General features: G+C 38.5%; 2 pseudogenes; both read left to right on the top strand.

Annotated features, from left to right (window-relative positions):
• Positions 1–25572: 25572 nt before the first annotated feature.
• Positions 25573–26871, top strand: LOC137763436 (eukaryotic peptide chain release factor subunit 1 pseudogene; annotated as a pseudogene).
• Positions 26872–65396: 38525 nt separating this feature from the next.
• LOC137763619 (3-oxo-5-alpha-steroid 4-dehydrogenase 1-like) lies at positions 65397–65972 on the top strand (annotated as a pseudogene).
• The last annotated feature ends 4467 nt before the right edge of the window (positions 65973–70439 follow it).

The following is a 70439-nucleotide window of genomic DNA, read 5'->3' as shown; positions in this document are numbered from 1 at the left end:
TCCTAGAGCCCGTGCTCCACAACAAGAGAAGCCACCACAATGAGAAGCCCTTGCACCGCAATGAAGTGTAGCCCCCTCTCGCCACAACTAGAGAAATCCCACATGCAGCAACACAGCCGAAAATAAATAAATAAATAAATAATATATTAGAAAAAAGGAACTCAACCCACTAAAATTTAATAAATAAATAAAAATAAACAATTTTTAAAAATAAAAGAAGAATTAAAACACAGGTCTTGGGACTTCCCTGGTGGTCCAGTGGTTAAGACTCCATGCTCCCAATGCAGGGGGCCAGGGTTCAATCCCTGGTCAGGGAACTAGATCCCGCATGTCGCAAATAAAAGATCCCACAACTAAGACCCGGCGCAGCCAAATAAATAAATATTAAAAAAAAAAAAGAATTAAAAGACAGGTCTTAACGCATGTTCTATCATAACCAACTTCTATTTGAGAAATAAAACATGCCCAGTATAGTTAAGTACCCAACTCACAGCAGGCTCTCAACAGACTTACTAAGGATTCCTTATCCTTCTCCTCCTACAGCTTTGGTGCCTCCATTGTAAAGGCAGTGATTTTCTCCTATGCATCACAATCACTAGAAGCTTTTGAGGACAGATGTCTGAACTCCTCTCCATGAAATCTGGACTCAATATATTTAGAAACATGTATTTTTAAAAGCTCCAGATGAAGTTCTGGAATATGGGTACAGGGTCGTCATCAGTGCATGTGTCATAGAGCATAGCCAGGGTTGAATGAGACTTGCTGCTCCAACCTGCCTAATCAGTTCTGGTTTCAAGGAGTTAAAGGAAACAGACACTGTTTAAAGCCAACCTGCTCACCTCAGACTTTCTTAAGAAATCAGCTCTTGAAAATACTCAGAAATTTAAATATGCTTGTCAGGAATATCTGGGCCTTCTTGAATTTTCACATAAAATTTAAATATCCAGGTATAATTTTGAGATTTCATCTTTTCTCTACATGTAAGAAAATTTTAAATGTGACTTTATTCGTAGGATTTTATTCAGTGTGATGGATTAGCAGGATTTGGGTTAATAGATTTTATGCAAAGAATGGTTTATTTCCCAAAAGCTGCTCTAGCATCAAAATAGTTGTGTTTCTTAAGTTGTAAAATAACTTGTAGTGGGATAAAATTATGTGGCGTTTAGAGAAAAGGGAGAATATTGCAGAATTAAATAAAATTCAAGGATTTGTAAACTATGATTTTTAAGGCAGAAGAGAAAATATGAGTATGGTGTCATGACTAATTAAAAGATGATTTATTAAAAGCTCAAGTTTAGCTGTACCTCAGCTAAGGTTCAACGTGGAATCAAGTTTCAGGATACAACTCCAGAGCTTGGATTAGGTGTGAACACTAGAGATAAATGATCTGGTTTTTGAAATATTTGCTTTTCCAGGTCAGGAGGTTTTTTCCCCTGAGAAGATAACCCAGTGTTGGTTCAGCTTTAGAATTCAGAAAGGCTTCGAATCTAGGAATTTGTTTCTGATTTCTATTGTTATTGTTCTATTTCTATTGTTTCAGATTGCCTATTTATGAAACAAATTCCTAATACTAGGGATATAGCAGGCTAAAGAAACCATACTGATTCTAAGCTATCAAAATTTCAGTGTAGATTTGGATAGTAGCTAATTAAAATGATTTTTAAAAGGAGAATCCTGCTGTGAAATTGCTGAAAGAGTACTAAGGTTCCAAGTTTAGATATGCTAATCTTACAAAGTTTCTGTTATGATCTTCAAGGAAGCTTATATAGTCAGTGAGAAAAGCATTAGTCAGGTTCCCCAACCTTTGAAAAACGGCATCCCAGGAATTCACACTGCACACCCAAATGGCTATAAAACCCAGTATATGCTTTATGCAATGTATAGGAGGGACAGGGGAGATAGAGTGTTGACTGAATAGAAAAGTAAAACATTTTTTGACTAAAGAGTATTCTAAGTTAAATTCCACAGTAGAAAAAAGGTAGGTTATTGTGGTTTATAGCCAGGTGTAATAATGAAAATATCTAATGACTGCTATGGCACAAAAACCAATTAGAACTGAAACCAGAGGTTAGTCTGTATCAGTACACAGGAAGTGAATCTTACAATTCCATGTCAACTGGCTAAAACGTCAAAATGATCGAAAAGATAGGCTGAAAGAAATTGCAGGCCAAAGAGAAGATTTTAGAGTATGGTAAATAAATTTCAGCATGTGAAATATAAAAGGAGATATTTCTGATTAAACATGGAAGGCCTATACTAACTGTAATGACAATGTATTAGTTTTCCATTGCTCTTGGAATAAATTACCACAAATTTAGTGGCTTAAAAAACACTAATTGATTTCTTTCTGAAGGCTCTAGGGGATAATCTATTTTCTTACCCCTTCCAGCTTCTAGGGGATCTAGAGGACACCCACATTCCTTGACTCATGGCCCCCTTCCTGTACCTTCCAAGCCAGGATGATTGCATCTCTCTGACCATTCCTGCATAGTTCCCTCTGACTCTTTTCTTCTGCCCGCCTCTCCCACTTTTAAGGACCATTGTGATTACATTTGGCCCACCCTAATAATCCAGGATACCCAGCTGATTTGCAACCTTAATTCCTTTTGTCATATTATGGAACATATTCAGAGATTCTGAGGATTAGGCTATAGAATTCTTTGGAGAACGCTGATTCTGCCTACCTCAGACAATAAAAAGGGTGGAGGGGATCAATTAAAAAATCCAAAGCAAAAGGGTGGAGAGATAATAGCAGCACAAATGAGTAAACTGAGAATTGTGGTAACTGACTCAGCAGACCAGAGAATGCTAGAATCTTCATCAGCCTGTGGGAAACTGCAGAAGCAAGCTTACTCCCATCCCGTAACCATAACATGTGGGAGAGTAAGCGGGGGGGAAATGTACTTATAACATAAAACTTGTAAACATCCAGATTCTCTCCTCAACTTTCAGCTTCCTGGCAACTGCCTCTTCATAATGCCTCAGAAACTAGATTTATCTCTTGAGAGGATGAATCAGAAAGCCTTAGGACTCAGGGACTTTGAGTACAGCTGGACGGTGAAATACAAGTCTAAGTGTTAAATACTGAAGACGCCAGTCTCCCTTCCCTACTAAGTCCTGAGAATTCTGGCAGATTATAAATCCATTTCTAGGGAAATAAGCTAACCCCCAAATAAAGAACCACAGTATTGGTCAGAAGCCAGACTAAAACTGCCCATCCTCTTCGCCTCATCATTCTACAGTGCAGTCCAATAGTTACTACCAAAGTTTTGCACATACTCACAGAACTTCCAATTAACTGTTGTCACTGCAGTATTATTCATCCTTTACAATGTACAATTCAGTAGTTTTTAGTATATTCACAATGTTGTACTACCATCACCATCTAATTTCAAGTATTTTCATCAGCCCAAAAGGAAGCCCCATACTCATTAGCCAATACTCCCCATTCTTCCATAACCCCAAACCCTGGAAAACGTTAATCTAGGGGAGACCTTCAAGATGGTGGAGGAGTAAGACTTGGAGATCACCTTCTTCCCCACAAATACATAAAAAAAAATATACATGTGGAACAACTCCTACAGAACACTTATTGGCAGAAGACCTCAGACTTCCCAAAAGGCAAGAAAATCCCCATGTACCCGGGTAGGGCAAAAGAAAAAAGAAAAAACAGAGACAAAAGAATAGGGACAGGACCTGCGCCAGTGGGAGGGAGCCGTGAAGGAGGAAAGGTTTCCACACACTAGGAAGGCCCTTCGTGGGCGGAGACTGCGGGTGGCAGAGGGGGAAGCTTCGGGGCCGCGGAGGAGAGCGCAGCCACAGGGGTGCGGAGGGCAAAGCGGAGAGATTCCCGCACGGAGGCTCGGCGCCGAGCAGCACTCACCAGCCCGAGAGGCTTGTCTGCTCCCCCGCTGGGGCGGGCGGGGCTGGGAGCTGAGGCTCGGGCTTCGGTCTGATCCCAGGGAGAGGACTGGGGTTGGCGGCGTGAACACAGCCTGAAGGGGCTAGTGCGCCACAGCTAGCCGGGAGGGGGTCCGGGAAAAAGTCTGCAGCTGCCGAAGAGGCAAGAGACCATTATTTCGGGGTGCGCGAGGAGAGGGGCTTCCTGCTCCGCGTGCCCGCAGACAGCAGAGCACTGCCTAAGCGAGCTCCAGAGATGGGCGTGAGCCGCAGCAATCATCTCAGACCCCAGAGACAGGCACAGACCACTACCGCTGCTGCCGCTGCCACCAAGAATCCTGTGCGTAAGCACAGGTCACTACCCACACACCCCCGGGAGCCTGTGCAGCCCGCCACTGCAGGGTGCTGTGATCCAGGGCCAAATTCCCCGGGAGAACACATGGCATGCCTCAGGCTGTTGCAATGTCACGCTGGCCTCTGCCGCTGCAGGCTCGCCCTGCATTCCAGTTATGACTACCATACCCCTCACTCTCCCCGACCTGAGTGAACAAGAGAACCCCAGTCAGCCGCTGCTTTAACCCCCTCCAGTCTGGGTGGGGAACAGACACTGGAGGGCGGCCTACACACAGTGTCGGGGCCAAATCCAAAGCTGAACCCAAGGACCTGTGTGAACAAAGAAGAGAAAGGGAAATTTCTCCATGCAGCCTCAGGAGCTGTGGATTAAATCCCTGCAACTGGCTTGATGAACCCTGCATCTGTGGAATACCTGAATAGACAGAGAGTAAAGCTCCAGAAACAGCAATAGAGAATAAAGAAGGTGAGTATCTTGCCTCCAAACCCATGTTCACAAGGCATGAGAAAAACCCAGCTTCCTCCTGAAAAGCCTTCAGGGTAAGCCCTCAGAGTATAGTCAGGTTACAGGTACGACCAGGATAACAGATGAAGATAGGTAAAAGGGGTGTCCAAGTGTTTCATTTTCTTTTGGTTTAAAAAAATTATTTTTAATAAACTTCATTTTTTTTAGAGCTTTGGGTTCACAGTAAACTTGAGCAGAAAGTATAGAGAGTTCAAAAATACTTCCTGTCCCCACGTGTGCACAGCCTTCCTCACTATCAACATCTCCCACCAGAGGTACATTCATTGCGATCTGTAAACTACCTCGACACATCATTATCACCCAAAGTCCACGGTGTGCATTAGGGTTCACTCTCGGTGTTGTACATTCTATGGGTTTTGGATAAATGTACAATGATATTTATCCACCATTATAGTATCATAGAGAAAAATTTCACTGTCCTAAAAATCCTCTGTGCTCTGCCCATTCATCCATAGTAACTCCTAACCCCTGGCAACCACTGATCTTTTTACCATCTCCATAATTTTGAGGCTGACCTCAATGTTGTGGTGAAATACAACGGTCCCCTAGGAAGAGAAGTGACAATTTTTGAGCAACAGTACAATCTAACACAGATGTCAGCTTACAAATACATGGATACATGGATTTGCAAAATTATTTCAGTTTCTATAAGAGCAAAATATTTGAAGACTTTTTAGTTATAGCAAGTAACACTGTCCCATCACGATATGCACTTAGTCAACACAAGTTCCCTCTGCCTTGGTGGCTGGTTGACGCTGTTGACAAAGAGATCTTTAAAAAAATCCCTGGTTTGCAGCATTTGCTGATTTTATGATTGTTACTGTTTTCATGGTTGATGTATATCTACAGGAAAGTCATAGAATTCTGAGTTGGGAAGCCATGCACACCATCGGCTCCAGCTCACCGCTGTCCCTGTGTATTTTTCCTAGTTCTACAAAACTTTACAGACTGAGGAAGGTGATCAAAGAACTTATAGAGGGAATAATTATCACTAACCATGTACTTTTGAATGAGGATTTTGGCAACAGTTAAAAAGATGGAGTGCAGAGGAATTGCATGTAGGGAAATATGAAAGTAATTTGGGTGCTAGATAAAAAATGATGATCTGATCTAGGACTGGAAGAGTGGAAGCAGCAAAGAAGGAAACATCTGAGGAACATTGTAAAGGTAAATTCTCGAGACTTTGTGACAGATTAGACTGGGCGGGAGAAGGGAGAAAGAGTAGGAGTAAAACTCAATCTGAGGTCTCCTGGTTGAAGAGTGGGTGGAGACCCTTATTGGTCATATTATTTGCAAATATTTTCTCCCATTCAGTAAGTTGTCTTTTTGCTTTGTCAATAGTTTACTTTGTTGTACAAAAGCTTTTAAGTTTAATTAGGTCCCATTTGTTTATTTTTTGCTTTTATTTCCTTTGCTTTAGGAGACAGATCCAAAATAATATTGCTACAATGTATGTCAAAGAGTGTTCTGCTTATGTTTTCCTCTAGGAGTTTTATGGTTTCCAGTCTTACATTTAGGTCTCTAATCCAATTTCAGCTTATTTTTGTCTATGGTGTTAGAGAATGTTCTCATTTCATTCTTTTACATGTAGTTATACAGTTTTCCCAGCACCACATATTGAAGAGACTGTCTTTTCTCCATTCTATATTCTTGCCTCCTTTGTCATAGATTAATTGACCATAAGTGTGTGGGTTTATTTCTGGGCTCTCTATTCTGTTCCATTGATCTGTGTCTGTTTTTTGTGCCAGTACTGTTTTGATGACTGTAGCTTTGTAGTATCATCTGAAGTCACGGAGCATTTCTCCAGCTATATTCTTTCTCAAGATTGTTTTGGTTATTCAGGGTCTTTTGTGTTTCCATACAAATTTTAAAATTCTTTGTTCTAGTTCTGTGAAAAAATGCCATTTCTATTTTGATAGGGATTGCATTGAATCTGTAGATTGCCTTGGGAAGTATGGTCATTTTAACAATATCCAACATATATAAACAGCTCATACAACTCAACATCAAAAAAACAAAAAAACAAAACAAAAACAAATAACCTGATTAAAAAATGAAGAACTGAATAGACATTTTGCCAAAAAGGAAATGCAGATGTGCCAACAGGCACATGAAAATATGCTCAACATTGCTAATCATTAGGGAAATGCAAATCAAAACCACAATGAGATATCACCTCACACCTGTCAGAATAGCTATCATCAAAAGTAACACAAATAACGAATGCTGACAAGGGAAAGGGAACCCTCGTACACTGTTGGTAGGAATGTAAATTGGTGCAGCTGCTGTGGAAAACAGCATGGAGGTTCCTCAAAAACTAAAAATAGAACTACCATATGACCCAGCAATTTCCCTCCTGGGTATATATTTGATAAAAACAAAAATGCTAAATTGAAAAGATACATGCACCCCAATATTCATAGCAGCATTATTTACAATTGTCAAGATATGGAAGCAACCTAAGAGTCCATCAATGGATGAATGGTTAAAGAAGATGTGGTGTGTATATATATATATATATATATATATATATATATATATATATATATATATATATATATATGCACTGGAATACTACTCAGCCATAAAAAGAATGAAATTTTGCCATTTGCAGCAACATGGATAGACTTGGAGGGTAATATGCTAAGTGAAATAAGTCAGAGAGAGAAAGACAACTACTGTATGATATCACTCATATGTGAATCTAAAAAATACAACAAACTAGTGAACATAACAAAAAAGAAGCCGACTCATAGATACAGAGAACAAACTAGTGGTTACCAGTGGGGAGAGGGAAGCAAGGAGGAGCAATATAGGGGTAGAGGATTAAGTGGTACAAACTATTATGTGTAAAATAAGCTACAAGGTTATATTGTACAACACAGAAAATATAGCCAATATTTTATAATAACTATAAATGGAGTATAATCTTTAAAAATTGTGAATCACTATATTGTATACCTGTAACTTATATAATATTGTACATCAAATGTACTTCGATTTTAAAATTTTATAAAAATAGAGTGGGTGGAGGCCATGAATAAAACTGGTAATATCTAGTGCAGAAAAGCAGGTTTGTAAGAGAAGAGGATATTCATTTACTTTGGGGCATATTTGTCTTGAGAGATCTACAGACTATCTAAGTGGACACATTCAGAATACTTTAGAAATAGGAATCTGTATTTTGGTACAGCACTGAGATGTACTTGCCTTCATCACTGAGAAGGCGATCACTGATAAAGACTCTCTCTGTTTAAACATTAGTCATGCTCCTCTAAGCCCTCTAGACTTCAACCTGGGGCTTCAGCAGCCGCCCTTGTTGGGACTGCATTGCCCAGTTTTGGCAGTAATTCTAAGTCAGTTTAGAGAGAATCCACCACCCTTGATATCTCTGATCATCCTTGATATCTGGTCAATTTCTTTATCGCCCATTTTGATATCTGATCACCCTGGTTGGCCTTCAGTAAAAATCCTGTTAAGTCTGTTTACCCAAAAATCCCCCCTTATTCCCGATGTTTCCTCTTAGTAATTTTTCAGTCACTGACCCCTACTCTGCTCCTTGGCTATAAATCCCCACTTGTCCATGCAGTACTCAGAATTGAGCCCGGTTCTACACTGAAGTTTCTTTTCCCAAATTACAATAGTTACTTAATAAACTCTGGCTATACTGCTTTAACTACTGTTCAACTCGGTTTTTTCTTTAACATCACTCAAAGAAATAAGGCATAGAAGGAAAAAGGCCAAGAATGAAATCCACAGAAATGCCAACACTTAAAGATCAGAAGTTCTAGTAAAGTGAAATGAGAAAGACTGATCAGGAGAAGAACCATAAAAGATACATAGATTTATAAAAGAAGAGAGAGTTTCAAGAAATAGAAAGTGGCTAATTGTTCCAAGCGCTGCAGAGAGGCCAAGGAGAATAGAGCTAAGAAGGGAGTTTGGGATTTAGGACCTCATCTGTGACCCTTGAGGGAAGAATTTCATTTGAACTAAGTTAAAGTAGGATCAGAGGCAGAGATTATGTAGAGAGTGGATAGATTAATGGAAATATTATTAACAGAAGATCACAAGCAATGTGTGATAAGATGGCAAAACACAGTCAAAGGCAACGTTTGGTTGAATGGATACTAATCATGTCATACAGTCTCAAGTACAAAAAAACGAATAAATATGAACCCCTAAACTTTGAAAATTTAGAACATGCTACTACCACTTTCATGAATGAAATTTACTAGAAAGTCCTCCCCAAGATATTGTATATTACATAGGGCATGGGTTCAGGAATTTAGGTCAAGTGAGAATTACTATTAAAATGAGAATCAGACAGATATCCTTGCGCACTTAACGTGCCAGAGAGGATCCAAATTTCATAGTCATTCAATTCTAAGACAGATGCCTTAAATTTTCTAGGCTTTCACACATTAATTTAATAGTACTCTGGGGAGAGGTAGATAGTAAAACTTTGCAGATTTTATTATTCTGCTGGTTTAAAATAATTGAAAATGTTCTCCCAAAAGATTGAAAGGGAATGAAAACTCACCAGAACAAATTCTGCTTTTATCAACGTCAAGGTACTGTAAGTCTTTTTTTTTTTTTTTTTTTTTTCCCGGTATCTGATGCTGGAGGTTAGTGCTTGCAAACAAGATATGGTCTATCCAGTTAATTTCACTTTGCTTTCAATCTAAGTGTAATTTTTCTGTTGTAATTCATTGAAGCTGATGTATGAAGCAGGTTGACAGATGGTTTTGGAAATTAGAGCAAAAAAAAAAGTCTGCTTAGAGAGTCTGGGATTTACCTTTATTCTGAACTCTAAAATGTGACCTCCCTCTAAAATGTGGAGCTATATAATTACTGTTTTCAGTTTTATTTTGGCGTGAATTTTACTAAGTGATCTAAATATCAGGTCCTCTTTAATTTTATACGTTTTCCGTACTTTAAAATGTGCCTATATTTTTTCGTCATTGAGGGAGAAAGGGGTTTTAATGGGAATCGTGAGAATTTGTTCAATTTTGCAAGCCTATGTTTTCAGTATATGTTCACATATTGGGGATATAAATGGAAATGTTTCATTTCCATTTTATATTTCCCTTCCACTTAAAGGAATACTTTCTTATTATTTCTGAGAATCATTTGACATTTTGCCTTGCTTTGACTCATTTATTGCTGGGGTTTAAGTGACTAATTCAAAATTTGAAATGTAAGTAAGTAATCAAGAAGTCAAGTACTTGTTGGGTCATAGGCAGAAAGCTGGGCCATTTTTTTTTTTTTTTTTTTTCTAAAAAAGAAACCAGAAGGAACTCACTGCTTGTGAGTATTTCCTTCTTTGCCCCATCCCTTATCTCTTAAAAGCACCAGATGCAATTAAGCATAAAAGGAGAGAATCATCAGAGAAATGAGAATCAACTTCTTTTAATCCCCAAGATACGTAACATAGTATCAGTCAGCAGCTACTCCATCAAATGCATTCTAAGGCATTCTAAAATTAATGTCATCTGGATCCTGCTTTCATGGAGCTTATGGTTTTGTAAAGAAGTTAAGACAGATATGAAAATAATTACAATTCAGGCCAGAAAGTATCATAGGCAGGGGTTTGGAAGAAGAATTTTGTATGGAAAGATTCATAACAAATTTGACATTTGATTGAGCCCTAAAAGTTATCTAAGGTTTGAACATGCAAAGACTTGGTGGGAAAAAATTAGAATGTGAACATATAAAGATGAGAAAGAAATTGTTGGCAGAGAGAACAGCGTGGACAAAGGCACAGAACGGGGTGTTAAGGGAATGATGAAGTTTGTCTGGAGCATAAGGTAACATAACAACTATGCCCCGAGACTATGTTTTTTAGGCAAATGGAAAATCATTAAGATTTTTGAGCAAAGGAATGGTGTGATCAAAGCAGGATTTTGGAAAAAGGGTAATTTTTCAGCACTGTGTAGGATTGCCTGGAATGAATTTATACTACATTATCTACCTTTAACCATCTTCACTATAGAATCAAGACAGTTAAGAATATTTCTGCAGGATTGAAATGTGTAATCACCAATTAATCCTGTAAACCTTTAAAGGGGAATAAAAATAACTTTGATGGGCTCTAATTTCACATGAAGTACTTAATGTTGATTAAAGTCTTTAATGACATTTTACATGTTATCCACAAATTGTGGTTTTTCTTTTGTATTCTTTACTATGAGTATTCATGTTTACTTTCAAGGCAAAATACAAGACAATGTGATTTATATTCACCAACTCCTTGGTTTATGAGCTTCCATCAGTAGAATGATCTATGGTACATTATATCTTGATGGCATATGTTATAGTATGTTGATGGAATGATTTATTGAGCTTGATTAAAGAACTGAAGGAACACATCATTCACATAAAGAATAAAATATTTAAAAATTCTTCTAACGGAGAAATTGTGATTAGGTGAATTAACTCTGTAAACATGTTTCCTATTCAGTTTAACTCAATATCAAAGGGTCACATTATTTCACCTACACACTTCTTTTTCCACTGTGAAAAAAATGTATCAGTTTTAGTATATTGTTTGAGATTCTGTGTTTACTATTCCCTGAATACTTTGTATGACTTTCTACGACCTCATTTTTGTCTGTGGGAATAATTTTACTTTTTCTTAATTTTCCTTGGATGTGCTTTTCATGCTTGTTGATAGAAATGGTGACAATCTCAGCATGTTATTGAATAGTTCAGAATTTTAAAATTTATCATAGGTTATAAGCTACATTTCAATTTCCCCAAAGGGGAGGAAAACTCAAAACTTTGAGAATACAGTGCATCCTTTGATATCTTTCTTTCAGGAAGGAAATGCTCCTCTTTCAAATGGCAAGTTAACTCTGGAGAAGCACATTGTTATTGCCCGTAAAACAGTGGAACACTTAATACTCTTAGAGTGTTGCAGGCTGGAGCATGTGTGCAAGGTTGTCACATTAAGGGCATCCTGGCACCCACACTTCTATCTAAAGGGGGCTTGCAGTTTGTTTCAGCTTAAATCTCAGTTGGGAAGCCCCTCTTTCCAGCAAAGGACCGGGCCATTGCCTTCCTGACCAGCCCAGCACACACCAAGCCCACTGTGCTCAGGTCGGTGAGAAGCGCGGCAGCCTGGAGCAGACCCAGGGACCCAGTTTACTGCATAAACTGCATCCACACACTTGGTTAGCAATAAATGCATACATAAAGAACTTTTTGAGAAATTACATACATATGACCTAAGGATTTTCCACAAATGGAAATAACCCCGATATGAGGAAGTAGTGGTCCAGAATGTACCACTACAGGATATGGTCAGTGGAGGGCCAACATAAGAAAAGTAGAAAAACTTAGACAAGGCAAGAAATACCCACACTGCACCAGCTTTTTCTATACCATTTCATTCATTTTTTATTTGTATATTGGTACCTAATAGCTATTTATAATTTATGCTTAAGTTACCATATATTACATAATCAGAGCTCTATCAGTTGTAATCAATGTTTCTTGAGTAAAGATCCTCTCCTAGGATTGTTTAGAGAGATATCTGGGTCAGGCAATCTCTCCCTAACTATTGTCGTCATTGTAAAATGTATATGCACAGCCTATATGAATCATGAAACCCATCTCCTTTTCAGAATATTGGTTTGCCAATACTTATTTTGGCTTGATCAATTAAACATTAAAATGGGTTACAAGAACTTAACTATAAATTTCTACTGACCAGTTTTCTTTGGTAGGGGCAGGAGGGAAGCAATTTGTAAAAGGACTGATAGTCACGAAATGATTTCATAAAATTCTTTATAACAATAAACTTCAAATTTATACCTTTATGTAAATGTATACATAGTATCTATGAACTCACTTAATCCTTTACATATAACATCTGTTAAATCATGGTTTACATCCATAGTTATGACCCTAGGACACATGTTTATAATAACTGCAAACACATACAGTGCTTATTAAGTGCCAGGCACTTAATTCTAAGCACATATAAGTCTCTTCCTCCTGACAATGACCTAACCCGATAATGCAGACAGACATTGATACTAAAACCATTTTATAGACATGCAGGAAAGTAAGTAACTTGCCCAAGGTCACATGTATGAGATGTGTCAGGCCTAGAATTTCAAGCTGGACAGCTTGGTTTCAGGGTCCACACTCTCAACAGCTCTCTGCACGAACCCTCTTTAAGAGATGGATTTGCCGGAGTGAGCTTACAAAGGTTAGAGCATGTTAGCAGGCCCTCCTTTATCTGCCAGGAACTGTTTTAGGCATGCAGGATACGAAGAAAAATCAACCCTGGCCTTTGACAACAAAGAATATTCAATACTCCAAAATACAAATTCTTTTTAGCACTCTGAAACAATAAAGTTCAATGTTATATTTCAGTTATTTCTATGAGAGTTAATCATCAAGTCTGTGTCTCAGAATGGCGTTGCATGGAGTTTGTATTTCAACTCCCCTGCCCTTTTACAGATAATTTGAGAGCTCAAGGGGCAAGAAGATATCTAATAGCAGGAAAGCCCCGAGGAAACTCAGAATCCTGAGGTGATTGCCATTCTTCAGTCTCAGTTAAGTTTCATATGTTTATTGAAATCCATATGAAGTGACTGAGAGTAATGTATTTCACTCTGGAAGAATCTTGCTGAGGGTGGAAAGACCCAGGGCTTGACACCTGAAAGCTGGTCCTTCCCCTCACTGACTTGTAGACCTTGGGTTAATTCCTCTTGATAAGCCTCAATTTCCTCTTCTGTAAGATGAACACATATGGGCAAAAAGTATCCTAAAAGACTGTATCACTAAGTAGGGTGTGTGTATGTCTGCCTGTGGCAATTTTGATGAGTGAATTCTTATTTAAAAAATAATAAAGTGTTTCCGGAGGAAATTCCTGTAATTGTATCTTTCCATAGGGAACATCTGAAGGTTTTCCAGGGACAATTAAACTCAATAAACAGTGATATTCAGTCTTGCTTTCATCAGTCCTGGTTGAATGACATTCTGGCTGCTACCACCAAGCCTCCAGAGAGTCTCTAGCTGTAGCTATCAATCATAGATGTCCAGAGAAAACAAATTGATGTATTTCTTTGGAAGGGGATAGAGACGGGTGGAATACGGATGGGAAGATGATATATAGATATAATACTGCAAACATCCTTTTCAAAGTTAGCCAGAAGGCATCTTTAAACCTTAAAAGCACTTCCACATTCAGAGAGGTGAATTGCTTTAAGAAAGTGCTGCATCTTTAAAGAAAAAGGACCAGGGGCAGCCAGCGGCACACCATGTGGCTATTTCTAAATGAATACAAAGTGTATTAAATTAATCCTTATTAGGCCACCATTTTGTCAGGCACTAGAGAGACAGTTGTTATTAATATATGTCAATTTTCTGGGCTCAAAGTTTACAGTGTGCTAGGTACATAAACAAGAAAATGAATAATGGAGCAGGATAAATGATATGAAATGGGAGATAGAGTATTATAAGGGAAATAGGAAGGACAACTAAATCAGGGAGGGCTTCCCAGGGGGAGTGATATTTAAATTGAAAGTGGGAAGATGAATATAAAATTCTCTAAGTGTAAATATTAGTGTCCTCATTTTATAGGTAAGGAAATTAAGGCACCAAGGGGTTAAAAGTTTTGGTGGTAAAAGAGTGATACCTTGGAGTCAAGGCAGCTGCTTGTGTGTGTGTGTGTGTGTGTGTGTATGTGTGTGTGTATGCACCAGAGAGAGGTGAAGATAGGGATGGGGAGTATTTTTTATTTTAAAGAAGGGATAGATTTAAATACATGTAAAGCTAACGGGGGAGAATCAGTTCTTGTTTGGCTGCAAGGGAAGGGTACTAGAGCTCCGAGAGGGATTGGGCTGGGTGTTATACTGTCAGAGCAATGTAATTGGTTGAACGTGTGTGTATACAAGTGAATTTTAACCTATACTCTAGGGCTGGTTGGTTAGCTTTCAAAGTGCCCTAATCAGAAATCCACACTCCAGATGTTGTTGCTTTAAAAATATTGTTCTCAAAATCTATACCAGAGGGTTTTTAAATTAGCCTAAAATATGTGATGTGATTTAACCCAAAATAATTTTCATCAGTGTAATGAATAGTGTTTAAGATAAGTAGGCGGCTAGAAAGACTGTCCAGGCTCCACCATACTTGTCTGATTCAGTTGGAAGACTCTGGCAAGCCCAAGTGTATTGTATCTTTGTAAACTTGTTTCTATTTTCTTGCACTTCTTGAAGGATTCTGTCAGCTAATTCAATTATATTTAAGTTGGTCCACTCATATAACAATTTTTAATACGTGACTAAAACTTTCATTGCAGGGCTGGTTAACATAATTTTCAAGATCCAGTGCAAAATAAAAATGCAGGGCCACTTGATAAAAAGTAGGATAATGTGCCTTTGTAGATACTAAAGTAGAAAATTTTTTTTTTCTTTTCTTCTAAGGTCTCCCTCGATTTGTTATAGTGGGTTTTTGCCAATTTTTAAAAATTGTGGTAAAACATATATGACAAAAAATTTACCATCTAAACAATTTTAAGTATACAGTTCAATGGTATTAAATACATTCATCATGTTGTGCAACCATCACCATTATCCACCTCTATAACTCTTTTCATCTTATAAAACTGAAACTGCACCCATTAAGCAATAACTCCCCATATTGCCTTTCATGAGGCCATGGCAACCACCATTTTACTTTCTGTCTCTATAATTTTGACTACTCTAAATACCATATTAATAGAGTCACATAGTGTTTGTCTTTTTTATGACTGGTTTACTTCACTTAACAAAATATCCTCAAAGTCCATCCATTTTATAGCATATGTCAGAATGTCCTTCCCTTTTAAGGCTGAATAATATTTTATTGTAGGTATATACCACATTTTGCTTATTCATTCATCTGTTGATGGACACTTGGGTTACTTCCAGGTTTTAGTTATTGTGAATAATTCTGCCATATGTACAATGTACAATTCTGTACATATTCACATCTTTTCAAGACCCTGCTTTCAATTATTTTGGGTATATATCCAGAAGTGGAATTGCTGGGTCATATGGCAATCCTATTTTTAATTTTTTGAGGAACTGCCATACTGTTTTCCATTGTGGCTGTACCATTTTACATTCCTACTAAGAGTACACAAGGGTCCCAGTTTCTTCACATCTTTGCCAACACCTGTTATTTTCTGTTTGGTTTTGGTTTGGTTTTGGTTTTTCTTTTGATAGTAGCTATCCTAACAGGGGTGAGAGATGGTATCTCATTGTGGCTTTGATTTGCATTTCTCTAATGATTAGTGATATTGAGCATCTTATCATGTGCTTATTGGCCATTTACATATCTTCTTTGAAGAAATGTCTATTCAAGTCCTTTGTTCATTTTTGAATCAGGTTGTTTCTTTTTTCTGTTGTTGAATTTTAGGAGTTCTCTATATATTCTGGATATCAATCTCTTATCAGATATATGATTTTCACATTTTCTCCCATTCTCTGGTTTGCCTTTTTATTCTGTTTATATTGTCTTTTGATGCACAATTTTAAAAATATTTTCATGAAGTCCAATTGATCTCCTTTTTATTTTCTTACCTGTGTCTTTGGTATCATATCCAAGAAATTCTTGTCAAATCCAATGTCATGATGTTTTCTTCTAAGAGTTTTATACTTTACATTTAGAGCTTTGATCCATTTAGAGTTAATTTTTGGTGTATATGATGTTAAGTAAGGGTCCAACTTCATTCTTTTACATGTGGATATCCAATTTTCCCAGCACTCTTTGTTGAAAAGACTGTCCTTTCCCCATTGAATGGTCTTGGCATCCTTGTCAAAAATTATTTTATAATATATGTGAGTGTTTCTTTCTGGAATTTCTGTTCTATTCTATTGGGCTACATATCTGTTTTTATGCCAGTACCACACTGTTCTGATTACTGTAGCTTCATAGTAAGTTTTGAAATCAGGAACTGTGAGTTTTTCAGCTCTTTTTTCTTTTTCAGATGACTTTGGCTATTCAGGGTCCCTTGAGATTCCATGTGAATTTTAGGTTTTTCTATTGCTCTCTCTCTCTCTCCTCCTTCTGGAACTCTCATGATACATATGTTGGTCTTCTTGATGGTGTCCCACAGGTCCCTTAGGCTCTGTTTATCTTTCTTTAATTTTTTTCTCTTTCTCCTCATCAGACTCAATAATTTCCATTGTCCTGCCTTCAAGGTCACTGATTCCTTCTTCCACCTGCTCAAATTTGCCTTTGTATCCTTCTAATAATTTTTTAATTTCAGTTATTATACTTTTTCAGATCCAGGAATTCTTTTTAATTTCTTTTAAATTTTCTTTCCCTTTATTGATATTTATATTTTTTCATCCATCATTTTCTTGACATCTTCCTTTAGTTCTCTGAGTGTCTTTAAGACACTTGTCTTAAAGTCTTTGTCTAGTAGCTCTGTCATCAGGTCTTTTTCAAGTACAGTTGCTGTTGATGTAGCTTTTCCTTTAAATGGATCATACTTTATTGCTCTCTGTAGGCTTTGTAATTTTTTTGTTGTTGTTGAGAACAAGACATTTGAATCTAATAATGTGGTAACTCTGGAAATCAGATTCTTCCCGTTCCCCAGTGTGTGCTGTATTCTTGTTATTATTTTTCTTTCTTTCTTTATTTTTTGCTGTTACAGGCTACATACATACAGAGGATCAGCCTGAGTTGTAAACCTAAGACTTCTTAGATATTTTCTGAGCCTTTCCTTGGGCATACACACTAACTTACAAATTTTCCCCATTCATGCAGTTGTTTTGGAATGTTCTAGTCTTAACATACGGCTATCAAAAAAGAAAAAAATAGGAAAATGAAAAGGAGACCCATTAAATTTCCTGGAATTGACTTCAGCCAGAGGGGGATGGGCATGCAACAATTGGGGGAGGTGTAACCAACAATGACCTCCTGCTTCTTTGTCTGCACCTCTGGGATCAGAAGCAGCAATAAGTGATCAGATCCTCAATATTTGGAGAACAAGGTCCTTATAGCCCACCCTGGCACCTGCAAGCTGTGGCTGAGGTGTGGGGGATGGGTAGCTAAGAGTTGAAATTGTTGTAAGAGTTGAAATTGACTGAAATTAATCACAATTTACTGTCCAAGGTTTCCCCTGAAAGTTACAAACCTTCAATGGACTCCAGAGTTACAAACTATTTAGATCAGACAGATTCTGGCAGTGTAATTGTTATCTAGATGGGAGGACAGGTTTCTGGTGATTCCTACTCTGCCATCTTCCCAGAATCCTCCATAATGTATTTTTTGTTTGCTTTTTACTGTCTTTTTAAGTAAATAAAAATTAAGTTTAAATAATTAGCCTCTTTATATTGTGCAAGGCTAGTTTTAAACAGAAATATAAAAGTATATAACTAGTATGCAGCATCACTGAAATTACACAATTTGTATTTTGTAGATCATTATTGCATATGTACTTCATTATTAACATAATAATGGAATGCTGCACAAAAGTAATTCAACTGTTTTTATTTTAATTCTTGACACACACCCATTCTATCAACACTGTCTACCTTCAGCTTACTGATGAGTAAGATAGAACTAAAGAGCAAAGAAATATGAATTGCCCTATCTTTCCTTTCCTTTCTGTGTCATCATTTTCAGCATAAGTGGTTGGCTAATACAGGGAAGTAACATTAGTAAGAAAGGAAATGACAGGGTTTATTGGCTGTTTGTATATACTTCACAGAATGCTATTGCCTTCTTTCAAGCAAGTTTTGGCTCTAAGAGAAAGCATGGCTTCTTGAGGGTGTCAGAGCCCAACTTACCCAGACATAGATGGAATATGCTTACCTTGTACTCACTAAATCTCACTGAACTCCCAAGCACAGTGGTTCCAACAGAACTCTGTGCTCATTGGGCACCACAGACATTATTTGTGAATAGGGCATCAAGGAACAATGGGGGACACACACACACACTGCATGTGTCTCCTCTACTCACACAGCCTCCATTAGCCCATTAGATTTTATTTTCTTCCCAACACCTTGTAACTCAGCAATCTCTTTCTTCTCTCCTCATTATAGACTGGCTTGTATAAAATTCCCAAGAGTCTCAAAAGGAGAAGTCCTAGATTTAAATCTTCTTCCCAAATTTATGGTGGATTAGTATGGACCACAGTGACACTCACTGGGTTTGCCTCCAGATATCCTGAACGATTCACCAGGTCAGACACCGGAATAGTGGTGAGGAAAATCTCAGAAGAGAGATTATGTATTTACTGCTAATAAAGTTTGGTGGGGACTAAAACAATTAGTTGGAAAAATTAAAGAGGTCAGTTATATTGTTGGCATCAAATAATACTAGTTTTATAATCCAAAACCCACTCTGCTCAACCACCAGCAGGTGTCTTGGGTTTGAATTGATAATAAAATTGACAAGATACAATAGGTTTTCCATAGTACCAAGTTCACTTAGCTAGAAGAAAGGATATGGGATAGAAAACCTACAGCCTGACTGGCCATAGCATAGGGGAGGTCTCATTGCTCCAACTAGATATAGTTTCCAAATATCCCTCAAACTCTCCTCATTTGCAGGGGTGGGGCTGTGGTCAGAAGACAATAGACTGATTAGACATGGACCACTTCAGCCTAGAGAAGCCTTCAGTTCTGGGATGTCTTGAGCTTTTATATCTGGCTCCAGTGCAATTGATCCTGTTAGTAGCAGCTATAATTACTCGATACACAATCTCAGCGTGACAACTTCAACCAATTCTGATTTTTCTTGGATATAGTGCAGGTAGTCTCAGTATAGTAAGGATAGAGTAAAAAACAACAACAACAACCACAAAATATATATATATGATTAACCTTGCATTTTGTTCCCAGCTCCTAGGAGGTAAGCTCTAAGCCCTTGGAAACTTGGAGTGTCCTGCCTGTTTAACTGGAGGTATTGGGCCACTGCTGGTGGTCTATGCCAATTTGATTTATGGTGGGGGCCTTGGGCCATGTGGTATCAGCTTGACCTATGAAGGGACTGGAGATTGAGGTCAGCCATGGGCAGAAAGTCTATGTGGTTAATCTCCTATAAAAATTTCTGAATCCCTTAGCAAATATCAATTATTCCGTACAGCGTTATCAACTGTAGTCACCATGTTATACATTAGATCCTCAGACCTTATTCATCTTATAGCTATAAGTTTGTGTCCTTTTACCAACCTCTCCCTCTAACACTGTATTGTATAATTGAAATTTTCTACAAAAGCAGAACTTAAGATGTTCTCACTAAAAAAAAACAAAAAACAAAAAAAACACGAGATAAATATGTAACGTGTTGGATGTGTTAATTAACTAGATGGGAAAAATTCTTTTATTAATCACAATGTAGGCTTTAAATATCTTACAGTTTTATTTGTCGATTATATCTCAATGAAACTGAGCACAAACAAACAAACCCAAGGCTAGGGGAACTTCCGTGGCTGGCAGCACTCTGTATGTACTGTCACACATCGTTGCTGGGAGACGCAGGCACTGTCCACAGACCCCACTGGGGGAGGACACCTGGAAGTTCATGCTTGGAACAGTCAGTCCTGGGACCTGCCCTCTGTGCTCCTTCCCTTTGCTGATTTTGCTATAATAAACTGTAGCCTTGAGTATAACAGCCTTTCTGAGTTCTGTAAGTCCTTCTAACAAATCCTTGCACGTAAGAGTGGTCTTGCGGAACCTCCAGAATTTGCAATATCCTCTTGTGATTTCCTAAGTTAATGTTTCCAGGAATCCCAGAGGTTAGAGGGAAGATCACAGACCTGCTGTGAACCATTTCCTTCCTTGAATGTATTAGAAACATGCATCAGAGGGGTGTAGCTCTGGGGCAGTGCGCACTGAGTAACTATATCCAAGGCTGTGTTGGTCTATGATGGGTAAGACATAGTCTTGAACTGTAGGCATAATTAGTTTATTAAGAAGAAAAGACATGAAAAACTAATGTAAAGTGTCAAATGATAAGGACATTGGTATTCTTCAATTTCTCTTTAGCTTAGTTTTCCTATTTGCAAAGTGAAGGGAAAAGTCATATTACATAGAGAATGAAGACAGGTTTACAGACTTAAAGAGAAGGTTTTGTCATATTCCAACACAGGTCCTTGCTTTTTAAAAATGTTTGCTATGCCATGAAGTTTGGCCATTTCATTCATGAGCACTTGCAACTAGGGCTAAAAGCCTAGAAGTTTTTATTATGCTCTCCTCTTAGGGGAATGCATTATACACTGATTAAAAATAAAATATGTAATTGATGTGTGCTCTATTTCCACGTGCTTAGAATTGCCATATTCCAAGCTAGTCTCTTCTTATATGTTTGCTAATTTTCATGTTAATAACAAAACGTCTGCGGCATTTATTAGCCTGTAAATTAGAACTCGATTTAGAATTCCCTGCCTTCAATTAGCCTTAAAGACAATTAAAGACCAATCTTTCATTGCTTCCTTTTCTACACAATACTTTCCAATGTTAATTGCCTACACTTTTGTTCTAATCTAATTTAATAACAGCGAAAGTTTATCTGTGACTCTGGTCTCATTTGGTTTATCCTTTATGCAGCTAAGAGGTAGTAAGTACAGTCAGGGTCTGAAAATTCACATGCTCTTATGGATGATGAGGAAGAAAATATGAAAGAAATCCTCTATTTATGGAACCCTAGGAAGTGGTAGGTAAAATTCATGTAAATTTAACACTTGGTAATAAAAGATATCTGTTTTTTCCTTTTTCTTTAATGGCAGAGGCTAGAGCACTCACAATTACCATTTACTTTTTATATTCAGTAACGGCTAAGGGTCAAAAATTAATATTAATGAAGCACTCCTATGACTTGTTAGCTCAGTTAGCTCAGCTGCTTCAATGTGCCACTGTTGAAGCCAAGGTCATGGGAGTGAGAGCAGTAATTGGGTCTAGAGTGATAATGACTAGGAAGGGCTTTGACAAGTGCTAACCCATTTGGTCCTCACAACACCCCTGCGGGTCCTGAGAACAAGCGTTATTTATATTGCTCCTTTATGAAAAAATAAACAGATTCAAGAAGGTTAAGTGACTTATTTAAGGTCACACAATTAATAAATGGGGGTAAAATCGTAACTGTAAATTTTCTGACACTGCTGTTCTTTCCATCCAGTAACACTGCTTCAACTTGGTTTTGTTAATTGTTTCCACGTAAGTAATAAAATGGCTGTGACATTCATTAGCCTGTTAATTACACCTGCATTTAGAAGACCCTGACTTCTGGGTTGAGATCGTGACAGGCCATCTCATCTCCTAACTAGCAAATAAATTATAGGCAGAATTATAAGGAAAGGCAAGCATTAACAATAGCTTTAAAAATAAGGTGAGGAATCAAATGCATATGACAGATGGTGAAGGATATTTCCATCAACTTTAAAATCTTGGAAAATTGGATGAAGAAGCTTTATAAGTGGCCTGAATGTAATCTATTCTCTGAATTAGAATGACACAGCTGGAAATGAAAAGGGGAGAAAGAAGTTTTGACTCATTTTTACTACTTGTTTTTAAAGTAACAGATATTGCATTAATCAGAAAACTGAGCAACTTTCCTCTACTGACTGTCTTTTGAGACAGCTGAGATTGCTCTCATCCAATGCAGTGCCTCTTGTATAACAAGGCCGGAGGAGGGACAAATGGAGAGTGACGTATATCCTCGGGAGATGACCTTCCAGGTAAAGCTGTATAAATTGAAGGAGGGAGGGCCCTGGAAGTGGTGCTTGCTGGCAAAATACAATTTTTCACGGACTCACCTGATTAAACCATGGAGGGCTGCCTTAGGGTATATGTTATCCCCCTTAGAGTAAAGACACTGAAAAGTAAGAGCCGAATGTTCCATTTCAGAGCCAGATGAATGTTTCTGAGGTATCAGAAATTGAGCCAGGTTGCACACAGTTGAGAGGATGGTTTTGACCAATACACAAGTGACAGCAAGGATGGCGGTGGGCCATCTATACCAGCAATGTGTCTGTAAACCTTGGGCCTAAATAGAGCTCATTTCATATTAGAATGAAAATATTGCAAAGAGTAAGATAAGAACAGGATGAGGTAAAAACAAACATACAAACAAAACAACACTTTGAAGAAATTTAAAAATGGAATAACAGGGTTAAAATTCTCACTGAAGTCATTGGAACAGGATTGATGCCAAACAAATCAAATCAGTGATGTAAGCAAAAAACTTCAAAATTTCTCCCAGAGAAGGGGGAGAAATAATAAAAATGATAAGTGTGATATATACGAAGAAGAGAGAGAAGAGATTTACTATGTTGATAAAAAGATATTCTATAAGAGGAAACAAAGCAAGTAAATGAGACACTATAATCAAAGATATAATAGAAGAATAATTTTCTATGCAGGAAAGACCAGCATCTCTTATGTTCCAGGAAGAATTAATAAAATATTTTAAATTACAAGTATAAAGAGTAGGAAGCTCTTTTGAATATTAAATTCCAGTAGAGAATAGAATGATGTCTATAGAGATCTGAGATTAAAAGATTGGGAATCCAAAACCACGCCATGATGTCATTCATGAGTCATAGTAACAGAAAACATTTTTATATGTGTAAAAGCTCCAAAAAATATAACACTCATGCCCCTCTCATGAATGAAAGAAACAAAACCAAACCTCAGGGATGTACTCCACTCAATTAGGAGTTTAATCATGATCAAGGTCTCTAAAATGGGGAAGGACTTGCAAATTGGTTAGTATTGAGCAATGAAACTAGTTACAAATATGCAAAGAACTTTTTAAAGTGTCTTCAGAAAATTCTCAAATTTAAAGTGAAAACTCAAAAATATTCCTGTATTTAAAATTTGAAGTTGTTGAAAATTCATAATCAGGGTCTATAATCTGAGATAAAAGTAACAAAAGAATAGAAAACAGAAATAGGAGATGGGTGTGTAATAAGGGAAATGAATACAGGTTAGATTCCTGATTTTAAAACAATGACCCAAAATTGATGTTTTACTCAACTCTGGTAGTTAAATATAGGGCCAAATGGATTATATTCTTTTTGAAATATTTAAAATAATTATTTATCTTATAAATACAGGCTGCCTGCCTTTTGAATCTTTATAGAAAATGAAAGCAAATTAAACTTGAAATGCCAAAGTTTTCCTAGACTGTTGAATATGAATAAACCTTTTTTTTACTTAAATTTTCAAACTGTGTTTCACAGAGTAGTTGGTGCTCCCAGGGCCATAGGTAGTGTTGGGAAAGCAGGAGAGGATGAGTGGGAGGATGAGAGGATGATGTGATTTTCCTATGGGGATTCTGAGTTAGATATCCATTGTTCTGTTGCTGAAAATGCTTGAGAAACGTGCTCGACATTACAGTGATGCTGAGCTCCCACTGGCCAGATTAACAGAAAACACATTTGTTCACAGACAAGGTGGGCTTCATGCAGGTTGGACCAGTGTGGTCACACAGGGCCCCAAGCTCAGAAGGGTCCTGTGTTTGGGTTTTAATGCTCTCTGCATGTATTGGAGGCTTGGAGCCTCAGCTCACAGGCGGTCCCGCTCATAGGCAGCCCGGATTCCCACTGCCTCCCACCCTCCCTGGATATGTTCTCCACAGCCTGTCCCTGCCACCATGGCACCCATCTCCCCATTTCTCTTGTTCCTTTTCTCCACCCAGCAACCGCTGTTGTACCCTGCCTCTTCTGGGGGCCTGAATGTGGATGTGGGTAGGGTCCAGGTGATGCAGGCACCCTGCAGCATCTCAGGGCAGACTTGGCAGTGGCTGTCCCTTCCATGGGCGGGCAGTGCCTCTATATGTTTGTTCAGCGGGTCACTAGGCAAAGGTGAGCTTCTTGCCCTCTCCATCCTGATAATGGACTTATCCAGGTAGGCTGTTATCTTTGGCCATCTCCAGTCCATCCTGAGTTGGGGTGGCAGGTCATGGGAAGGGAAGATTTATCTCCCTGCCTGCAGTTGGGACGTGGTGCTGTGCAGTGGTGGATGCAGGGAGGGCAAGCCCTGCAGCTGGTGGGCTGTGCACCCACCAAATCACGGGGCACCTGTGAGCATCTGTACCCAATGAGTATTCCCATGCCAAGAGTTCAACATTAAATAGCAACTAAAACGCCATGACAGGTTGAGAGAGACTTAGAAAGAAAGGAAAAACTCTATATTCAGTACCTTTGATGTCACTTTTTTTCCTCATCTTTTGAACAAGGACCACATGTTTTCCTTTCACACTGGACCCTTGCAAATCATGTAGCTGGCTCTGTGTAGAGATTTTCTTTTCAGGATTACTGTGTTGATCATTTCACAATGTATACAAATGTGAAATCATTATGCTCTACAACTGAAACTAATTATGATGTTGTAAGTCAATTATACTTCAATTAAAAAAAAGCAATAACTCATTGCAAGGTGAAGATTTAAAAAGTGGCAAGAAAAAATGACCCATCTCTACTGTTTACTGCTGCCAAGAATTCTATTGTGCTAATAAGCATCACTATCAGTTATATATTCTCAGACTTGAATCGTGGTTCAAACCATAAAAGAGTACAGTGGGGGAAAAAAAGGTAAATCATTAACTTAAAAGATCATACACTATGTAAATGGAAGTTTCAGTATTTGAATTTTGGTCTAACTGATGGCAAAGTTCATGCTTTTCCAACAGTCTTCCATAAGTAGGAGGAAAGATGAGTGAATGATGTCACAAAAGGCAAGGTAAAAAAAATTACTGAAATTAGAAATTGTCGAGAGCCACCGCTGGGGAGGAGCCGCCGCTGCCGCCCAGGACTGGGTCCTTAGGGGGGAGGAGGCGAGAAGATGACGGACGCCCCCATTGCTGCCGACAGGAACGTGGAGCTCTGGAATATCAAAAAGCTCATTAAAACTTGGAGGCGGCCCTCGGCAATGGCACAAGCATGATATCATTGATCATTCCTCCCAAAGACCAGATTTCACGAGTGGCAAAAATGTTAGCAGATGAGTTTGAACTGCATCTAACATTAAGTCACGAGTAAACTACCCTTCAGTCCTGGGAACCATTACATTTGTACAACGAAGACTCAAACTTTATAACAAAGTACCGCCAAATGGCCTGGTTGTTTACTGTGGTACAATTGTAACAGAAGAAGGAAAGGAAAAGAAAGTCAACATTGACTTTGAATCTTTCAAACCAATTAATACGTCATTGTATTTGTGTGACAAATTCCATACAGAGGCTCTTATAGCACTACTTTCAGATGATAAGTTTGGCTTCATTGTAATAGATGGTAGTGGTGCACTTTTTGGCACACTCCAAGGAAATACAAGAGAAGTCCTGCACAAACTCACTGTGGATCTCCCAAAGAAACATGGTAGAGGAGGTCAGTCAGCCTTGCGTTTTGCCCGTTTAAGAATGGAAAAGCGACATAACTATGCTGGGAAAGTAGCTGAGACTACTGTGCAGCTGTTTATTTCTGGGGACAAAGTGAGTGCGGCTGGTCTCGTTTTAGCTGGATCAGCTGACTTTAAAAATGAACTAAGTCAATCTGACATGTTTGATCAGAGGTTGCAATCAAAAGTTTTAAAATTAGCTGATATATCTTATGGTGGTGAAAATGGATTCAACCAAGATATCGAGTTATCTACCGAAGTCCTCTCCAACATGAAGTTCATTCAAGAGAAGAAGTTAATAGGGCAATACTTTGATGAAATCAGTCAGGACACGGGCAAGTACTGTTTTGGAGTTGAAGATACACTAAAGGCTTTAGAAATGGGAGCCGTAGAGATTCTAATAGTCTATGGAAATCTGGATATAATGAGATATATTCTTCATTGCCAAGGCACAGAAGAGGAGAAAATTCTCTAACTCCAGAACAAGAGAAGGATAAATCTCATTTTACAGACAAAGAGACAGGACAAGAACATGAACTGATTGAGAGCATGCCCCTGCTGGAATGGTTTGCTAACAACTATAAAAAATTTGGAGCTACATTGGAAATTGTCACAGATAAGTCACAAGAAGGATTCCAGTTTGTGAAAGGATTTGGTGGAATTGATCTGATTAACAAAAGAGAAAGAATTATTGAAGAAATGTTGATTGTCCAGCTGAGAATGGAAACCACATGGTTACTACCATGAATCCATAACAAATTATTTGGGCAAAAATATATTGTTCCTTTAGTTCAATGGAGAGTGAAATTTTAGAGAGATGTTAATAGGTGTTTGGGGATAGTATTTTTTAACTCCAGGTTTTAAGAGATCGTTCAAAATGATTATCTATCATGGCAAGCAAGATTTTCAACAGGTATACGTGTCAGAATGAAGGAGGTAAGGAAAAGGGCAAAAGGGAGTTGCCAGAAATATTCATTTTCTTGCCATTCCATAAGGGGTGTTTCTTTTCAAAACACTTGAGTATCTTCTGGGTAGGAGAATTTTAAAGAAATATCTCTAATAGATATGTGAGCTCCTACTATGTAAGAGGAGACTATTTTAGAGGCAGCGGTGAGCACAAATTTAAAAACAAAATGTTTACTATCTAACATGAAAAGGTATGTCCCAGGATTTTACTATAACAATGCTGAATGTGCATTTTTTCAAAGTCTTCAACATTTGAGCCCTCCTCTATCTCTGGGCAGGACCATATATGTACTTTTTCTTATGGCAACTGATATTTCTTGACATCAAGATATCCAAACCAGTTAAAGAGTCTCACCAGCTTCCGTGGTCCTCACTCTGAACCCCAATCCTCTTCCTAAGATGGGAACATTTGGGCATCTGACTCTTGCAGGGCCCCTGAGCTGACTTTGCTCCCTTAGTGAGAAAGGGGTTGCTCTCACCTTCTAGTTCAGATTCTGCAGGATGAGCTGGTTTCAGCAAATGTAAGAACGTGCTCTTCTGCTTTTTGAGACTCTCTCTCAAGCAAAGATTGTGGGTCCACAGTGAAATCCAATTGTCATTTCATTTTGTTTTATTTGGTGTACAAAAGTGAAAATTTCCCATTTGTTTCTTTTTAGAGCAAGCATGTGGGTTTCCTAAACAAGAGGGCCATCAGCCAAGGAATTAGTAGATCTGCTCATTTTACCTCAATGCAAACAATCTATCTCTTAGAAAATATTCAGTGGGTTTAGTCCGTCTTATTTAAGGATACTAACTGTAGAGCACAGGGAACTCTACTCAATATTCTGTAATGACCTACATGGGAAAATAATCTAAAAAAGAGTGGATATATGTATATGTATAACTGATTCACTTTGCCATACAGCAGAAAGCAACACAAAATTGTAAATCAACTATATTCCAATTAAAAAAAAAAAAAACTAATCATAATGTATTACTCTTCTGTGATCGCATAAGAAGGAAATGCTTCATAAACATGAGCAATGTCCCACTCTAGGGCTATTTCCCTGCAGCTCCCCACAAAGGGCAAAAGGAAACAGCACAGAGGAATGAGGAAGCAGCTAAGATGAACCTTTAGTGACATATGAAAGTGATCAGGTATTTGCTTATCTGAGCGATAGATAAAATATTAAGAGGTGCGATTTCTTTTCAAAAGTTTGGAGAGGGAGGTGGTTGCAATATTAAGACTTATACTAGGCAAACAACCTGGTTAGATTTAAGAATCAATTGATCTGAACACTTGGATTTTATTAGTTAAGAAAGAAATCATTGATTTTATACTACTCATGTTTTATTTGGAAAATCTGTCATTCATTTGAAGGCTTATTCTGCTTTGCCCAGCCATATTGTGTGTATGGTTACACACATAGGTGCTGAGAAATAAGAAATGGAACTGGGTACAGAGCTATAGTCAAAGAATAGGGACATCATTTAGGTACAAGGCAGGGATATCTATTCCACAAACAAAATCCAGAAGCATGCAACCTGGTATAAAAGCTAGTAAAAACTCCACTTGGAATGTAAATCCCAGCAAAGACTAAGCCAAAAATGTAAGTCAGAACAATGTAACAGTTGTTATTTATTAAGCTCATTTTGAAGGTGGAGAAACAGACTTGGACAAGTTAAGTGAGTCGCTCAAGTAGCCAGAGTCAGAATTCAAAATCTCAAGTCTACCCGACACCAAATGGGCTTTCTGGTCTCCCTCCCTGCCTCCGTGTGCTGGACATCGCAGAGCCAGACACAGGTGGAGATACCCAGTTAATGGTCTGGGTAGGGAGGGGCCCCTGGGAGCCAGGTGTTTGATGGGAGCTCATTCTAATCTTTTCCAGACAGTGTCAGGCTGTCTCAGACATTCTGGGAGAGAAAACCACAATAATACATTTACGCCTCCATGCCAATGTAAATTTATCTTCTTTAATCAACTCAGCAACCACACGGTTGGAACACAGCTCTTCATTCTCACAGAAAGTCAAATATTGCAACTCAGAATCATCCATAAGTGTTCTCTGCATTCATCACTGGACCTCTCTTTTATTACTCATAGTGTTCAATTAAATTCTGTTGAGCTGTTAATAGGTTTTATTCTTGTGTCTCTGAATGTACTAAGTCAATTTTGATTTAATAGTTGTTTTCATTTTACAGCTACTGTAAATTTCCAGCAAGTACATTTTATTGTCAGAGAAGGCCCTTTGCCACTAATTTAAGGCTTTCTGCTCTTTTGCTTCGATTTTTAGTAACTTTAATTCAAAAAACGTATTAGACAATCTATTTTCACAGAAAATGCCATACTACTCCACAAACATTTGTTCTCTTTATGATTAAAATAGCTGAGATTTGTCTGTATCTTAGAATTAGAAAAGAATTTAGAAATCATCCATCTCTGTCTGCACTTCATATGAAAAGAAATGGAGTATGAAGGCAGTTAAAAAATGTAGCCAAAGTCACACTACAGTAGCCAAAACAAACACCCAGGACTTGTGTCTACAGTCCATTGCTCCAACCTGCCATGCCCCTTATGCTGCCAAAGATCAAGCTGATTACATCAGAGAAGCTGACAAAACCCTGTTAATGTACTTACATATTTCAGCCATACTCAGACTACACTCAAAAACATTTTTTTTTAATTAGGCGAAATACATGAAAAATATGACAATTCATTACCATGTAATGCAAAATAAACTCGATTCTATTCCGATCCATCAGATTCATTAGCAAAAAATTGTTCACAACTTGAAAATGTGAGAATTTCTGAAAGGCCTACTCTGGTACGGGCTCTCTGCTTCGGCTGCAGTGAACATGGTTGGTCCCTTTTGCAGGACGAGACATGAATGTATGGAATACTTGAGGTAGTATACTACTCAGTGGACATTCAAAACTATTTTCTATTTACGACAGTGCTGCAAAATACCTGTCATTTCTATTTCACAGGTGGGGAAGCTGAGTCTTTGATTCTGTGACAGGTGGAGTCACCAAGAAGTTGAGGGAAGAGAAGCTGCCTAGTAGGGTGAGGAGCACTGGAGAGAGGCTAGGAGAGTTTCCTCTGAGTTTACCCAGTTGGCTGCCCTTGGGTAAGTCGCTCTCCTCTCATGTCTTCCTTTCATCTGCTGTAAAATGAGGGTGTTGGCCTAAATGAATTTTATGTCTCATTCCAAGAATGAAACACCAGAATCCAAGTCTCTTGAGGCCTAATTTCTGTGACTACACAGCATTGAATATAGTCAATATAAAATGAGAAGTGCTATATTTAAAATAGATAACCAACAAGGACCTACTGTAAAAAAATTTTTTTTTAATTAAAAAAAAAGTATGAGAAGCCTCTTGAACAAGTCTAAAGGCTCTGAATGTGGGCCAAACAGTGAAGAAAAGAAGGAAACTGATGCTTTGCTAAATTTGAGGACTCTGCCGGAGACCCATTCATGCTCTGGAGATTTAAGACAATGCAATCTGGATTTACCTGTTTATAGATATTATTAGCAGTCACAACTAGGATGACAGCAGTGATAGGCACAATATAACCTGATATATGTTAGAGCATTACTGTGCTACTCTTGAAACTTTTTCCCCAATCCTTGCTAAAAGTACTATCTTCCTTAAATCAGCTATGCTATTCATGTGTCTTAAAATGGAATCTCTGCAAGTCTATCTTAATTGCCAAATCAGTAGTGAACATTAGCTGTGTTCACTGTTGATTTGGTAAGTAGGTGCAACTGCATCTGGATATAGTTCTCAAAGCTTTTACTTGTGGTCAAATGGGGTAAGAAGGCAATCAGCCATGTAATGTGAAGTGGTACATATCTCCTATCACTTTTAATTGGATCAATTCCTAACATTTCCACTTTCCTACTCCCTCTCACTGCTGTGCTCCTGTCAAGGAGTATTGGCTGGATTTGATATGGGAAATAAAGGGAGAAGGTCCAAGCCAAAAACAATTCATTTTTTTCTCATTTTTTTCCACTTTTAGTATCAACAGGCCATGAAGAGGCACAGATTTTTATTTATGTCCCTTTAGGGTCAACATGTTTTCATTTATTTACGTTTTATTTAAAGAAAACAGGGATATTGGTTCAAGATGGCAGAGTAGAAGGACGTGTGCTCTCTCCCTCTTGTGAGAGCACCGGAATCACAGCTAACTGCTGAACAGTCATCGACAAGAAGACACTGGAACTCACCAAAAAAGACACCTCACATCCAAAGACAAAGGAGAAGCCATAAAGAGACAGTAGGAGGGGCACAATCACAGTAAAATCAAATCCTATAATGGCTGGGTGGGTGACTCACAAACTGGAGAACACTTATACCACAGAAGTCGACCCAGTGGAGTGAAGGTTCTGAGCCCCACATCAGGCTTCCCAACCTGGGGGTCTGGTAATGGGAGGAGGAATTCCTAGAGAATCAGACTTTGAAGGCTAGTGGTATTTGATTGTAGGGCTTCGACAGGACTGTGGGAAACAGAGACTCAACTCTTGGAGGACACACACAAAGTAGTGTGCACATCAGGACCCAGGGGGAAGGAGCAGTGACCCCATAGGAGACTGAACCAGACCTACCTGCTAGTGTTGGAGGGTCTGCTGCTGAGGTGGGGGGGTGGCTGTGGCTCACCATGGGGACAAGGACACTAGCAGCAGAAGTTCTGGGAAGTACTCCTTGGCATGAGCCCTTCCAGAATTAGCCCCACCAAACAGCCTGTAGCCTCCAGTACTGGGTTGACGCAGGCCAAACAACCAACAGAGATGGAACTCAGCCCCACCCATCAGAAGACAAGTGGATTAAAGTTTTACTGAGCTCTGCCCACTACAGCAACACCCAGCTCTACTCACCACCAGTCCCTCTCATCAGGAACCTTGCATAAGCCTCTTAGATAGCCTCATCCACAAGAAGGCAGACAGCAGAAGCAAGAAGAAGAATTACAATCCTCGCAGCCTGTGGAATGAAAATCACATTCACAGAAAGACAGACAAAATGAAAAGGCAGAGAACTATGTATCACATGAAGGAACATGATAAAACCCCAGAAAAACAATGAAATGAAGTAGACAAAGGCAGTCTTCCAGAAAAAGAATTCAGAATAATGGTAGTGACCATGATCCAGGACCTCGGAAATAGAATGGAGGCAAAGATCGAGAAGATGCAAGAAATGTTTAACAAAGACCTAGAAGAATTAAAGAACAAACACCTAGAAGAATTAAAGAACAAACAAACAAAGATGAACAATACAATAACTGAAATGAAAAAGACACTAGAAGGAATCAATAGGAGAATAACTGAGGCAGAAGAATGGTTAAGTGCCCTGGAAGACAGAATGGTGGAATTCACTGACACAGAACAGAATAAAGAAAAAATAATGAAAAGAAATGAAGACAGCCTAAGAGACCTCTGGGGCAATATTAAGTGCACCAACATTCACATTATAGGGGTCCCAGAAGGAGAAGAGAGAGAGAAAGGACCTGAGAAAATATTTGAAGAGATTATAGTTGAAAACTTCCCTAACATGAAAAAGGAAATAGCCACGCAAGTCCAGGAAGCACAGAGAGATCCAGGCAGGATAAACCCGAGGAGAAACATGCTGAGACACATAGTAATCAAATAGGCAAAAATTAAAGACAAAGAAAAATTATTAAAAGCAACAAGGGAAAAATGACAAATAACATAGAAGGGAACTCCCATAAGGTTAACAGCTGATTTCTCAGCAGAAACTCTACAAGCCAGAACAGATTGGTGCAATATGTTTAAAGTGATGAAAGGGAAGAACCTACAACCAAGATTACTCTACCTGGCAAGGATTTCATTCAGATTCAACAGAGAAATCAAAAGCTTTACAGACAAGCAAAAGCTAAGAGAATTCAGCACCACCAAACCAGCTCTACAACAAATGCTAAAGGAACTTTTCTAAGCGGGAAATACAACAGAACAAAAGGACCTACAAAAACAAACCCAAAACAATTAAGAAAATGGTCATAGGAACATACATATTGATAATTACCTTAAACGTGAATGGATTAAATGCTCCAACCAAAAGACACAGGCTCACTGAATGGATACAAAAACAAGACCCATATATATGCTGTCTACAAGAGACCCACTTTAGACCTAGGGACACATACAGCTTGAAAGTTAGGGGATAGAAAAAGATGTTCCATGCAAATGGAAATCAAAAGAAAGCTGGAGTAGCAACACTCGTATCAGATAAAATAGACTTTAAAATAAAGAATGTTACAAGAGACAAGGAAGGACACTACATAATGATCAAGGGATCAATCCAAGAAGAAGATATAACAATTATAAATATATATTCACCCAACATAGGAGCACCTCGATACATAAGGCAAATGTTAACAGCTATAAAAGAGGAAATTGACAGTAACACAATAATAGTGGGTGACTTTAACACCTCACTTACACCACTGGACACATCATCCAGACAGAAAATTAATAAGGAAACACAAGCTTTAAATGACACAATAGACCAGATAGATTTAATTGATATTTATAGGACATTCCATCTGAAAATAGCAGATTACACTTTCTTCTCAAGTGCACACAGAACATTCTCCAGGATAGATTATATCTTGGGTCACAAATCAAGCCTCAGTAAATTTAAGAAAATTGAAATCATATCAAGCATCTTTTCTGACCACAACGCTATGAGATTAGACATTAATTACAGGGGAAAAAAGCTTAAAAACACAAACACATGGAGGCTAAACCATACATTACTAAGTAACCAAGAGATCACTGAAGAAAGCAAAGAGGAAATCAAGAAATACCTAGAGACAAATGACAATGAAAACATTATGCTCCAAAACCTATGGGATGCAGCAGAAGCAGTTCTAAGAGGGAAGTTTATAGCCACACAATCCTACCTCAAGAAACAAGAAAAATCTCAAATAAACAATCTAACTTTACACTTAAAGGAACTAGAGAAAGAAGAAAAAAAAAAAAACCCCAATGTTAGGAAAAGGAAAGAAATCATCAAGATCAGAGCAGAAATAAAAGAAATAGAAACAAAGAAAACAATAGCAAAGATCAATAAAACTAAAAGCTGGTTCTTTGAGAAGATAAACAAAATTGATAAACCTTTAACCAGACTCATCAAGAAAAAGAGGGAGAGGACTCAAATCAACAGAATTAGAAATGAAAAAGAAGTTACAATGGACACTGCAGAAATACAAAGCATCATAAGACACTACTACAAGCAACTCTATGCCAATAAAATGGACAACCTGGAAGAAATGGACAAATTCTTAGAAAGGTATAACTTTCCAAGACTGAACCAGGAAGAAATAGAAAATAGGAACAGACCAATCACAAGTAATGAAATTGAAACTGTGATTAAAAATCTTCCAGCAAACAAAAGTCCAGGACCAGATGGCTTCACAGGTGAATTCTATCAAACATTTAGAGAAGAGCTAACACCCATCCTTCTCAAACTCTTGCAAAAAATTGTAGTGGAAGGAACACTCCCAAACTCATTCTACGAGGCCACCATCACCCTGATACCAAAACCAGACAAAGATACTACAAAAAAAGAAACTTACAGACCAATATCACTGATGAATATAGATGCAAATATCCTCAACAAAATACTAGCAAACAGAATCCAACAACACTATAAAAGGATCATACACCATGGTCAAGTGGGGTTTATCCCAGGGATGCAAGGATTCTTCAATATACGCAAATCAATCAATGTGATACACCATATTAACAAATTGAAAAATAAAAACCATAGGATAATCTCAACAGATGCAGAAAAAGCTTTTGACAAAATTCAACACTCACTTATGATAAAAACTCTCCATAAAGTGGGCATAGAGGGAAACTACCTCAACATAATAAAGGCCATATATGACAAACCCACAGCAAACATCGTCCTCAATGGTGAAAAACTGAATGCATTTCCTATAAGATCAGTAACAAGACAAGGATATCCACACCCGCCACTATTATTCAACACAGTTTTGGAAGTCCTAGCCACAGCAATCAGAGAAGAAAAAGAAATAAAAGGAATACAAATTGCAAAAGAAGAAGTAAATCTGTTAGCAGATGACATGATACTATACATAGATAATCCAAAAGATGCCACTAGAAAGCTGCTAGAGCTAATCAGTGAATCTGGTAAAGTTGCAGGATACAAAATTAATGCACAGAAATCTCGTGCATTCCTATACGCTAACAATGCAAAATCTGAAAGAGAAATTAAGGAAACACTCCCATTTACCAATGCAACAAAAAGAATAAAATACCTAGGAATAAACTTACCTAAGGAGGTAAAAGACCTGTACTCAAAAAACTATAAGACACTGATGAAAGAAATCAAAGATGACACAAACAGATGGAGAGATATACCATGTTCTTGGATTGGAAGAATCAACATTGTGAAAATGACTGTACTACCCAAAGCAATCTACAGATTCAGTGCAATCCCTATCAAATTACCAATGGCATTTTGTACAGAACTAGAACAAAAAATCTTAAAATATGTATGGAGACACAAAAGACCCCAAATAGCCAAAGCAATCTTGAGGGAAAAAAACGAAGCTGGAGGAATCAGACTCCCTGACTTCAGACTATACTACAAAGCTACAGTAATTAAGACAATATGGTACTGGCACAAAAACAGAAATATAGATCAATGGAACAGGATAGAAAGCCCAGAGATAAACCCAGGCACCTATGGGCAACTAACCTATGACAAAGGAGGCAAGGATATACAATGGAGAAAAGACAGTCTCTTCAATAAGTGGTGCTGGGAAAACTGGACAACTACATGTAAAAGAATGAAATTAGAACACTCCCTAACACCATCCACAAAAATAAACTCAAAATGGATTAAAGACCTAAATGTAAGAATGAACACTGTAAAACTCTTAGAGGAAAACACAGGAAGAACACTCTTTGTCATAAATCACATCAAGATCATTTTTGACCGCCCTTCTAGAGTAATGGAAATAAAAACAAAAATAAACAAATGGGACCTAACGAAACAAAAGCTTTTGCACAGCAAAGGAAACTATAAACAAGACGAATAGATAACCCTCAGAAATGGGAGAAAATATTGCAAATGAATCAATGGAGAAAGGATTAATCTCCAAAACATATAAGTGACACATGCAGCTCAATATTAAAGAAACAAACAACCCAATCAAAAAAATGGGCAGTAGACCTAAGTAGACATTTCTCCAAAGAAGACATACAGATGGCCAAATAGCACATGAAAAGATGCTCAACATCACTAATTATTAGAGAAATGTAAATCAAAACTACAATGAGGTATCACATCACACTGGTCAGAATGGCCATCATCAAAAAATCTACAAACAATTAATGCTGGAGAGGGTGTGGAGAAAATGGAACACTTTTGCACTGTTGGTGGGAATGTAAATTGATACAGCCACTATGGAGAACAGTATGGAGGTTCCTTAAAACACTAAAAATAGAATTACCGTATGATGCAGCAATCCCACTACTGGGCATATACCCAGAGAAAACCATAATTCAAAAAGACGTATGCACTCCAATGTTCATTGCAGCACTATTTACAATAGCCAGGTCATGGAAGCAACCTAAATGCCCATCGACAGATGAAAGGATAAAGAAGATGTGGTACATATATACAATGGAATATTACTCAGCCATAAAAAAGGAATGATACTGGGTCATTTGTAGAGACGTGGATGAACCTAGAGACTGTAATGCACAGTGAAGTAAGTCAGAAAGAGAAAAATAAATGTCGTATATTAACACATATATAAGGAATCTAGAAAAATGGTACAGATGAACCAGTTTGCAAGGCAGAAGTGGAGACACAGATGTAGAGAACAAACATATGGACACCAAGGGGGAAAGCAGGGTTGGATGGGGTGGTGGGATGAATTGGGAGATTGGGATTGACATATATACACTAATATGTATAAAATAGATAGCTAGTAAGAATCTGCTGTGTTAAAAAAATAAAATTAAATTTAAAAAAAAAGAAAGAAAACAGAACACAGAGAGATTGTGAGTGTGCCTGTGTGTGTTCTGCATTTCTCACTAAAATCCTAATTCCTAACGGAAGGATGTTAAAATCCAAATAAGAAAATTCCTGGAGTTTAAATTCAGCATGTACTATAAGATCTTATTCAAAGATTTCTGATAAATACTTACTGACTGATTGAGTAAACATATAATCATAGTGTACAATATTATGCCCTGAAAAGTTTATCCCATTATCTTTCAAGGCAGTTGATAAAATGGGAGAAAAAAATGGACATATTTTCATTTAAAAAAACAGCGATATCCTTTGTTTCTTTTTGTCCTAGTCTGATTTATTTTTACAAACAGAAAAAGAATAACTGAGTAAGGCTTCAGGAGGTCAAGTGTGAAGAATAGGAAGGAAACAGAAGTTATCTTGTCCAAGTAGGGAGTCAGGATGACAGTTCATGAAGCAAGAACACTCACAAGACATTGGCCTCGGGGAGCGCAGAGCAATAAAGCGCATTGCCAGTGAGCCTGGGCAGCCAGCGGGGGCACAGCTGTCAGACTATCTAAACTTGGGCTCAACAACATTTGTGTAATTCCATGTTAGCAAATATGGTCAGTTATTTGTTTCTCATTTTTAAGCATTTTTCTACAGAATATATTAGGGAAACTTGGTCCAAATATAATTTCATTCAGTTGACATGTCAGTCTTCCCTCCTTTATTAGTATTGTCTTTTTTTTTTTTTTTTTACAATTTCCATTCCAGTAAACTGAATTCAGCAAAATTTGTTACTGATGTAAACAGTCTTTGAAAAAATTAATTTCTAGCCCCGATGAGTGACATAAGCAGCTTTTTCTTTTGGCTTTCCATCCATGAAACTTTTTTAATACAATTTTTAAAGGTTATGGTCTATTTACAGTTATTCCAAAACATTGGCTCTATTCCCCCGTTGTACAATGCATCCTTGTGGCCTATCTTACACCCAATAGTCTGTACCTCTTAATCTCTTACCCTCATTTTTCCCCTCCCCCTTCTCCCTACCAGTAACCACTAGTTTGTTCTCTATATCTGTGAGTCTGCTGCTTTTTTGTTATACTCTCTAGCTAGTTATATTTTTTTAGGTTCCACATATAAGTGATATCATACAGGATTTGTCTTTCTGTGTCTGACTTATTTCAGTTAGCATAATGCCTTCCAAGTCCATCCAAGTTGCTGCAAATGGCAAATTTTCATTCCTTTTTATGGCTGAATAGTATTCCATTATATATATATAATACATCGTCTCCATCCATTCATCTGTTGATGGACACTTAGGTTGGTTCCATGACTTGGCAATTATAAATAGTACTGCTATAACATAAGCAGCTTTAAAACAGATTTTCAAAGAGGAAATATGACTTCCTAATGCAGACCATCTCTATTATCCTGAGCAACTCAGATCTAATCTCTGCAGTGTAAAACATGGGCTTAAAAGTGTTCAGGCTGAGGATTAATAGCTCTAGCACAGATTTTACGTGCAAGTTTAAATGTCCAACTATGTGATAGATTTCCATACGTGTAAGTGGTTTACATTTGGGTTTGCAGTGATTGCATCTACTGAAGATCTCTATAGATACCTGTTGCCTTTCTGTAACAGATTTGTATTCTCAAATTCCATTCAGTTATACGTATGTTGCTCACATCTCAAGGGGCAACACAGATGTTGCAGCCCTTTTCTGCTTTCAGTTTTTACTCTATTCTAAGACCATCCTTTTTAAGGAGGATTCTCTACATTTTAATGAGGTAGACAAACTGTTCCTAAATTAATTATTCTATTCCACATTTATGTGCTAAGGCTTTGGGGATGTACAGTTCACACAAATGGTTTTTATTTCTTTTTATCAGTAACACTCTCTTTCCTTTGAAATGAAAGGAAATTGAGGAATGCAGTGATTCATTACACCCCGAGGTTAACATAATGTGGATGGCTTCCAATGTGACTCAGCCAGTTTGATTGCTCAGTGTCGCAGGACAGAGCATAGACTTTCGAGTTTGTTGTCGTTGTTTGTTTGTTTTAGGGATGGGGTAACTTTACTTTGTTTTTAAGCTCTATTTGAAGTACAGAAGGTAGCAAAACTTACAACCATTGTTACAAACTATTAATAAAAATTCCTACTGATTTTAACTCCAATCTAATGCTACTCATTCCTTTGAGACAATACACAATGTTAATAATAATACTCATAACCAGGAACTCTGGTAATCACTTACATTTTTTTCTTATGTCATCTGTACAAATAACTTGATAAGGCAGATTTGTCATCCCATTTGACACACTTTGGTTCACTGCTGTGTCCCCAAGTACCTTGTGCAGTACCTGCCTGGTATTGTTTCACGATTGAATGAATGATGAAACTAAGGCATGGAGAGTTTAGTTTTCCCAAGGGTTGCACACGTAGTAAGTCTAGGAATAGGAATTCAAGTTCATCTCTGTCTGAGTTTAGAGTCTGAGGCAGAGCTGCCTCCAGTTAATGTGATCAAGTAATAAGATACTACAATATGCCTCTGTTAGCCATTCCAGAGTCTCCAGAATACTCTAAGGAAGTATTTTCTTTTTTATTCCAATCAAAATTTCTCTTGCTGCAGTTGAGACACTATGTCTTTTGTTCTGTTCATAGTGGAAATGTAGAAATCCCATCTTCCAGTATTCTCTTCTTCATGGTATATCTGAGTATCAGAACAGTTGTACTTAAGTTTTACAACTTGAGTCATTGCACTATAGGAATTTGCTTCCTAAAGTAATTTTATAGTGAATAATTCCCTGCACCTTAGAATCATATGGAGAGCTTTTTCATAATTTTGATGCCCAAGTCATATCCTACACCAGTTACACCAGAAGCTTTGGGGACGGGACCAAACCATCGATATATTTTTTAAGTTGCCCTGGTGATTACGATATGGGGCCAAGTTGAAGAACTACTGCATTAGAAGAAGAACATTCATCTGTCTCTTCTCAGATGAATGTTTCCTTCCCCTCACTCACCTCTTCCTCCAAATAACCCCTAGTTTCTTTAACATTTTCCCCTGAGTTGTAATGTTTTACTTCAATTATTATATTAGCTTTTTTTGTAGCTCTTTGCTAAATTCTTCACTAAGTACAAATTAATTAAGAGCAAAACTATGAGAGTCAGACGTGTTCCACAAGTTACCAAAAGCAGCTTCTTTCTGATAGTTATAAGCAATAGTACTATACATATATTTCATATATATATGTATATATATACATAAATGAAATTATTATGTTTCAAATTAAGTTATCTAACTCACAGAAAAAGGACTGAATGATACAGATTTCCATGCAGCAGTCATTTAATGTGGACTCTTTTTCTACTCTGAGGTCATGGAACACGCACTTCCATTAGAGTGGCAGAGCTCACTAACCACTTGGGTTTCAAACCTATAGATTCAGAGCTCCCTGGTGGCCTAGTGGTTAGGATTCTGGACTTTCACTGACAGGGCCCGGGTTCCTGGGTTCAATCCCTAATCAGGGAACTGAGATCCCACAAGATGCACAGTGCAGCCAAAAACAAAACAAACAAACAAAAAGCAGTTATTCAAACCTATATATTCAGTGTTAGACAAAGGGGACAGTGGCTAATATAACCTAACAGTGGGTTTGTCATATATGGCCTTTATTATGTTGATGTAAGTTCCCTCTATGCCTACTTTCTGGAGGGTTTTTATCACAAATTGGTGTTGAATTTTGTTGAAAGCTTTCTCTGCACCTATTGAGATGATCATATGGTTTTTCTCCTTCAGTTTGTTAATATGGTGTATCACATTGTTTGATTTGCCTATATTGAAGAATCCTTGCATCCCTGGGATAAACCCCACTTGATCGTGGTGTATGATCCTTTGAATGTGCTGTTGGATTCTGTTTGCCAGTATTTTGTTGAGGATTTTTGCATCTATGTTCGTCAGTGATATTGGCCTGTAGTTTTCTTTCTTTGTGACATCTTTCTCTGGTTTTGGTATCAGAGTGATGGTGGCCTCATAGAATGAGTTTGGGAGTGTTCCTCCCTCTGCTATATTTTGGAAGAGTTTGAGAAGAAAAGGTGTTAGCTCTTCTCTAAATGTTTGATAGAATTTGCCTGCGAAGCCATCTGGTCCTGGGCTTTTGTTTGTTGGAAGATTTTTATTCACAGTTTCAATTTCAGTGCTGTGATTGGTCTGTTCATATTTTCTATTTCTTCCTGCTTCAGTCTTGGAAGGTTGTGCATTTCTAAGAAATTGTCCATTTCTTCCAGGTTGTCCATTTTATTGACATATAGTTGCTTGTAGTAATCTCTCATGATCCTTTGTATTTCTGCAGTGTCAGTTGTTACTTCTCCTTTTTCATTTCTAATTTTATTGATTTGAGTCTTCTCCCTTTTTTTCTTGATGAGTCTGGCTAATGGTTTATCAATTTTGTTTATCTTCTCAAAGAACCAGCTTTTGGTTTTATTGATTTTTTCTATAGTTTCCTTCATTTCTTTTTCATTTATTTCTGATCTGATCTTTATGATTTCTTTCCTTCTGTTAACTTTGGGGTTTTCTTGTTCTTCTTTCTCTAATTGCTTTAGGTGTAAGGCTAGGTTGTTTATTTGAGATGTTTCTTGTTTCGTAAGGTAGGATTGTATTGCTATAAACTTCCCTCTTAGAACTGCTTTTGCTGCGTCCCATAGGTTTTGGGCCATCGTGTTTTCATTGTCATTTGTTTCTAGGTATTTTTTGATTTCCTCCTTGATTTCTGCAGTCTTGGTTATTAAGTAGTGTATTGTTTAGCCTCCATGTGTTTGTATTTTTTACAGATTTTTTCCTGTAATTGACATCTAGTCTCATAGCATTGTGGTCGGAAAAGATACTTGATACAATTTCAATTTTCTTAAATTTACCAAGGCTTGATTTGTGACCCAAGATATGATCTATCCTGGAGAATGTTCCATGAGCACTTGAGAAGAAAGTGTATTCTGGTGTTTTTGGATGGAATGTCCTATAAATATCAATTAAGTCCATTTTGTTTAATGTATCATTTAAAGCCTGTGTCTTCTTATTTATTTCTTTTTGGATGATCTGTCCATTGGTGAAAGTGGGGTGTTAAAGTCCCCTACTATGAATGTGTTACTGTTGATTTTCCCTTTTATGGCTGTTAGTATTTGCCTTATGTATTGAAGTGTTCCTATGGTGGGTGCATAAATATTTACAATTGTTATATCTTCCTTTTGGATTGATCCGTTGATCATTATGTAATGTCCATCTTTGACTCTTGTAATAGCCTTTGTTTTAAAGTCTATTTTGTCGGATATGAGAATTGCTACTCCAGCTTTCTTTTGATTTCCATTTGCATGGAATTTCTTTTTCCATCCCCTCACTTTCAGTCTGTATGTGTCCCTACATCTGAAGTGGGTCTCTTGTAGACAGCATATATATGGGTATTGTTTTTGTATCCATTCAGCCAGTCTATGTCTTTTGGTTGGAGCATTTAATCCATTTACATTTAAGGTAATTATCAATATATATGTTCCTATTACCATTTTCTTAATTGTTTTGGGTTTGTTATTGTAGGTCTTTTCCTTCTCTTGTGTTTACTGCCTAGAGAAGTTTCTTTAGCATTTGTTGTAAAGCTGGTTTGGTGGTGCTGAATTCTCTTAGCTTTTGCTTCTCTCTAAAGGTTTTAATTTCTCCGTCAAATCTAAATGAGATCCGTGCTGGGCAGAGTAATCTTGGTTGTAGGTTTTTCCTCTTCATCACTTTAAATATGTCCTGCCACTCCCTTCTGGCATGCAGAGTTTCTGCTGAAAGATCAGCCCTTCACCTTATGGGGATTCCCTTGTGTGTTATTTGTTGTTTTTCCCTTGCTGCTTTTAATATTTTTTCTTTGTATTTAATTTTTGATAGTTTGATTAATATGTGTCTTGGCATGTTTCTCCTTGGATTTATCCTGTATGGGACTCTCTGTGCTTCCTGGACTTGATTAAGTATTTCCTTTCCCATATTAGGGATGTTTTCAACTACAATCTCTTTAAATATTTTCTCAGTCCCTTTCTTTTTCTCTTCTTCTTCGGGGACCCCTATAATTTGAATGTTGGTGCGTTTAATATTGTCCCAGAGGTCTGTGAGACTGTCATCAATTCTTTTCATTTTTTTCCTTTATTCTGCTCTGTGGTAGTTATTTCCACTATTTTATCTTCCAGGTCACTTATCCGTTCTTCTGCCTCAGTTATTCTGCTATTGATCCATTCTAGAGAATTTTTAATTTCATTTATTGTGTTGTTCATCACTGTTTGTTTGCTCTTTAGTTCTTCTAGTTCCTTGTTAAATGTTTCTTGTATTTTCTCCATTCTATTTCCAAGATTTTGGATCATCTTTACTATCATTATTCTGAATTCTTTTCCAGGTAGAATGCGTATTTCCTCTTCATTTGTTAGTTCTGGTGGGTTTTTACCTTGCTCCTTCATCTGCTGTGTGTTTCTCTATCTTCTCATTTTGCTTAACTTAATGTGTTTGGGGTCTCCTTTTCTCAGGCTGTAGGTTCATAGTTCCCATTGTTTTTGGTGTTTGCCCCCAGTGGGTAAGGTTGGTTCAGTGGGTTGTATAGGCTTCCTGGTGGAGGGGTCTAGTGCCTGTGTTCTGGTGGATGAAGCTGGATCTTGTCTTTCTGGTGGGCAGGTCTGCATTTGGTGTTGTGTTTTGGGGTGTCTGTGGCCTTATTATGATTTTAGGCAGCCTCTCTACTAATGGGTGGGGTTGTGTTCCTGTCTTGCTAGTTGTTTGGCATAGGGTGCCCACCACTGGAGCTTGCTGGTCATTGAGTGGAGCTGGGTCTTGGCATTGAGACGGAGATCTCTGGGAGATTTTTGCCGTTTGATATTACATGGAGCTGGGAGGTCTCTTGTGGACCAATGTCCTGAACTTGGCTCTCCCACCTCAGAGGCACAGCCCTGATGCCTGGCTGGAGCACCAAGAGCGTGTCATCCACACAGCTCAGAATAAAAGGGAGAAAATGAAGAAAGAAAGAAAGAAAGAAAGAAAGAAAGAATGAAAGAAAGAAAGAAAGAAAGAAAGAAAGAAAGAAAGAAGAAGATAAAGTAAAATAAAATAAAAGTTATGAAAATAAAAAATAATTATGAAAAAAATGTTTTTAAAGTAATGAAAAAAAAGAGGAAAGAATGAAAGAAGAGAGCAACTAAACCAAAATAGAAACCCACCAGTGATAACAAGCACTAAAAACTATACTAGAAAAAAAAAAAAAAAAAAAAAAACGGACAGACAGGACCCTAGGACAAATGGTAAAAGCAAAGCTATACAGACAAAATCACACACAGAATCATACACATACACACTCACAAAAAAAGAAAAAGGGAAAAAATATATGTATATCGTTGCTTCCAAAATCCACCTTCAATTTGGGATGATTCATTGTCTATTCAGGTACTCCGCAGATGCAGGGTACATCAAGTTGATTGTGGAGATTTAATCCGCTGCTCCTGAGGCTGCTGGGAGAGATTTCCCTTTCTCTTCTTTGTTCACACAGCTCCCGGGGTTCAGCTTTGGATTTGGACCCGCCTCTGCGTGTAGGTCGCCTGAGGGCGTCTGTTCTTCGCTCAGACAGGACAGGCTTAAAGGAGCAGCTGATTGGGGGCTCTGGCTCACTCAGGCCGGGGGAGGGAGGGGTACGGATGCGGGGCGAGCCTGCGGCAGCAGAGGCCAGAGTGACGCTGCACCAGCCTGAGGAGCGCCGTGCGTTCTCCCGGGGAAGTTGTCCCTGGATCGCGGGACCCTGGCAGTGGCGGGCTGCACAGGCTCCTTGGAGGGCGGTGTGGAGAGTGAGCTGTGCTCGCACACAGGCTTCTTGGTGGCGGCAGCAGCAGCCTTAGCGTCTCATGCCCGTCTCTGGGGTCCGCGCTGATAACCACTGCTCACGCCCGTCTCTGGAGCTCGTTTAGGCGGCGCTCTGAATCCCCTCTCCTCGCGCACCAGGAAACAAAGAGGCAAGAAAAGGTCTCTTGCCTCTTCGGCAGTTCCAGACCTTTTCCCGGACTCCCTCCCGGCTAGCTGTGGCGCACTAGCCCCTTCAGGCTGTGTTCATGCCGCCAACCCTAGTCCTCTCCCTGGGATCTGACTGAAGCCCGAGCCTCAGCTCCCAGCCCACGCCTGCCCCGGCGGGGGAGCAGACAAGCCTCTCGGGCTGGTGAGTGCTGCTCGGCGCCGATCCTCTGTGCAGGAATCTCTCCGCTTTGCCCTCCGCACCCCTGTGGCTGCGCTCTCCTCCGTGGCTCCAGAGCTTCCCCCTCCGCCCCCTGCAGTCTCTGCCGACAAAGGGGCTCCTAGTGTGTGGACACCTTTCCTCCTTCACAGCTCCCTCCCACTGGCGCCGGGCCCATCCCTATTCTTTTGTCTCTGTTATTTCTTTTTTCTTTTGCCCTACCCAGGTACGTGGGGAGTTCCTTGCCTTTTGGAGGTCTGAGGTCTTCTGCCAGCATTCAGTAGGTGTTCAGTAGGCGTTGTTCCACATGTAGATGTATTTCTGATGTATTTGTGGGGAGGAAGGTGATCTCCATGTCTTACTCCTCCACCATCTTGAAGCTCCTGAAGACCAACAATTTTTATTTTGCAATCATTTTTAAATCAGATATTATTTCTTCAGCAAATCCAGGAACAGTCTTTACAAACTAGACCCTAGAAGTCTATATGCTTTTATTCTAGAAAGATCTGAGACATAAGATCAGTAAATGACCTATCCCAAAAGTCTTCTATGAACTGCCTAAAATATCACTCTAAGGCAATGTAGAAAGAAAGCCTGTGTTGCTTTGGATATAGCAAAGTAAGCTATTGCCACAACACTTATCTGATGTAAGTATTAAAGGAAAGCTTGCTCAATGACACATTCATAGAATACAATATGCCTAGGAAAACAATTTGGATGTATAGAGCATCCCTTTGGCAGACAATTATAGTGTTTATCTCTTTGGCTGCTGTTCATCTAACCAAGAAACAAAAATACATTGCTAAGGCTACAGACAAGCAACTTGCTGTCCAGTATTGATTGATAGAAGAATTAACACAGTACTGTGAGGGTGAATCTTGATGAAATGGTCCCTACCAAGATGTACTGAAATAGTGCCATAATCACAGGCCAGGAAATCCTGGCCAGCATCTAAACACTCTGCAGATCCTGCCATCCCACTCAGTAAAAATGTTGCAAAAACCTGTCCAAGACAAACAAACATGTATGTGGCCCTTGCAGAGGATCCAAAGCAAATGTGGAAATTGAGATTCATTAATGAGAGCCAACTGTCATAAAAACTGGATGGGTTTCTCATAAACCAGTTGGACATGTTGTGGAACTGGATATCTACCATACTCTGCAATATACAAAACTGTACAGGGTGGCATGAAAATTTATTTGCATAAATTTATAATTGCTCTCTCCCTCACCCTGTGCCCTTACCATACAGCTTGACCCATGTCTATGATCTCTTAAGACATTTTGTTTCAGGTAAGAGGTAGCACCTCACAAAACCACTTCATGTTAGGTGCTCAATATTTGAGCTCTGCACTTGGTAAAGTTGTTTCTGCCTGTAGTTGTCTCAGTTTTGAACTGGCTACTGGCCCAGCCATGTTACTTATGATTCATTCTCTCATTTATAGGCCATCATTAATGCAAATAATAATGGTGATGATTAAAAATACATATGTAGTCAATATGCTAAACTGAACAAATCGTTTTTTTAAACAATTGAACCAGAAGATACGAGCATTCTTCTCTGACCTCCCTTGGAAAGTTTTTGATTTATTCTGATTAGATTTGAACTTTCTTGCACTGTAATTTTGTAATCACAGTCAGAAAAAGTGCCATAAAAAACTACACACTGAGCTTGTTTGCTTAATTGACTGGAAGCTTCTCTTCCTTTTTTATAGTGTAACTGGATGCCAAAGAATGATAAATTGGTCTTAGAAAGGTATGGTACATACAACTGCATAATGGAAATAACTCATTTTAATTATCTTAATAATTTCTATGATAACTTCTGAAACATGTCATGTCTTCAGAGCCTTAACTAAATGATGAGGGTATAAAATCACCCACATAAAAAGGACTGTGCTCTAAAAACACTGCTGTATCTTTGGCCTATATTAAGAAAGGAAAAATCTAGATACCTTGTGTAGGTATTCTAAATTAAACCAAGGTTGTGAAATTAGGACTAGCTCCCCTCCACCACCCTCTGCCAGGAAATGAGGATAATTTCTCTATCATGTGCACTGCCTTTCTTGGGAGATGGTGTTATGAAAACAATTCGAGGTATTTATCATCTAAGATATCTGATAAAATACCACAGATCAGACAACCTCAAGGCCCAATGCAAGTTTTATTTGGTGAATTAACCAAAGATGAAGATTTCAATTAAAAACATGAATCCTTCAGAAAGTAATCAAAACAAGAAGATATTTTCTTTTTCTCTGCATACTTCAGACTAACAAGTGAAAGGGCATTTGAGTTTTCCTAGTCTGAGTTCAGATTTTTGTGCTTATTTATTTGGTCATGAAGACTGACCAAAGTTTCTTTGAAATCCATGATTTATAGAAGAGAATTGTACAAATCATAGGTGCAAAGCAAGGCCATCATCCTAGACATGACTGGATCTCTATCTCTGTCTGTATTTCTGTCTGTCTCTTTAGTTTTCCAAAGTAACAATATTTTTAATTGGCGCTAATAGAAATTACAGGATATAAAGGCCTTTTTACAAAAAAAAAAAAAAAAAAGGAATTTTTTTCTTTGCTCCTGGTTTTCCTCCTTCCTAGAATCTAACAACAATTAGAAAAAACATGGGGGTATTCCCTGGTGGTCCAGTGGTTAGGACTCTGCACTTTCACTGCCGGGGCCCGGGTTCAATCCTTGGTCAGGGAACTAAGATCTATGACCCTGCAGGCCATGTGGCAAGGCCAAAAAAAAAAAAAAAAAAGGGCCATAGCTTGCTCTTCATAGAAGATATTTAAGAATTAGGGAGAAATTGTAAAGAATAAAAATACTATATTTTTATGGAATCTAAAAAAAAAAGACAGGAATAAAGACACAAACGTAGAGAATGGACTTGAGGACACAGAGAGGGGGAAGGGTAAGCTGGGACGAAGTGAGAGAGTGGCATGGACATATATACACTACCAAATGTAAAATAGATAGCTAGTGGGAAGCAGCCGCATAGCACAGCGAGATCAGCTCGGTGCTTTGTGACCACCTAGAGGGGTGGGATAGGGAGGGTGGAGGGAGACGCAGAGGGAGGAGATATGGGGATATATGTATACGTATAGCTGATTCACTTTGATATTCGGCAGAAACTAACACACCATTGTAAAGCAATTATACTCCAATAAAGTCGTTAAAAAAAATACTATATTTTTGTTTTGTAAAAAACAAAATTGTCAAGGTTTTATTTCCCAAACTTCAGTCATGTTCTTGCCACCTTTAAAATATTGGGCACTTCCATGTATCATTTCTGTTTTATTTTTTTATGTTAAATTATTTTATTGACATTCTCAAGCACGTGTGTTAAAGATGGAAATATATCATTACTATACATGAAAAACCACTGTTACTTGCCAGAAATTAAAGAACAGAATCATGAAAAGAAAAATATAATTCTTGAAAGTATCACACTTTGAGATAATGTTGCTATAGTTTGTATCTACACAACAGATGCAACTGGAAAGTTGAGTCTATTCCAAGAGAAAATCCACGTGGATAATGCATAGGTGTGCACAGACACACACACACACTCGCACTCACACACACACCCCCCACTTCTGGACTGGAATTGCTGCCTACATCCAGAGACTGGGAAGCTGCAGGCCACATTTACCACCCCTCCTCCCTCCACAGCCCTCTTATCCAGATTTACTCAATACATCAGTAGACACCAAATCTCTCCTACCAGAGAGCAAATCTACCTACCAGAGAGCAAATTTGTCTTCTAGGCATGAAAGCTTTCAAAGGCTTTACACTGCCTGACTTTTCTCCCCAGTGTCTTAAACACCTGAGTCTCTTCCCACCTCTCAACAAATATGCATCATGTGTTTGCCATGGGCAAAGAACTGGGCTTTGTGTTGGGAATTCAGTGGAAACATGAAACATTCCCTCCTTTCAAGACGTTTGTGGCTGATGAGAAATAAAGAAAAGTAAACAGAAAAGACAGATTAATAGGAGGTACAAAATACCTTACATTGCAGTATAGTAAGTTGTCTGATAAGAACACACCCAGGTCACTTGGTAGCACGTTGAAGGCATCCTCACTCTGTGAGGGGGGAGGGAGGGAGCTTCCTAGATTTGGTGAAGTATAAATTGTATGTGGAGCCCAAGCTTCGGCCTTATACTTGCCGCTGTACAGAAGATAATCAAAAATCAAACAGGGAAACTCAGACAGATATCCCAAGAGCCAGGCAAAATAGAACAAGCTAAGATGACTTTATGACAATACAGAGCTTAAAAGAAGAAGATCTGTGTGTAGGATCATTTCTGTTTGTGACTAAATCCCACCTCTTTGTCTGTAGCATTACAAATAATTACAGTTTACTAATCAATTACTATGTATCAGATTCTTAGCTAAGTTCCACCTCATCACCATTTCATACTGTTCCTCAGATACACAGACAAGCATGTTTTCACCCCAGAGTTTTGTACTTTTTCTTTTCTCTTCCTGGCATGCTCTTTGCAGATATTTACATAGATCCTTGCTGCACTGATTTCAGACCTCTGCTTCCCTATGAGGCTTTCACGTCACCCAATCTAAACCAGCATTTCATGCCCCTCTTTATCCCCTGGCCCTGGTTCATTTTTCTGTTAGTACCTAATGCTACTCCAGATCTTTTGGTTCTGTATTTACTTATTTGTTTATTGCCTGTCTCCCTAGATAATGTCAAAGCTCTCTCAGGAGAGACATGGTTTTGTTGCTGCTGTTGTTTTAGCCCTTGTGTCCCAGGACCTGGTCACCATTTATCATGTCACATCCAAGGTTCTCAATAAATATTGTTGACTGAAAAATATATATATATATATCATTTAATTCTTAAAACAACTCAAAGAAGTTAAGAAAACATGATTAGAGAAGATAAGCAACTGGTCACATGGTTCACAGATAGTAAATGGAAGAGTTGGAATTTCAATCCAAGCGAGTCTGTAGATTTAAACAGCTACACATATTTATTGCCTTTGGGATGAGTGTGGGTAATTCCAAGAGAAGTGTTCAGGTTGAAGAAAGCAAGAACATATAATGAATTTTTAAAACTCCATGTGCACACGGACTATGGCAAGAATGGGTTCACTTTCGTTGGGAGAAAATGAACAGGAAAAATAAAGGGTGACTGTGAGGTGAGTGGGTAAACACAAGTCTCTAAATGTGTCAACATTAGGGGAAAACAAAACAATGAACAACAACGACAAACACTAAAGCTATCAATCTTCTAACTTGTAAACACCAGAATTCTATGAGTATCTTCTTGTAAGCCTGGTGAATGATGGAGAGAAAGTCATTGAATCAGCTCACACATACCTTTCTGCAATGGTTACCTGCTCCCACTCGGGGTCACCACCATCCAGTCAGAACACAGACCTGCTCTGTCAACCTGAAGACAACCACTGCTCCTGGCCCCTACCCAGCCAGCATCACCCTCAGCTGTCTCTGCCATGATCGCATTATGTCTTTCCTCTTCATCGTGATAAAATATACCCCTTTCTCCTGAGCTTTAAGCATATTTCAAGTTACTGGAAGCAAATTCACCAAGGACCTTTTCCAGTCAAGTTTTAAATTCCACAAATTCTCTGACTTTCATCCTTTTGTGGAAGAACTATTTCACAGTTTGGTAAGTCAACATGAGCGTCTTTTTCTCATGCTTGGAAAAAAGAGCATTTACAATCTACCTCAGAGACACAGTGAGTAAAACCTCTTTCCTATTAAACACACAGAGCCATTCCTACAAGGCCACTGTCCCCTCACTCATGGGGGCAAGGAGTCCGCTTGCCTTTCCTCAACATCCTGACTACAGCCAGAAAAAGACTTAGGCACTGGGGAGAAATGAAGGCCATTAGGTGCCTCCAAGCACAGACCAGATACTTAATCTTGTTCAATGGAGGCCATTAAAAACAGGCAGTCAGAGAGGAATAGAGATTTTGCACTATCTTTCACAAGCACGCTACCAAGAACATGGCTATCCAAATAAATCATTGAGGTAACATTCTATTTAAAATTCTGTCTTGGCTCCCATTCCTTTTTTCAAAGCCTCATTGAATGCTGTTTTAATTTATATTTTCAAGAAGACATCACCTCACCATATAATACAAATGAGATATTATTGGTGACTGCATCTCAAGAAGTATTGGAAGCAGACTTCGAAAATGCAGGCAGGCATATTATAGAAGGATACACTATTTTTCCTGGAGGTGTTCACATATTCAATTTCTCAGGTAAAAAAAAAAGGTTTCATCCTAGACTCCTAAAGGTAGTGGTCCTAGACTTGAGTCCCAGGCCTAAGGGAGCGCCGTGAGAAGTGAGCTGCTGCCACAATGTGAAATGAAGATGGGGTTATCTGATGGGCAGGACTACAGAGCAATTTGTCCTTAATAGATTGCATTTAATTTCACTTGCACAAGTTTTTTAAAAATTTTTATCAGAGTATAGTTGCTTTACAATATTGTGTTAGTTTCTACTGTACAGCAAAGTGAATCAGCTGTTTGAGTCTGTGCCAGACACTGTGCCAGATAACTCCTCATATGTTATTTTTCAGCCCTAAAGTAGCACTGTGAAGGAGATATCATTTATTCCACTCTTATGGAAGGTCAAGGTTCAGAAATGTTAAATCATTTTCTCAAAGGGAAGAACTGAAATTTAAACTCACAACTTCTGATGTCATATATGAAAATTTCGCTGCTAGGTGGATTCCAATATCTTGTCACATGGGAAAAAAAAGACATAGACATTTTTCATGGAATTTTTGAGAGTTTCATAACTGACTCTTACTCCAAAGAAGGATTCCTTTAATTGGGAACTTGCCTTATATCCCAACACATATCTGCACCCCAAACTGGTCTTTCTCCTCTGCTATGAGTAGTTATTTCTACCTTAGCACATTTTTCTAGTCTTTAAGCATAGACACCTTGAAGCAGTCTTTGATTTAGTCTCTGTTCCATCTTTATGAATCTACTATCAAATTTTATTTTTTCCTTAAAATATTTTTCAGTTTTATCCCCTTTCTATCCATCTTACATTCCTCACCCTAGTCTAGTCTGTCCTGAATCACTGCAGTCGCCTTCTAACCTACCCTCCTTTCCATAGTTTTTCATGCTTTCCACTGACTGCGCCCTCTAGGGTCACTCCGGAGTGTGCAGAATCCTGGACAAATACTTTCTGCAGGATCCCTGTCTATATAAACCAATTGATTAAAAAATATATTATAGAATTCACAGCCCCATTTGAGGTATAATGGTTTATCAATGGTGATTTAGAGTAATGTGTAGAGAAGAGACACATACATATTTTTTTAAATTTTATGATCAATGCATGTGAAGATTCTTCAGTGTCCGGGCACCTTCTCTTCCTGTTCAAGTCCAGGAAATATCTCTTCAGGTTCTTTATTTTCCTGGCTAATTGTATATCTCCCACCATGAGAAAAAAGTAGTAACACTGTTACTGCTCATAATACCACTGTTCTTCAGGACTTGTTTATGTTGACCAATATAGACCTTCTTGCCCATGACCTTCCCTAAAACCATTTATTTAATGCTGGTAGCAGAAACTAACACACCATTGTGAAGCAATTATACTCCAATAAAGATGTTTAAAAAATAAAATAAAAAACTATGGAAACCAAAAAAAAAAAAAAAATGCTGATTACACCATTACTCAAGATGCTTTATCATTCATTGTACCACCTATGAACACTGGCTTCCAATGACTCTCACGGGTCATTACTATGCATCATTGATGACGTTTACGAATGTAAGTCTTCTCCAGAGCATGCAGGAAAATAGAAATGCTAATTATTTCCTGGTGATGTTAATTTATCATTCAGCATATTATAGCATTGACACAAAATAATACCTCTTCCTACCATGCGTTCTCTTGATTGGGGTGGGGGGCTATAATCACTGTATTGATAGAAGGTGATCGCTTTCAATTTTTTTCAGTTTTATTGAGGTACACTTAATATGGAAAAGACTGCATATATTTAATGTATACACTTTGATGACTTTGGACACATGCATACGGGTGCGATACCTTTACCACAATCAAGGAAATAAACATATCCATCACCTCCAAAAGATTTCTTATGTCTCCTTGCTCCGTTTGTGTGTGTATGTGTGTGTGTGTGTGTGTATGTTAAGAACCCTTGGCATGAGATCTACCCTGTTAAGTTTTTAAGTGCACAAGACATGTTGTTGACTATATTGTTAATTGTGGGCACCATGTGGTACAGCGGATCTCTGGAATTTATTCATCTTGTATAACTGTAACTTTATACGCACTGAACCACAGCACCTCATTTCCCACTTCCCTCATCCATTGGCAACCACCATTCTATGTTCTGCTGCTACGGGTTTGACTATTTTATACTTATACTTCCTATAGGTACCAGACTTGTGGCATCCTGTCTGGGCTCAGGGAAACCAGATCGAAAGCACTGCCAACTCCAGCTGGGCCTGGTACCTGACAGGAAATAAGAAAATTTTGTGAAAGACACTCCCAAGTATGGAGATTCTCTGAAACATGAGGCCCTAGGGCAGGGGGGCTCTTGCCTGAGTCTGAAAGTGGTAATACCTTCCTACCCAACATCATTTCCAGACAGCCTTCCTAAAACACTGCTTGTCCGAGAACTCATAATGTCTTGTTACTGCCAACCGTATCCATTATATCCTCTTATCTGCTCCTCCTGGTGCAGCATAATCTAATCTCTACAGTCTCTGCAACTCAGTTTCTCTCTGTTCTCCAATTCACATCATTCCCAGTTAAACGAGCTTTGAGCATATCTTCCACGTTCATTTCAATTCAGGTGTCTTTGCTCACATTTTCCTCCCCTACTTTTCCCAGTCCAATCATATAAGTCCTATTCATTTTTAAAAGTTCAGCTCAAGTCCTAAGTCTTCTATGAGTACATTAATTCACATTATTTTCTCCATTTTTATTATTATGCTGTGTTTAAAAGTCACTACTAGTCACTTTAGGATAAAACTGGTTGCTTTTTCTTTTCTTTGTGCATGTGAGCATATTGGTTATCCCTCTTCAATTAAACTATAAATTTCTTGATAGCTGGGAGTATGTAATACCCTATCTGGGATCCCTACAGCACTTTGAACAATATACATTGATTGAGAAATTCAGTAAAGCAAAGTATCACCAACCCAAAGCTGAACTTGGTCACTTTGTTAGAATAAGGCATTTCTTGTTGTTTAGGAGTCTTGGTAAAAATAAGTGATTAGGAAAATGGCAAGGAGAAAGTGAAATTTAGAGAATGATAAAGAGAACAGGAAAAGTAAAGGAAAAGATGGTTTTTGTGCCTACCTCTTCAAAACATATTTCATCTAAGAAGTTTGCCTGGTCTTTATTTTTCTCTGGGGAGACCAGGTGATATGAGAAGTGAAGTCACTTAACCATGATTTCCTGAAGACATGTAACGCCACAGAGAGCAATTTAAAGAAAATAAGGTCAGGTCCTTATTAAGTATGTGAAAAAAAGAATGGTAGATCAGCAGGTTGTTGAAGGGAAAGCTGAAAGCAAACAGAAATCCCCACAATTTCTCTGCTTATCTTTACTAATTGCATTTTAAGGCAAAGGCCAAATGATAAAATAGGACCTTTTATTTTAAAAATCATTATTAGATTTCTTCTGTATTTGTAACCTGTTGTTATGGAATATTTCAAACACATACAAAAAAAGAAAAAGGGTAATAAAATAAGCCATACGGACCCCTCACTCAGGTTGCAGTTAACTCCTGGACAGTCTTATGTCATCTCTACCTCCTAGCTCTCCACCCAGATCATTTCTAAGCCAATTCCTGACATCATATCATTTCAAATTACTATTTCAGTATATGTCTCTAAATGACAAATACTTCCTTCACAAAAAAATCATAATATTTTCATTAAACATACACACATACACAAACATGAAAACATTTCCTTAATACCATCAAATAGCCAATGTCACATTTTCCAAATTGTTTTGTGATTTTTAACATTTTGTGTATTTGAATTAAAATCAAAACAAAGCCCATACATTGGACTGGTTAATATGTCACTTGTATTAATGTTTCTTACCTCCATTTCATGTTGTTGTCATTGTTGCTTTCCTTGCAATTGTTCCCTTGCAATAACTTACATGTACCGTATGTTTCCCATAGTGCATTTTACTGATTTCATTCCCTGTGGTATCATTTAACATGTTCTCATGGCTCTGGCTCTTCTGTTTCCTCTAATTTGACAGATTTAGGCACTTGAATGTTTCACATTTTTTGTTTGTTTGTTTGTTTTTTTGCCAAAACTGCTTCATAGGTGGTGTTGTTACTTCCTGAAGTATATGTATTTACTGACTTACTGTCTGATTCTTTTTTTGTAATCTTAGCAGCCATTGATGAACATTGTCTGGATCAATTTATTCCTTAAGGGTTGGAAAATGATGATTTGCCAATTTTATTGTTCTGTACTTGTTAGTGGGAATATTTTTAGAAATAGAAATTTCCCTTCATCAGCTACACCAAGGTAATAAGGTAATAGTTTTATTAGCAAAAGTTAGATAAATACTTGATTCCTTCCATTTATTTATCTATTTTCTAAATAAAAAATTATTTCCCTATCTCCAATGATGATCAAAGAGGTTCTTTATCATTATGAACTCATGAATTTAAATATATTTAATTTATTTCAATCTCTTCTACTTATTACTCTTATTATCTCAATTTTGGTAAGTGGTAGCCTGTTCAAGTTGGCTTTTGCACCCTTTTGACAGAATTGTAGTGGTCTTTGATAGCATCCATGTTTGATAGTATAAGGCATTCTAGACACATCTTGTATATTCCTACCCCAGACCTAGAAGCAGCCATTTCTCTGGGGGAGACATACATACATATATATATGTATACATATAATACACATGTATAACAGAAAATATATATGTGTATTATATAACACATGTATAACAGAAACTATATGTGTATTATATAACACATGTATAACAGAATATATATGTGTATTATATAACACATGTATATATTATTTATTATATTATAGTGAATAAGATTATATATTAATAATATATGATATATGGTATTATAATTATACATATATACATTATTAATATATAATCTTACAAATTGACAGTATCATATAAGTATATACATACATCTTTTTCAAAGACAAAAATCATCATGAAATCATACAGATATGTCTCATTCAAACTCCAGAATACACACTTTTGGCTTATCCTCATCAACTTTATATCTGTGTCTTTTTCTTTCATGCCAAACACCCTGCTGAGTCTAAGTTTTACCAAGTTAGCCTTATCTTACATCACACACACGTAGTTTGAGATGTAGTAATGACAAATTGTAGTAATGCCAATGCTGCCACCAAAACTGTGATTACTGAAAACATAGTTGTACCATCAAATTACTGTGACTTATAGTCATCTGGAATAGCTCCTATCTCTATGGCTGTTATATCACCTGGTTATACATCTATGTTTGTCTTATATTGCATTCCACTTTTTAAGACTTGTTTCCTAAATTTTAATTATAATTATTTTAAACATTATATGTTTACAAAGTCCAACCTATAAAACAAAGTATATCCAAAAAAGTATTACTTCTATCCCTTACCCTTTCCAACCTAATTTCTCCCTCCTTTTACAGGAAACTTTTAATTAGTTTAATATTATGGTTTACTGTCCTATTTAATGGTAACATACATAAAAGCATACCTTAATCCATCTTGCTCTTTTCACTTATACTAGCACCTACTCCAGAGTACTACATAGGATTGTGCTGTCCAAAATGGCAGCCATCACATATAATCATTTAAATTTAAATTAGTTAAATTTAAATAAAATTAAATTTTATTTAATTTTCAGTTTCTGTCTTACTTGTCTCACCACATCTGATCTAACTACTGCTGCTACAGAATGTCCAACTTGCCAAAAAAGGTCTAATGCTGAAGCCTCCTGGTATGGTACCATCCCTTGAAGAAACCAAGCAACGAATCTCAGCCACTTGATGGCAAGTTGATTAGATTCAACCCCTTCCTTCCTAGAAATACAAAATTCATTCTGGTCAAGATTGACAAGTGCTTTGGGTATGGTTTTGCCTTTCTTTCCCATAGTTTCTCAGCCATTTGAAGACTTGAAGTGTTTGAACTATTGACATGGGATTCTGCTAAATAATTCCTTGGACCAGAAGACTGCTCTCCATCCAAAGATGGGCAGCTGTGGACAATAATTATGGGTTTCACTATCGCCTACCACGTACTGCACTGCCCAGAAGCTACTTGCCTGATAGACCAATGGAAAGACTTTGTGAAGGCATGGCTGAGACACCAGCTTAGAGAGAAATCCATGTGAGAATAGAGTACAGTCCTTCAAGATGAGTTTCAGCTTAAATTAATAGCCATTTTATTCCACTATGTCTGCTATAGTTAGAATAATTAAGTCCAGGAATCAAGGGGGTGGAAATAGGAATGACTGTGCTCACTATCATTCATGATGACATATTTGAGGATTTTGTGCTTCACATCCTCACAATTTTCTTGGTTCTGTGCATCTAGAGTTCCAACTGTGGATTCCTCATGCCAGGGAACCAACTGTCAAAGTGTTTCCGTATTGGCAGGGTTAAGAGGTTGTGATCATCATGTGGATATTGGGTTATCACTGTATAAAAGGGTGGGGGAAAGAGAGGAATGTGCTTGGCACTCAAGTGATATACTGGGCATCATTTTGTGTATGCATGCCCAGTTTCAATTGGAAATGGATAAGAATAGTAACCACAGGCTGATAAGGACATGATAATCAGAGGCTCAGGTGGGAGGGTCTGAGTTATCCTATCAGGCAACCCATCTATACCATCAGAAGTGCTAGATGAGGAAGAGGAGAGTCTAGTGTAAGTGGTAGAGGAAAGAGATTATACATGTCAACAATCTCCTTGGAAACAACGGCAGCAGTGTTGGCAGAGGTCACTGAGAGGACATGACTTCCAGTGGACCCGTGCACTGGACCCAGGTACTTGGAGGCTCCTTACTACCTCCCCTGTCCTTGGAATGTGTGTTCCTCCCATTGTTCCCACACAGTAGCTGCTTCAAGGACACAGCCTTGCGCTGTTGACACCATATGAACTGTATACATGACTGAGCCCCATTAAGGCTTCTGTGTAAACTCTTAAGATTCTGGCTGGCAGGTGCGGAGATCTACCCATCTTTCAGCTGCCCAAGACAAGCCTCCTATGTAAGTTTCCTTGCATATTAAAACTGCCACCTACCAACATGGAGCGGTCTGTCTCTTTGTTCAGCCTCTCCTTGCCCTCTGTGAACAGGAGCCAGTTTCAAATTTCATTTGGGAAACTCCCAAGGTTTTGAACCAACAAGTGAACACTGCATTTGTCATACTAACTTTCCTCTTGTAAAGTTCCCCAGAAATTGGAGCTAACCAAAATCATAGAGAAGCTGTCAGTGAACAGAGAAAACTTACCTGGAAAAGTGAGTAGATCTGAGTGGTGTAAGGGGTGGACTCAATAGATACTGTTGGTATGCCACAGAGATACCATTTTCTAGGTACTGTAACCATCTCCCAGGTTCTGTGAGTGCTGTCTTTTAATGGCTCACACCTCCAGCTGTCTGCAGAGAGTTGCCTTAGGCTGATGGGCACCACCTCGCCCAGAAATGCCTGGGAATTTATGCACCCACCTGCATTAGGGTTGGCCTATAGTCAATGACTATGGTATAATAGCTTAGCCTCCCTGCCCCCGTCTGGGTGAGAAAACCTCTGGGGTGCAACTCATGCTCCAAAGGATTCCATAGGCTCAGGCTAAGGCATGACTTCCCATGACGCCATATCTTTGCCTGGTCTTCCCCTGCTGTTCTGTTTTCCTTATTCCTTTGCTTTTTTCCTGAATAAATCCTCAATCACTTGCAAAAAGGAAAAGTCCCCATCTCGGAAATCCAACCTAAAACTATATTCACAGTGGTCTTTGTGTTACTACTCTGAGTCAATTGTGTGTCTATGTGTCCATGTATGTGTGTGGTTGTGTAAGTAGAGGGTAAAGCCAGTGAATAATTTTGTGATATTCTATAAAATTCTACCATTCCCAGTATCATTGAAAATGAGATTCTTGAGGAAGGAAAAAGTAAAAACAGAGGTAAGGTACTAGATATTGAAAAAAAAAACTTTGTATTTTAATTTTGATTGGAAACATCTTAATGAGATATTTTTTCTTAAAACATTTAAAAAAAAAAAAACATATGTGCTAGCTCTGTCGATTGAAAAGACCTAGAAATTGTGACAGACTCAGTGGCAAAGTGCTCAGATTGTCTTGAAAATACTATTTCCCACTAAAAGTAACCAGTGTTCCTTAAAATTATGGCTGATTCTAAGTCTACGGCGGGAAATACGGCTGAGCCTGAAACATCCTGCAGTAACAGACAGTAAGGTGATTAATGAACACCACCAAAAGTCAACTTAAAGAGGCTTTCACTGGCCAAGAATGAGGTAATTTTGTAAGGATGACACTGTAATAAATTAAAATACACCAAATATGCTTAAATCCATGCATTAATAATAATATTAGAACAAAGAACAACAACAAAGAAAACTTACTGTTCACTGGCAGACAATGCTAGAAAATTCAGTTCAATTAAAGATAGTAGAAATGACTAAATCTCTTGAATAGATCATAGACTTTGCAAAGCTAGAAATGGCCTATCACAAATTACTGCCTCATCTACCTGTCTAAATTCTTAGCCAATTCTCAGGAATATTTTTTTTTAGTGTCTAAGGTAGTACAATTCAATTAGGTATAAAAAAAAAACAATCAAAATCAAATTGCAAGCACATTGTTAATTTATAATTACAAAACATCTAATAAAAAAGTATTTTATTTGGTATCCCCATTAACCATATTTCTAATATTGAAGGATACGAAGTATAATTTTTGAATAAAAGAATATCAGAGTAAACTTGGAGATCATAAACCAATAACCCATTTTACAGGTCAAGTATCTGAGGCTTTTCTCCCTATTTCTAAGACATCATCCACACAGCTATGGTAGGAAGATGTCTCCATCAGAGTCGAATGTTGGTTCTAAAGAACATTGCATGTGGGAACCCTTTTTCCAACATGGCAGAAGGTCTGTTTTTATTATCACTGCTGCATACTGAGTTCTTGTCCTAGCCTTGGGGTGTGTTGGAAAAACATTTTATTTTCCTTCTGCCCTATGAATTGACAGGCTTTTCTTTAGCAAATATTTTTATGGCTCATATTCCTTACAATGAGGAAGTTACCAAGGTGGGATGCAAATGTATAAACTCTTGTCCAAACCCGTTTGAGGCTGTATGGAGGAAGAAAAGGACTCTGCTAAACAAGAGAAAAGTAGTTGGGTTGGAGGTGGGGGGGTGTGGGGAAGGGTGGGTACGAGGCTTGATTAGGAAAGAAGTCCTGCAGAGAGCTGTGGAGTATTCTGGAGACTATTGTGTCCAGGATAGGCTGGGGGTAAAGGGACTGATCGTGGGTTAAAAGTTCACAGATGATTCACCTGACACTATAAACACATGTGTTGGATGAATGAATACAGCAACATTCCAGGCAGGACAGAACAGAGATGGGAAAGTAAAACATTATAAAACTTCTCACCCTGCAAAGGCAGAAACCCTTATGGAATTAAGCTGATAAAAGGCTCTTAAGCTCATACGTGAAATTAAGTAAGCTACTAATGACAAACCCTTTAAAATCTCAAATATGTTTGACAAATCTTAAATTATTCATAATAAAAAAGAAATCAAGCCATTAGCTTTGCTTGCAAGAACATGGTGTTTTCTGTGAGAAGACACGGCCAGACCCCTTTTAGAATGAGGGGTACAATTCTTAATCTCAAGATAAATGTGGAAGCATATTTACCAAAGAAAACAGAGTTGATTAAGTCAGATCCAACCACAGTGAGCTCCATAGGAGTGTTTAAATTCTTGGACTGCTCTGTAGCTTTCTGTTGCTCAGTTTCCTCATATATAAAATGTATAGCATCATATAGATCTCCTAAGATTGCCATCAGAGTCAAAACAAATAATGCATGCACGGCAGACTCCTCTGTTGTCCCCAAACACCTCCCTTTTACTAAAACAGCAGAGTTGAATAGTTGCAACAGAGACCTATGACCCCAAAGCCTAAAATATTTACTATCTGGCCCCTTATAAAAAAAAGTTTGCTGATGCCAATCTAAAACAGTAAGAGTAGGTAAGTCCTTGAACTTTAAGGACTCACCAAGCGCCTAAAATTCTGAATTGCCTATTTAATCTTAGCAAGAATGTAGGGATAAACGCTGAATCAAGTTTACCTAATTAACCTAGAGCCTATATTCTCTTGGAAACCATAATTCGTATTTGAGGAGTAATCCCAAGGATGCACTAACCCTGAGACTGTCCAGGTTCCAGTACATAAGAAGTTAGAGATCAGAAAGCTACATCCCTTGATTACTTTGCTTTATTTCTTCATGGCAATTCCTTACAGAACTATAATTTGAAATGTTGACCTCAGTCCCACAAGGAACAATTTTGCATCTTAAATAGAACTCATGTTCAAGTACTTGGCCATTATATTCTGACATATTCTTTTGGGGATCGATGTTAAAAGGCCACTTTAATTGTCTCTCTACATGTGACAATAAGACAATGTCAGAAATGTATGGATTGTATTTCTACTTGTAATAAAGTTGTCTTGAATTCAACATTAGAGACAACTTAGTTCTTCCTGGTAAATTCTTATACTTTTTAGTGTGATGAGAGCTGTATAATTCTTCACACTTCCCTGTTTATTTCTGACCTATGGGAAGACAGAAGGATAAATGACTTGGAAGCAGTGAGCTAGCTGAAACTGAGGCTTCCCCTTCCCTTAGAAGCTCAAATTAAATTCCCAGAAGGTTGTCAGGTGCTAGTTACTGGCAAACTGAGTTTTCTCCACCTACAAAGCTGCTCTTATGTTCATCTCATAACAAGAGAGAATAGTAATGAGGCAGGTCCCTTGCCTGGAGCAAAGGCCCATGGGATGTCCAGCCAGACCCAGCCCAAGGCTACCACTGCACCATGATTCAGAGACCACAGGGGACCCGCTGACCCTTCTGCCCATGAGTTACAGCCAGCACCTAGTGACACTGCCTGCTCTCTTGAGCCCTTTTACTAGGAAACTCAGCACTAAATTCTGTGGCAAAATGCCCAAGGGCTTATGGGCTTATGATGTAAACATTTCAATAGGCATTATGGTTCTTATTTTTCCTTTTTTTAAATCATTACTTTAATGGTCCTGTTATGTCTATTATGATAAGCTAGTTCAACTCCTTTTGGGAAGTAAATAGAGTATAAATAATAAATAAGTGAAATAAATAAATTCCTTTCCTTTGCCCAGCGTACACTGTATACTTTGGAAGACATGAAGAAACATCACTGCTCTCCAGGAGATTTCAATATCCATTGGGGGATGAGAAATACACTTGTTAAACCAACTAGAGAATATCTTAAGACTACTTATCATTTTTACTGCCAACTGTCTGATACAAACTACCTATTATAGAGATTCAGAAAGAGGTGGGTTCAATATAAACAGAATTAGTCAAAGAAAGCTTCATATACGGGATGAGATACATTCCATGTAATGTCACATCTCTAGCTCCAAGCTCCCCACCAGCGTGCCAAATAGATACTGATCCCTTCTTGCCCCAGGGTAGCTGAGAAGGTGTGAAGCAGCAAGGGTAGCATCTGGCTGGGAGCAGCCTGTTCGGAGCTTGGAACAGCCCTTGATTTTACTCTAGTGGGTCACATCAACATTATCATTTTCCTTGTGTGAAAAGCAGTCTCATGATTGGGTCTAGGGAAATGGAACTATTTTACTGTATTAATTTCAGCTTCTCATATCTGATTACATTCAGTAAAAATTTCCTTTAAATGAAATTCAGCTAATCTGAATCTTTCTGGCTCAACTGGTTGGCTTTGCAAACAGTTTCCAAAAATTTACAGTCTCATAAAATCAGTCACTGTGCCTATTCGCTAGAAGCAATTTTGGCCAAATAAATAGTTCATTAGTTCATCCCCTGTGGGTATTCAATAGTTGATTGTTGCTCCCATAAAAATAATCTCTTTGCTTCCCACTACTATGCAGGCTAGCTTACTTTCCACGATGGCTGACATGCACATATATGTACATATATATATATATAAATTTTTTATATATATATACAATCTGTATGTACATGTGTCTGCAAATGACACCTTATATCACTAAAAAAGAGGAAAATACACTTTGATTTATTATCATCAAGCTTCCACCTTCACGTTGGCCAGTTCAGGCAAAAGTTCAAGTTCTTTCAGTGAATGGATTCTTAATCATTTTCCTTACACAAACAGTATGTTTACATCATAGAACTGAAAGTCAGTGAGAACCAAATAACAGAAAAATTCCAAATGTTCTTGGTTGGCCATGTTAAGAATCCACAAACACGAGAAAATAACTGACAATTTAGAAAAAGAAAATGGAGAAATAAGGGGAAAAAATGAAACAACTCTATGTTGCAACAATGTTCTGAGTACCAAAGACTTCAATGGCAAGGAAGGGACTCTAGAGGTAGCTTCCTAGAATATTATCCAGCCCTTCAGGCATGTGCCAAAGACCCCTCAAAGGAGAACCCAGTGATAGCTTTCAGCTGAAGCTGCCTGGTGAGGTGGCCTTAATGCATCCCCTGTGAATGCTTTGAAGTTCACACCCTACACAAATGCAGAAGTGCTTTTGTTTCTTTCCTTATTTTATATAAATTTCCCATATATTAAAAAAAAAAAACACATAATATTCTGCAGTTAACTCCAACTTCCTATAAGTGAATTTTCTACAGTCAATAGAAAACACCAACTCCCAAGTATTCAACTGTTATTGGGTTCTTTATGCCTACAATGAAGCCTAGATGAGGGGCTGGCAAACTTTTTCTGTAAAGGACCAGGTCGTAAATATTTAGGCTTTGTGGACAATACCCTCTGTATTGCAACTATTCAACTTTGCTGTTACAGGGGGAAAGCAGCCACAGACACTAACATTAACAATGGCTGTGTTCCAATAAAACTTGATTTATGGACACTGACGTTTGAATTCCACATAATTTTTACATATCACAAAATACTACTCTTTTGATTTTTTCAACCATTTTATTTGTTTATTTACTTATTTATTTATTGGCTGCGTTGGGTCTTCGTTGCTACGCGCGGGCTTTCTCTAGTTGTGGTGAGCGGGGGCTACTCTCCGTTGCGGTGCGCGGGCTTCTCATTACGGTGGCTTCTCTTGCTGGGGAGGACAGGCTCTAGGCGCGTGGGCTTCAGTGGTTGTGGCTCGCGGGCTCTAGAGTGTAGGCTCGGTAGTTGTGGCGCAGGGGCTTAGTCGCTCCGTGGGATCTTCCCGGACCAGAGACTGAACCCATGTCCCCTGCATTGGCAGGCGGATTGTTAACCACTGCACCACCAGGGAAGTCCTCAACCACTTTAAAATATAAAAATTTTCTTATCTGTGAGCTGCTCAAAAACAAGCTGTTTGGAGCCTGATAGATATGGTTTGCTGACCCCTGGCTGGATCATTGGTTTTTAATGTGTGGCTCATAAACCATGTTGGTGAGTGAGAGAGGGGCGTTTGGAGCACAGAATCATCACAAGGAATCTTCAAACGAAGCAATGTCTCTAAAGAAATGACCTTCTTATGTACATGCTATCTATTTTTCAAATGTATATACATTCAACTGAAATTAGCAAAATAAAAATCTTAGTACCTTCAAGCAAGTTAACAAGGTAAGTAACAAGAGAGTCAAACAGCTCCCGCCCAGTCCGCGGCGCGCCCCCTGGGCTGGTGAAACAGGCGGGGTCGGCGTATCCACTGCCTCCCGGCCGCCAGGGCCGCATGGATCCCGGCCCCGGCTTTTGACAGCGGGTCCCGACCTCACGTAGCCGCGCCTCCCGCCGCCCCCGCCGCCGCCCCCTACATGTGGCGCGTCGCGGCTGCCTGGCCTTGGAGCACGCCTGCCGTCCCCCACAATGGAGCTGGCCGGGCGGTTCCTGCTGGACGCGCTCGCGCACCTGGAGCGCGCCCTGGGCTTCCTGTGCTACGTGCTGCTGAAGCTGGCGGGCTCGCCCTCCGGGCGCTACGCCCCGGCGCGCTCCGCATTTCGGCTGCGGGCGCGGGCCGCCTGGGCGGGGCAGCAGCTGCCCTCGCTGGCGGTGCCGCTCCTCGCGTGCGCGGAGCGCCTCAGCCTCTGGCCCGACTGCATCCTCCTGACCATGTTCCTCATCCATTACGCGCAAAGGTTTTGCCTTGTGGTTGACAGGCATGCTGATAAACATCCATTCAGATCACGTCCTAAGGAACCTCAGGAAACCAGGGGAGACTGGATATAAAATACCAAGGTGGTGGGGGGCTTGCTAATACATCACTGCAGCCAACCACTTGCGAGAGAAGTCGTCGAGTGGTGCGGCTTCGCGCTCTCCAGCGGGTCCATCCAAGGCTGGGCTTTTGCTGTGTTCACCAGGGCTCAGCAGCTTCACCAGTGGTACCACGAGAAATCTGAAGACTACGCAAAATTCAGAAAAATTATGACTCCGTTTTTGTTTTAAGTTCGTTGTCAATGGGGTTATCTTCAACTTGAAGCTTTTCGATCATGTTTCTCTCCGGATGATATAAATGAATTTATGTCTCTGTGATTTTTCTGCTACTTCACCTTTTGCAAGATTTGCTCTAGGATTTTTTTCCACTAGCAAATGTGTAAGCTACCTAATAACAGTCTAATCAAACTGAAATTGCAGGTTGAAGTATGATGCTGCATACCAGGTCACGGATCTGGAACTCTGTAATTGCAGCTTGACCCTCCTCTGATTTTGGGTTTGCCTCTATGGACCCAAACATTCTCTACCCCTTGCACAACCCCCTACAGCAATGGGTTTAAGGTCAAAGGTGATGTTGTCCCCTCCCCCTATGGAGGCGTGTTCTGTCTTCATGTCCCTCTCATCCCCCTAGGTCCGAGAGGCCTGAGTCCCCACAGAGTACCCACCATAGCCTCTCACTGTTGGATGCTAGGCAGGCGGAGAAGTTGGGTGTAGGGAGAGGAGAGGCCCAGCAGAGGCCGGTGCAAATGGCCTCTGGCACCTGCTCCAGCCTGGTCCACCAGGTGACTTCACTGGCAGGACAGGGCACTGGAGGCATTCTTAAGGAGCAAGCTGCTGGGTCCCCCATGAAAGGGACTTCTTGGAGGCCCTCAGCTGGGAGCACGAAGGTGCCGCAGGGCAGCCCTCCCATCTCTGGTCACTCGCCATGAGCCATTAGGAGTCTCTGGCTTGGGATGGTTTTTCTTCCTCCTTCTAGGTAGAATTAGAATTTTTTAAAGGCACTTTTTCCTTTTAAGTACATCTCAATATAGCAAAACTATAATTTGAAGCAGAATTTCTTATTTTAGATGCACTCAAAGCCTCCATGGAGATGAATGACTGTAATAAAATGTACTACTTATTGCCAGATATGTAAAAGAAATCTCCCCACTGGAAGGCTACCTACTGAGTCTCTTGCCCCCTCTGTGAAAATCCAATGAACACATGGTACAGACCCCTCCTCTCCTGGGACAGCACTACCTCTATTGCTCCCGCATTTGCAGGGGTGGGAACCGAGCAAGGTGTAAGTGGAGAGGGTCCGTGTTCGCTTATGATGGCTAATGATGCTGGGTGGCAGAGGCCTCCAGGACACGCCTGACATTGTGTCCTGTATGTTCTCCGACCGACTGCCACCTTTGGGTAGGGGGCAGGCCCTCCTGCCCTCTGCACCCCGGGCCCTGGGCACCCCATCGGCTCCCTCCCCCCTTCTCCTGGTTCATCTTCCCAACCAGGGGCTCGCTCCCCATGAGTTTTCATGTAGAAACTGTTCTTGGTGTTAGTGGTTTTTAGAGTCCCTGACGGTTTTAGAATTACCCGGAAAACTCTTCCTGATGTGGTTGTGCCTCATTTTTAACTAAAAATTGAATGCTTTTGTGGGGAAATTTTATGATCAAATAAACTTTGGCCCTTTTTCTGACTGAATTAATTACTTGAAACCATAAAACAATAAATATTTAGGATCTCCTCCAGAAAACTCAAAAATGTGAGCAAGTCTTGACTGATTTGGGCCCCTGGGCTCTGGAAGGTGTACCTGGCCAGAAAGATGCATGTCTGAGAGCTAGAGATACTCACTGTGATTTTTACTTCTGTTGGTGCTTCTTTTTTATTTGAGTGACCAAAAGTTTGGGTTAAGTGGGGATTTGATGCCTGGTTACTACCTCACTAGCATGCACTGGGTAGATGATTGACATAGGAAGAGATCTTGCTCTATCTTGTCTGCCTGTCTTCCCTTTGCTAAAAACTGTAACTAGCAAATTATGACAATTTGTTATTGTGTTAGTTATAATAATTAAGGAGATTAATAAAATTACTGTTAAAAGTTAAAAAGAAAAAGATAGTCAAACAGATTTTAACCCACCTATTCCTAAGAGTGGCTGTTTTACTACTGTTTTACTACTACACTGAGAGTATAGCAGTCCCAGTCTTTAAAACAAAATTAGGCACAAATGAAAGAATAAAGATGAATGGCAGGAAAAAGGAAGAAAGGAAAGAATGAAGAGATGAGTGAGGGAGGGAATGATGGAGGGAGGAAAAAAGATCTGAACAAGGCAAGAGAAAGCAAGACATAAAGAGCGTGATCTCATTAGAAAAAGATACCAAACAATTACAAGAGAGGTAGAGAGAGACGGCCATTTTGTAAAATAAAGCTCTCATATGTTTGGAGTGATGCTTCCTAATCTTTCCAGTACAGATAAAATCATAACATTAAAGAAACTAGACAAGAGAGTCACAAGTACCATTAATTTCATAAGTGCACTTTTTAAACCTAAATTCCTTCAATCACATGCAAAATCTCAAAGGGTGTCAGGAATGCCAGCCTTTGTGTCAAATGCAAACTTTTAAGTTTGGGGAGAAAAAAAGTAATAAACTGAAAGGACTTGGGGTGCTAGAAAGATTATAATTATGTTAATAACATGATAATAAGTTAATAGCTGTGATAGGAGTAAGAACTAATATTGATAGAGGTCCACTTTGGTATCTCATTGAGTAGATGCAGTTAATTTGGCAAGTTTAGAGAGAAAAAAGCATATCTGGATACTTGAAAAATAAAAATCATGATATTTACAGAGAAACCTAATTACAGATGTGTTTGATTATGGCCACTGCAATTTATTATGTAATTAAATTACTAGCCAAAAGACCTGAAATCCAGCTGTGAACAAATATGCTAAAATTGAAGTATATATCAAAAACCAATAGCATAGGAATTTATAATGTCATATAATTTACTGCATGTTACCACATAATCAGATCCTAATAATTTAATCTTAATCTTTAAAATGGCTAAATATAATTTATACTAATTGTATGGTTTCTATATGTTGAAAGAATACATATGTATGTGTGTGTGTATATGTCTTTATTGGTTTCCACTGTGCAAACAAAATCTAATATTATAGAAATGAAAAACCAACTTGTTAAGAACAAAAATATTGAGAGAACGAAAAAATTAGAATGAAAAAGAGAGAAAAGAGAAACAGAGAGGTGAAGAAGGCAAAAGAAAAAAAGAGTAGGACCAGCAGGAGAAGAAAGGAAAAAAGAAGACTGGATGTTTGGGGCCTGAAGATGCATGGAAGAAGTATTGTTATTTTACTCTTTCAAGCCAATACTTCTGGAGAAGAGGCGTGACAAGCATGATTATCTATGAAGAATTAAAGAGGGTTTGAACACAAGTAGTGTTTTAAGACACTTCACTCCACAAACTTAGTTCTGAACCTTCTATTAAGATTCCTTTGAATACAAGGCTCTGGTACACTCCGTGGAGAGGAAGAAAAATTTATGATGGAAGCAATTTATCTTAAGACACGGTGGGGAGGTAGGAGGGATGCTGCCATACTATTTACAAATGACGCTTCCAGACCTCTGTTATCGTAACAAGGAAACGATATGGATTTCACCCTTCTCTTTAGAACGTACTGTTTTAAAATAGCATAGGTAACATGCATGTTTTCAAAAAAGGTATTTATTCCTTTCCTTTCCCATCCTTGCCCCTTTTCTGTGCTATTTACTAACAGTAGCTGTCAGTAAACTGACTAGTTGTCCCCTTAATATACATTCTCCTTTCTTTTATAGTAAGAGAAGTTTCAGCAGGGGACTCTGTCACATAGCTGAAGACAGTATTTCCCAGTCTTCCTCACTGCCAGATGTGGTCATGTGACTAGGTTCTGGCCAATAGAGCATGAGCAGAAGTGACTGCAATTTCCAGGATCCACCTTTCAAAAGAATAATGTATTATCTCTCTCCTCTTTTACTCCTTCCAAGCTCTTCCCTTTTCTTGAAAGCCCTGTGATGGCAGAAGCTAGAGCAACCCTACTTCTTCCCCACGTCTATCCGCATTACTGTACTTTATATTTTTCCCATAGCATAAATTGCCTTCTAATAACATCATGCATGAAATTATATAACTAAAAATATATATTAGTTACTCATCAGATTCACTGTTGTCACTCTTCTATAGGAAAGAGCAGAGTTGTTTCTTTTTTCTGTTCTGTTTCCCTAGCACCTAAAACACCTTAAGATACATAGAATGTACTCAATAAATAACTGTTGAATAAATTAATATTCATACAAAGAGAATCAGGAGAGCTTGTAAAATTAGAAATCTACAGATACTCTTGAAATCTCTGGCAGCAACATGTAGTTGAGATTATTACCACTAAATAAATTGTTTTAGATCTTTGCCTAAATACTGTTTCTTGACATGCCTACTATGTAATTTCTGTTTCTGACTTTTTGCTTGCTTGTTGGTTATGTATCAATATTAAGACAGTATAAAGAAAAAAGGGAGAAAAGACATAAATTAAAGGATTTTTTTTTCTTTCAATCAAGGCCCACAGAAGAATGCAAACCGGGATTTCACACAAATAAAACACAAAGGATTTTTTTGGTGTTGTTTTTCTTTTCTTTGCTCTAGACATAAAAATATAAACTATTAGATTC

The sequence above is a fragment of the Eschrichtius robustus genome, chromosome 4 (assembly GCF_028021215.1).
Source record: "Eschrichtius robustus isolate mEscRob2 chromosome 4, mEscRob2.pri, whole genome shotgun sequence".
Taxonomy (NCBI): domain Eukaryota; kingdom Metazoa; phylum Chordata; class Mammalia; order Artiodactyla; family Eschrichtiidae; genus Eschrichtius; species Eschrichtius robustus.
This window is presented reverse-complemented; position numbering and strand designations above follow the sequence as displayed.